Raw genomic sequence first — 72,089 nt, forward strand, 5'->3', positions numbered from 1 at the left:
AGACACGTCTCCGGTCAATAACCAATAGCGGAACCTGGATGCTCATATTGGCTCCTACATATTCTATGGAGATCTTTTATCGGTCAGACCGCATAACAACATATGTTGTTCCTTTTGTCATCGGTATGTTACTTTCCCGAGATTCGATCGTCGGTATCTTAATACCTAGTTCAATCTCGTTACCGGCAAGTCTCTTTACTCGTTCTGTAATACATCATCTCACAACTAACTCATTAGTTGCAATGCTTGCAAGGCTTATGTGATGTGCATTACCGAGAGGGCCCAGAGATACCTCTCCGACAATCGGAGTGACAAATCCTAATCTCAAAATACGCCAACCCAACATGTACCTTTGGAGACACCTGTAGAGCACCTTTATAATCACCCATTTATGTTGTGACGTTTGGTAGCACACAAAGTGTTCCTCCAGCAAACGGGAGTTGCATAATCTCATAGTCATAGGAATATGTATAAGTCATGAAGAAAGCAATAGCAACATACTAAACGATCGGGTGCTAAGCTAATGGAATGGGTCATGTCAATCAGATCATTCACCTAATGATGTGATCTCGTTAATCAAATAACAACTCTTTGTCCATGGTTAGGAAACATAACCATCTTTGATTAACGAGCTAGTCTAGTAGAGGCATACTAGTGACACTCTGTTTGTCCATGTATTCACACATGTATTATGTTTCCGGTTAATACAATTCTAGCATGAATAATAAACATTTATCATGAAATAAGGAAATAAATAATAACTTTATTATTGCCTCTAGGGCATATTTCCTTCAGTCTCCCACTTGCACTAGAGTCAATAATCTAGTTCACATTGCCATGTGATTTAGCACCAATAGTTCACATCATTATGTGACCAACACTCAACGGGTTTACTAGAGTCAATAATCTAGTTCACATCGCTTATGTGATTAACACCCAAAGAGTACTAAGGTGTGATAATGTTTTGCCTGTGAGAGAAGTTTAGTCAACGGGTCTGCTATATTCAGATCCGTATGTATTTTGCAAATTTCTATGTCAACAATGCTCTGCACGGAGCTACTATAGCTAATTGCTCCCACTTTCAATATGTATCCAGATTGAGACTTAGAGTCATCTAGATCAGTGTCAAAATTTGCATCGACGTAACCCTTTATGACGAACCTTTTTGTCATGTCCATAATCGAGAAATATATCCTTATTCCACTAAGGATAATTTTGACCGTTGTCCAGTGATCTACTCCTAGATCACTATTGTACTCCCTTGCCAAAATCAGTGTAGGGTATACAATAGATCTGGTACACAGCATGGCATACTTTATAGAACCTATGGCTGAGGCATAGGGAATGATTTTCATTCTCTTTCTATCTTCTGCCATGGTCGGGCTTTGAGTCTTACTCAATTTCACACCTTGTAACACAGCCAAGAACTCTTTTCTTTGACTGTTCCATTTTGAACTACTTCAAAATCTTGTCAAGGTATGTACTCATTGAAAAAACTTATCAAGCGTCTTGATCTATCTCTATAGATCTTGATGCTCAATATGTAAGCAGCTTCACCGAGGTCTTTCATTGAAAAACTCTTATTCAAGTATCCCTTTATGCTATCCAGAAATTCTATATCATTTCCAATTAGTAATATGTCATCCACATATAATATCAGAAATGCTACAGAGCTCCCACTCACTTTCTTGTAAATACAGGCTTCACCGCAAGTCTGTATAAAACTATATGCTTTGATCAACTTATCAAAGCGTATATTCCAACTCCGAGATGCTTGCACCAGTCCATAGATGGATCGCTGGAGCTTGCATATTTTGTTTAGCACCTTTAGGATTGACAAAACCTTCTAGTTGCATCATATACAACTCTTCTTTAAATCCATTAAGGAATGCGGTTTTGTTTATCCATTTGCCAGATTTCATAAAAATGCGGCAATTGCTAACATGATTTGGACAGACTTAAGCATCGCTACGAGTGAGAAAATTTCATCAGAGTCAACACCTTGAACTTTGTCAAAAACCTTTTTCGACAAGTCTAGCTTTGTAAATAGTAACACTACTATCAGCGTCCGTCTTCCTCTTGAAGATCCATTTATTTTCTATGGCTTGCCGATCATCGGGCAAATCCATCAAAGTCCATACTTTGTTCTCATACATGGATCATATCTCAGATTTCATGGCCTCAAACCATTTCGCGGAATCTGGGCTCATCATCGCTACCTCATAGTTCGCAAGTTTGTCATGGTCTAGTAACATGACTTCCAGAACAGGATTACCGTACCACTCTGGTGCGGATCTCACTCTGGTTTACCTATGAGATTCGGTAGTGACTTGATCTGAAGTTACATGATCATCATCATTAGCTTCCTTACTAATTGGTGTAGTAGTCACAAGAACAGATTTCTGTGATGAACTACTTTCCAATAAGGGAGGACGTACAGTTACCTCATCAAGTTCTACTTTCCTCCCGCTCACTTCTTTCGGATCCATTCAAAGCAACGAATATCTTGCCTTCGGATCTGTGATAGAAGGTGTACCCAACATTTTCTTTTTGGGTATCCTATGAAGACGCACTTCTCCGATTTGGGTTTGAGCTTATCAGGTTGAAACTTTTTCACATAAGCATTGCAACCTCAAACTTTAAGAAACGACAGCTTAGGTTTCTTGCCAAGCCATAGTTCATACGGTGTCGTTTCAACGGATTTAGATGGTGCCCTATTTAACGTGAATGCAGCTGTCTCTAATGCATAATCCCAAAATGATAGTGGTAGATTGGTAAGAGATATCATAGTTCGCACCATATCTAATAAAGTACGGTTATGACGTTCGGACACACCATTATGCTGCGGTGTTCCAGGTGGCGTGAGTAGTGAAACTATTTCACATTGTTTTTAACTGAAGGCCAAACTCGTAACTCAAATATTTTACTTCTGCGATCATATCGTAGAAACTTTTTATTTTTGTTATGATGATTCTCCACTTCACTCTGAAATACTTTGAACTTTTCAAATGTTTCAGACTTGTGTTTCATCAAGTAGATATACCCATATCTGCTCAAATCATCTGTGAAGGTCAGAAAATAACGATACCCGCCGTGAGCCTCAACACTCATCGGATCACATACATCAGTATGTATTATTTCCAATAAGTCAGTTGCTCGCTCCATTGTTCCGGAGAACGGAGTCTTAGTCATCTTGCCCATAAGGCATGGTTCGCAAGCATCAAGTGATTCATAATCAAGTGATTCCAAAATCCCATCAGCATGGAGTTTCTTCATGCGCTTTACACCAATATGACCTAAACGGCAGTGCCACAAATAAGTTGCATTATCATTATTAACTTTACATCTTTTGTCTTCAATATTATGAATATGTGTATCACTACGATCAAGATCCAATGAACCATTTTCATTGGGTGTGTAACCATATAAGGTTTTATTCATGTAAATAGAACAACAATTATTCTCTAACTTAAATGAATAACCGTATTGCAATAAACATGATCAAATCATATTCATGCTCAACGCAAACACCAAATAACACTTATTTAGGTTCAACACTAATCCCGAAAGTATAGGGAGTGTGCGATGATGATCATATCAATCTTGGAACTACTTCCAAACACACATCGTCACTTCACCCTTAACTAGTTTCTGTTCATTCTGCAACTCCCGTTTCGAGTTACTACTCTTAGCAACTGAACCAGTATCAAATACCGAGGGGTTGCTACAAACACTAGTAAAATACACATTAATAATCCGTATATCAAATATACCTTTGTTCACTTTGCCATCCTTCTTATCCGCCAAATACTTGGGGCAGTTTCGCTTCCAGTGACCAGTCCCTTTGCAGTAGAAGCACTTAGTCTCAGGCTTAGGACCAGACTTGGGCTTCTTCACTTGAGCAGCAACTTGCTTGCTGTTCTTCTTGAAGTTCCCCTTCTTCCCTTTGCCCTTTTATTGAAACTAGTGGTCTTGTCTACCATCAACACTTGATGCTCTTTCTTGATTTCTACCTTCATCGATTTCATCATCATGAAAAGCTCGGGAGTCGTTTTCGTCATCCCTTGCATACTATGGTTCATCACGAAGTTCTACTAACTTGGTGATGGTGACTAGAGAATTCTGTCAATCACTATCTTATCTGGAAGATTAACTCCCACTTGATTCAAGCGATTGTAGTACCCAGACAATCTGAGCACATGCTCACTAGTTGAGCGATTCTCCTCCATCTTTTGGCTATAGAACTTGTTGGAGACTTCATATCTCTCAACTCGGGTATTTGCTTGAAATATTAACTTCAACTCCTGGAACATCTCATATGGTCCATGACGTTCAAAACGTCTTTTGAAGTCCCGATTCTAAGCCGTTAAGCATGGTGCACTAAACTATTAAGTAGTCATCATATTGAGCTAGCCAAACGTTCATAACGTCTGCATCTGCTCCTGCAATAGGTCTGTCACCTAGCGGTGCATCAAGGACATAATTCTTCTGTGCAGCAATGAGGATAAACCTCAGATCACGGATCCAATCCGCATCATTGCTACTAACATCTTTCAACACAATTTTCTCTAGGAACATATCAAAATAAACACAGGGAAGCAACAACACGAGCTATTGATCTACTACATGATTTGCAAAATACTACCAGGACTAAGTTCATGATAAATTCAAGTTCAATTAATCATATTACTTAAGAACTCCCACTTAGATAGACATCCCTCTAATCCTCTAAGTGATCACGTGATCCAAATCAACTAAACCATGTCCGATCATCACGTGAGATGGAGTAGTTTCATTGGTGAACATCACTATGTTGATCATATCTACTATATGATTCACGCTCGACCTTTCGGTCTCCGTGTTCCGAGGCCATATCTATATATGCTTGGCTCGTCAAGTATAACCTGAGTATTCCGCGTGTGCAACTGTTTTGCACCCGTTGTATTTGAACGTAGAGCCTATCACACCGATCATCACGTGGTGTCTCAGCACGAAGAACTTTCGCAATGGTGCATACTCAGGGAGAACACTTCTTGATAATTAGTGAGAGATCATCTTATAATGCTACCGTCAATCAAAGCAAGATAAGATGCATAAAAGATAAACATCACATGCAATCAATATAAGTGATATGATATGGCCATCATCATCTTGTGCTTGTGATCTCCATCTTCGAAGCACCGTCATGATCACCATCGTCACCAGTGCGACACCTTGATCTCCATCGTAGCATCGTTGTCGTCTCGCCAATCTTATGCTTTCATGACTATCGCTACCGCTTAGTGATAAAGTAAAGCATTACAGCGCGATTGCATTGCATACAATAAAGCGACAACCATATGGCTCTTGCCAGTTGCCGATAACTCGGTTACAAAACATGATCATCTCATACAATAAAATTTAGCATCGTGTCTTGACCATATCACATCACAACATGCCCTGCAAAAACAAGTTAGACGTCCTCTACTTTGTTGTTGCAAGTTTTACGTGGCTGCTACGGGCTTAAGCAAGAACCAATCTTACCTACGCATCAAAACCACAACGATAGTTTGTCAAGTTGGTGCTGTTTTAACCTTCGCAAGGACCGGGCATAGCCACACTCGGTTCAACTAAAGTTGGAGAAACTGTCACCCGCTAGCCACCTTTGTGCAAAGCACGTCGGGAGAACCGGTCTCGCGTAAGCGTACGCGTAATGTCGGTCCGGGCCGCTTTGTCCAACAATACCGCCGAACCAAAGTATGACATGCTAGTAAGCAGTATGACTTATATCGCCCACAACTCACTTGTGTTCTACTCGTGCATATAACATCAACACATAAAACCTAGGCTCGGATGCCACTTCTGGGTTTCGTAGTAATTTCAAAATTTTCCTACGCACACGCAAGATCATGGTGATGCATAGCAACGAGAGGGGAGAGTGTGATCTACGTACCCTTGTAGATCGACAACGGAAGCGTTAGCACAACGTGGTTGATGTAGTCGTACGTCTTCACGGCCCGACCGATCAAGCACCGAAACTACGGCACCTCCGAGTTCTAGCACACGTTCAGCTCGATGACGATCCCCGGACTCCGATCCAGCAAAGTGTCGGGGAAGAGTTTCGTCAGCATGACGGCATGGTGACGATCTTGATGTACTACCATCGCAGGGCTTCGCCTAAGCACCGCTACAATATTATCGAGGACTATGGTGGAAGGGGGCACCGCACACGGCTAAGAATATGATCATGTGGATCAACTTGTGTGTCGAGGGGTGCCCCCTGCCTCCGTATATAAAGGATCAAAAAGGGGGGTTGCGGCCGGCCAGGGAGGGCGCGCCAGGAGGAGTCCTACTCCCTCTGGGAGTAGGATTCCCCACCTTTCCTAGTTGGAATAGGATTCGGGAGGGGGGAAAGAGGAGAGAGAGAAGGAAGGGGGGCGCCGGCCCCCTCTCCTTGTCCTATTCGGACTAGGGGGGGAGGGGCGCGCGGCCCAGCCCTGGCCACCTCTCCTCTCTTCCACTAAAGCCCACTAAGGCCCATATACCTCCCGGGGGGTTCCGGTAACCTCCCGGTACTCCGGTAAAATCCCAATTTCACCCGGAACACTTCCAATATCCAAATATAGGCTTCCAATATATCAATCTTTATGTCTCGACCATTTCGAGACTCCTCGTCATCTCCGTGATCACATCCGGGACTCCGAACAAACTTCGGTACATCAAAACTCATAAACTCATAATATAACTGTCATCGAAACCTTAAGCGTGCGGACCCTACGGGTTCGAGAACAATGTAGACATGACCGAGACACGTCTCCGATCAATAACCAATAGCGGAACCTGGATGCTCATATTGGCTCCTACATATTCTACGAAGATCTTTTACCGGTCAGACCGCATAACAACATACGTTGTTCCTTTTGTCATCGGTATGTTACTTGCCCGAGATTCGATCGTCGGTATCTTAATACCTAGTTCAATCTCGTTACCGGCAAGTCTCTTTACTCGTTCTGTAATACATCATCTCACAACTAACTCATTAGTTGCAATGCTTGCAAGGCTTATGTGATGTGCATTACCGAGAGGGCCCAGAGATACCTCTCCGACAATCGGAGTGACAAATCCTAATCTCGAAATACGCCAACCCAACATGTACCTTTGGAGACACCTGTAGAGCACCTTTATAATCACCCATTTACGTTGTGATGTTTGGTAGCACACAAAGTGTTCCTCCGGCTAACGGGAGTTGCATAATCTCATAGTCATAGGAATATGTATAAGTCATGAAGAAAGCAATAGCAACATACTAAACGATCGGGTGCTAAGCTAATGGAATGGGTCATGTCAATCAGATCATTCACCTAATGATGTGATCCCGTTAATCAAATAACAACTCTTTGTCCGTTGTTAGGAAACATAACCATCTTTAATTAACGAGCTAGTCTAGTAGAGGCATACTAGTGACACTCTGTTTGTCTATGTATTCACACATGTATTATGTTTCCGGTTAATACAATTCTAGCATGAATAATAAACATTTATCATGAAATAAGGAAATAAATAATAACTTTATTATTGCCTCTAGGGCATATTTCCTTCAGTGTGAACATGTCCTACTATGTGTGAGCTAAGTGTGTGAACACGGTTTGGTAAAGGTAGCGGTGAGAGGCCATGTAGGAGTACATGGTGGGTTGTCTCATTGAAGCCGTCCTCAGGAACTGAGTTTTGTGTTTGTGATCCATGAAACAGTTACTACCACGCATTGGGCCCGAAACCAATGGACCCTCTCGAATTATTAACTGCCCTTGCCCTCTGTCCAGGAGTTGCAACTAGTTTCTGGTGTTTGTAGGATATGTGTTGGAGGCCATGCGTAGCGCTGACCCTAGGGGTGGGCTATGATGCGGTAGATACACCGCGGCTCGGTGTACCGAGCGCCTGTTTGGTGTCTAGGGAACCCTGCACACATCGTTTGGGGCTGTGAGCGAAACTCCGGCCGGATCTCCTCGCGGATGGAACCCGAATAGGCGATAAATCTGGACTAGAGACTTGTGTGGTTAGTCAGGTCGTGGCCGACTCCCTCGCCAGGCTTCCGCTTGAAGGTTGCCGAGATACACGACGTGTACATGGTGGTAAGTGGCGAGAGCGTGTGTGAAGAAGTACACCCCTGCAGGGTTAATATGATCTATTCGAATAGCCGTGTCCGCGGTAAAGGGCTTCTGGGTTGCCTATAACAGTTCATAGACAAGTGAAAGTGGATACTCTAAAACTCGCAAGATAAGTGCGAGTGCTATGGATGGCCTTCTCGTAGGGAGACGGAAGTGGATCCATAGTGGTGTATTGATATGGTGAATATGTGGACTCGTGTGCGCCACCTCAACAAGAGTTGCTTGCAGTCGTAGTTCAGGATAGCCACCGAGGCAAAGCTGGCTTGCTGCAGTTAAACTCCACTACCCCCTTTGTTGATACCGATGCATATGTAGTTAGTTCTGATGTAAGTCTTGCTGGGTACATTTGTACTCACGTTTGCCTATTTTATGTTTTTGCAGAGAGATGTCAGTCTCGCTAGTAGTTCTGTGTGGACTTCGACGTTTAGCTTGATAGCTCAACTACGATCTTGTGCCCTCGGCAGGATCTGGTAGATAGTCAGGCTTCTCAGCCTTTTTCTTTTGTAGATGTCTGTACTCAGACATGTTAAGCTTCCGCATGTGTTTTGACTTGTATGCTTTGAATGTTGGGTCATGAGATCCATGTTTGTAATATCTCGCTCCTCAGAGCCTAATGAATAAATTTTGGAGTCGTAGAGTTATGTTGTGATTCCATGTTGTATTTACACATATCGAGCATATTGTGTGTATGATTGAAATGCTTGCTATGTGTGGGATCCGACAATCTAGTTGTTTATCCTTGGCAACCTCTCTTATGGGGAAATGTAGTCTAGTGCCTCCTTGAGCCATAGTAGTCCGCTACAGCCCGGTTCACCGGAGTCCTGCTAGCCCAGCACTACTGCTCAAGACACTTGACTGGCCGGCATGTGTTTCACTTTGTTCCTGTGTCTGTCCCTTCGGGGAAATGTCACGCGGTGACATCCGGAGTCCTGCCTAGCCTGCTACAGCCCGGGTTCCCGGAGTCCTGTTAGCCCAGTGCTACAGCCCGGATTCATACGCTGCTGACCGACATGCTCGAGGTTGATTCATGTATGCCTGTCCCCATAGGTTAGTGCCGCTTTGGGTTCACGACTAGCCATGTCGGCCCGGGTTCTCTGTCATATGGATGCTAGCGACACTATCATATACGTGAGCCAAAAGGCGCAAACGGTCCCGGGCCATGGTAAGGCGACACCCGTGGGAATACCGTGCGTGAGGCTGCAAAGTGATATGAGGTGTTACCAGCTAGATCGATGTGACTTGGAATCGGGGTCCTGACAGTGTTGGTATCAAAGCCTGACTGCCTTTAGGATTACCAAGCCAAACCGGTCGAAGTTGTGTCTAGAAATGCTTTAGTTATGTAAGGGAATTGATTGCGGAAGGGAACGTAAGGCTCTTTTTACTCCTTATACCTCGTGGCCTTCTAATCTGAGTCAACCTCTTCTCTTCTGCGGGGATTAAGAACTAGGCCTTCTCATCTATCTATCAGGATGGCGTGTTACTAATCCATAGACTTATAGGATTGTTGGTTCCAGGCCTCAACCCAGTTTCTACTACTTTTAGTATGATGTCAGCTGAACTAGAACCTTGATATGATGTTGTTAAGTGACTATGCAATCCTCGTGAATGTTTCAAATCCTTTTCTGAGCATTTACAGCCGTTATGTTGTCCGAGTCATCCCAGGTTTCTAAATAGTCTGATGCATTTGCAAATCCCTTCTTTTCGTTCCCGATGTTCCTTTGGGCCAGTTCAACCACACTAATCGGTGAGTTGAGGTACTCTATTGCCTCGACATATATGTTGGAGCTATTATTATGACCCTAGGTGTCTTAGGGAGTTACCTAGTAATCTAGCAATGCTTTGTATTCCCAGTGTGATGATTCTGGCCATTATTCACGAAAGCATCCCGTGATGCCAATTAGTAGTAGGTATTCTATTCCTGGGTTCTTGAACCCAAGATTCACCCTAGTTACTTTATGTTGATAGTGTTTGCTAGTTCCTTTAGGATATTAGTAACCTTGTGATAGTCCTCGAGGTTCGCGGTATTTCCTTCTTCCAATACCATGAACCATTATGGCAGAAGTTCCTTGTTGAACCAAAACATCACAATAAGAGTGCTCTTGATGAGTTCCCCATTCAAAAATTGTGACTCTGCCAGTTCTACCTTTCCGCATGGATGATCCGGAAGAAATGTTGAGCTTTGCTCGACATACTAATCTATGCATCCACAACTCAGAAAGATATATGCTCCCTTGAGTTGTCCCTCTTCATTTGTTTTCCGACCATCGTCTGTCAGTTGATAGTCAAGAGCATGTTATGCATTCATGCTCATCGATACCTCATATTCTTGTGGTCCGTCAAGCCATTCTAGTTCAGAATGACTAGGAGAAACAAACTCCAGTACCTCGTCCATCTCTGGGATTGGGTCAAAGCAGTTGTATTCCGCAGATCAAAATGCCAATCCAGCTTTTGTTCTGTTCTACCGTGGAGTGTCACCTTCTTTCTTATCAAGAATGTCATGAGAATTGCACCACCTCTTATGAATTATTGATTTAGTGATACTTCTTGCCATCATTGTTCATTCCTCGGTTTCGTGTTGTTGTAACCGGAATGCCGACGAGTGAATCGTGATGTGTGAAATCAATACTCCTAGCAACTAGTTGCTTGGTAGTAAATGGACAATATTCTCATTCTTAGCGTGTTGGTTATTAAATCATCATCCTAAGATTGAACGTGCTACCTAGTCCTTATTTCTGGTGCACTCTTTGATCAATGAGTTAGGATTGTGTCAATCCCTCACTCTTTTGATCATATCATCTTGCCCCGAAAAGCAAGGTTGATCTCGAGCTTAGTAACATATCGATGGTTCGTGATTTTCCGAATATCTTCTCGGAAGTATTACCAGGTTGTCCCCTGACTGTTATGTTGAGCTCGTGATCAAGTTGGTTTTCCTCTAAACCAGCCATTCTCCAAGAATCTGTGTTGGATATCCCTGAGCTAGTTGGTTAAGCTAAACAACAACTTGGAGAGTTGGAAGATAAAAGCTTGTCTGACTTAGTTCATGTTAAGGGATATCTTTTTACTATGTGTGTGTTGAAGAAAGATGATATCTCCATCGATTGGTCCTCGTGATCAGTTGTTGGATCTATTCCCTTGTCAAAACTTAGACTTGAGTATGGGCTATCGTCAAGTCAAATCAGAACCAACGATGTCCGTAATGTTGTCTTACTCGTGGTTGATCCCTCGAGCATACACCATTATATCTTTTGGTCTGACCAATGCTATCACCGTGTTCACATGATGGTGGAAGTCCAATGATATGGAAATTCCGATGAGTTGTTGTTGAGCCCATCAGCAGCATTTTTGTCTCCCCCATGATTCATGTTGAACATCAACCTAGTGTTGGAAACTTTGTAAGCAATGCCTTCGTGTCCCGTTCATGAAGCTTATGCTTGGATGGAAGAAGTGACTTCCTCGAATTCATGTGCTTTAGGTGTAAGTTGCCGCCATGAATTTGAGAAAGGTTTGTTTTGTTTCCCTTGGAATCATCCCAAGTCAGGCATGCATACGTGCGAAGTATTCTATGGTTTGGTAGATTAATTACCTCCACTCCATATGTGTTCCTAGCACACCAAGCCACTGATTGATTTGTTCAAGGTGAAGAAGTTCCTTCTTAAGAATCATGACTTATGCTAGGACTTCGATATCCTCATTGATGGTTTCCACCTGAACTTGGTAGTATTTTATTGTAAGACTACTCTGTGGTCATGCTTGTCTTGGACAACATGTTCACATATGTTTAGCAGAACCAACTCCTGTTTTGGAGCATGCCACCGTAGTTCATTTCCCGAGAATCTCGCAATGTCATCTCGTCGAATTGTGTTGCTACCTATCCTTTTCCAGGCATACTGTCTGAAATATCCCATTACCAACCAGATCTGAATCTCAGGCAGATATGATGGTTGGAACTTTTCCAAGATCTATGATGTAGGTCCCGACAAGGTTGATGTTCTGGCCGACACACCTAGCCGGAAGATCTATCATTGTAGTATCTTGATTGAGCTATTTGACCATCTTCCCCATGAGGATTTCGAGTGACTTATTATAGAAGTTGTTCCTTATGGATCCTTTGTATTTCCGAAGTCCGACCTATACTTGATGGCCACGTTAATGCTTTAAGTATGATCGTGGTATGTAGAACGTCAATGAGAACATTAGAAGCGGAGTGCTAAATGTCTCTCGGTCGATCATCCAGATTTCGTTTCCTTGTCCTCGCTAAGGTGAAATATGAGAAAGTGTTGTCTTCCTTTGCATCTGCATTGTCCATCACTATTCATCATGGTAGTAAGACGTGTTGCCAGGATCCTCGGCACGGATGTTGGTAAGACCTTGATGGGTATGGAAATGCTCAAGTTCTTGAGAGCACACTCAGTCACTAGGTTATATCCTCGATATCAATTGGAATGTGCCTTTTGTTTGCCGAGTTGTCTTATAACTCTAGTCTCCTTTCCAAACTGAGTATGCCATTCTTTGGAATTCCTTCAAACGATCAATTGTGATTTTCCTTAGGCTGGTATAGAGAGTTTCAATGATCTCTGAATCAAAAGTAATTCTTTTGCCACTTAAGGGAATAGTTCTTCGAGTCACCTTTCCAAGGTGCTCCGTTACGGGATCATGGCAATTATTTCCACGCCACCTCGACGCCATCCACCATCTTTATAAACGTGGAATTGTTGCCCACCAAATCAAATCCTGTCGTTTGTCCTTCCATCCCTCTCAATGTTTTTTGTGTCTCAACTCGAGATGTTTCAACATCCCATTCCACGAGTTGATCTTGTATAGCTTGATCTTCGAGAAGATCAATCCGAGTAGAGTTTCTTTCCGTCGTCATCGCGTGGATGAAGATCTCTAAAGCGAGGATGTCAAGATCAACGTATGCAACGAATCAACATCCTTATGAGGTGCAACTTGGATTGTGAAGATTGTGTTGGTCTTGTGCCCCCTCTGTCTTCTTACCTCACGTCTTGAATCTCGGGTCGAGATTCTTGTTTAGTGGGGGTGAGTTGTCACAGCCCTAGAAATCTTCCTGTAATTAGTGGCATTGCATCCATGCATCATTTTCAATTCCTATTAATTTTGAAATGGGGATGACAGAAAACCCCAGCACCACTTAAACCAATTAGGGTTATTAAGAATACTTTTTCAATGAACCTGAAATGCCCTTCCAAAATGTTCATCATCTTTTCCTTGGTCTAGAACCTATGACAAAAATGATGCACACTTTTCTAGGACAACAAAGGGTCACTGAATTAAATCATATAGTATTTGCATTTGGGCATTTAAATTCTATAAAATATTTTAAATGCTCAAATAATCATAAACTAAAATGTTTACTATTGGATATATTCTAATCAGTAGCCATGATTAGTTTTATGATTTTTGGAAATGGCCTGGCATTTTTAATAAAGCCTTGAAGTTACAGAAAAAATAGAAAACGGAAAATAAAAGAGAGAGAGAGAGAGACTAACCTGGGCCAACTCACCTGTGCAGCCCACCTGGCGGCCCAAGTGGCCGGCCCAGCCCCCCAGCGCCCCTTGTCATCTTCCTCCTCTGCCAGGAGGACAACCAGGTGCGTGGCGAGCGCCGACGCTGCTCTGGCCACCTCTTGCTTCCTTCTCGGACCTTCTAGCGATGCCACGGAGACGCCCCGTGGCCCCTTGCTCCTCTCCCTCACTCTCTGCTCTCTCCTTCGCCCCGTAGCCCCTCCACGAGCGCGACCGAACGCAGCCATCGCCGCCGACGAGCTACCCCGCGGCCACAGCCATCTCCGAGCCTCTCCGACGCGCCCTCGAGCTCTGTCGTGACGCCCCGGTCCTCTCCGTCGAGCCACATGACGCCGGACGCCCTGGAGCACCGTCGTCGACACCATCTTCACCCTCTGCACCGACGACCGTTGTCGACCGATTCATCGTCACCAGGCCATCCCCGACCATGCTGAGATCACCGACGACCCCGCCGTGAGCTCCTCTACCGAACCCCTCTCTCCCCGCTGTCGTTCTCCTCCTCTAGCCCCGCTGTCCGCCGGACCCGAGAGCTCACCGCCGCCCAGCCATGTTGCCGCCGTGGCCACCGCCACCTAGAGCCGCAACCGAGCACACCACCGTGCTCAGCGTGTCTTCGCGCACCCGTAGCCACCACCAGCTCCTCCCCACGTGCCCCTAGCTCCAACCCGAGCACACCCGTAGCTCCGACCGCCGCTCGACCCGTCACCGGCGTCGATTCCAGTGACCCCGTGACCTGCTGCTGTCTCCACTAGATGCGTGGGAGCAAGGGCTATGCCCTGGTGTTGGGGAACGTAGTAATTTCAAAAAATTTCCTACGCACACGCAAGATCATGGTGATGCATACCAACGAGAGGGGAGAGTATGATCTACGTACCCTTGTAGATCGACAACGGAAGCGTTAACTTGGTTGATGTAGTCGTACGTCTTCACGGCCCGACCGATCAAGCACCGAAACTACGTCACCTCCGAGTTCTAGCACACGTTCAGCTCGATGACGATCCCCGGACTCCGATCCAGCAAAGTGTCGGGGAAGAGTTCCGTCAGCACGATGGCGTGGTGACGATCTTGATGTACTACCGTCGCAGGGCTTCGCCTAAGCACTGCTACAATATTATCGAGGACTATGGTGGAAGGGGGCACCGCACACGGCTAAGAATATGATCACGTGGATCAACTTGTGTCCTTAGGGGTGCCCCTTGCCTCCGTATATAAAGGCTCAAAGGGGGGGGGGACGGCCAAGAGGAGGCGCGCCAGGAGGAGTCCTACTCCCTCCGGGAGTAGGACTCCCCCCTTTCCTAGTTGGAATAGGATTCGCGGAGGGGGGGAAAGAGGAGAGAGAGGAGGAAGGGGGGCCGGCCCCCTCTCCTTGTCCCATTCGGACCAAGGGGGGAGGGCGTGCGGCCCATCTCTGGCCACCTCTCCTCTCTTCCACTAAGGCCCACTAAGGCCCATATACCTCCCGGGGGGTTCCGGTAACCTCCCGGTAATCCGGTAAAATCCCGATTTCACCCGGAACACTTCCGATATCCAAATATATGCTTCCAATATATCAATCTTTATGTCTCGACCATTTCGAGACTCCTCGTCATGTCCGTGATCACATCCGGGACTCCGAACAAACTTCGGTATATCAAAATGCATAAACTCATAATATAACTGTCATCGAAACCTTAAGCGTGCGGACCCTACGGGTTCGAGAACAATGTAGACATGATCGAGACACGTCTCCGGTCAATAACCAATAGCGGAACCTGGATGCTCATATTGGCTCCTACATATTCTACGAAGATCTTTTATCGGTCAGACCGCATAACAACATACGTTGTTCCCTTTGTCATCAGTATGTTACTTGCCCGAGATTCGATCGTCGGTATCCAATACCTAGTTCAATCTCGTTACCGCCAAGTCTCTTTACTCGTTCCGTAATCCATCATCCCGCAACTAACTCATTAGTCGCAATGCTCGCAAGGCTTATGTGATGTGCATTACCGAGAGGGCCCAGAGATACCTCTCCGACAATCAGAGTGACAAATCCTAATCTCGAAATATGCCAACCCAACATGTACCTTTGGAGACACCTGTAGAGCTCCTTTATAATCACCCAGTTACGTTGTGACGTTTGGTAGCACACAAAGTGTTCCTCCGGCAAATGGGAGTTACATAATCTCATAGTCATAGGAACATGTATAAGTCATGAAGAAAGCAATAGCAACATACTAAACGATCGGGTGCTAAGCTAATGGAATGGGTCATGTCAATCAGATCATTCATCTAATGATGTGATCCTATTAATCAAATGACAACTCTTTGTCCATGGTTAGGAAACATAACCATCTTTGATTAACAAGCTAGTCTAGTAGAGGCATACTAGTGACACTCTGTTTGTCTATGTATTCACACATGTATTATGTTTCCGGTTAATACAATTCTAGCATGAATAATAAACATTTATCATGATATAAGGAAATAAATAATAACTTTATTATTGCCTCTAGGGCATATTTCCTTCAGTCTCCCACTTGCACTAGAGTCAATAATCTAGTTCACATCGCCATGTGATTCAACACTAAGAGTTCACATCACCATGTGATTAACACCCATAGTTCACATCGTCATGTGACCTATACCCAAAGGGTTTACTAGAGTCAATAATCTAGTTCACATCATTTATGTGATTAACACCCAAAGAGTACTAAGGTGTGATCATGTTTTGCTTGTGAGATAATTTTAGTCAATGGGTCTGTCACATACAGATCCGTAAGTATTTTGCGAATTCTATGTCTACAATGCTCTGCACGGAGCTACTCTAGCTAATTGCTCCCACTTTCAATATGTATCTAGATCGAGACTTAGAGTCATCCAGATCTGTGTCAAAACTTGCATCGACGTAACTTTTTACGACGAACCTTTTGTCACCTCCATAATCGAGAAATATTTCCTTATTCCACTAAGGATAATTTTGACCGCTGTCCAGTGATCTACTCCTAGATCACTATTGTACTCCCTTGCTAAAATCAGTGTAGGGTATACAATAGATCTGGTACACAACATGGCATACTTTATAGAACCTATGACTGAGGCATACGGAATGACTTTCATTCTCTTTCTATCTTCTGCCGTGGTCGGGCTTTGAGTCTTACTCAACTTCACACCTTGTAACACAGGAAAGAACTCTTTCTTTGACTGCTCCATTTTGAACTACTTCAAAATCTTGTCAAGGTTTGTACTTATTGAAAAAAAACTTATCAAGCGTCTTGATCTATCTCTATAGATCTTGATGCTCAATATGTAGGCAGCTTCACCGAGATCTTTCTTTGAAAAACTCCTTTCAAACACTCCTTTATGCTTTGCAGAATAATTCTACATTATCTCTGATCAACAATATGTCATTCACATATACTTATCAGAAATGTTGTAGTGCTCCCACTCACTTTCTTGTAAATACAGGCTTCACCGCAAGTCTGTATAAAACTATATGCTTTGATCAACTTATCAAAGCGTATATTCCAACTCCGAGATGCTTGCACCAGTCCATAGATGGATCGCTGGAGCTTGTATATTTTGTTAGCACCTTTAGGATTGACAAAACCTTCTGGTTGCATCACATACAACTCTTCTTCAATAAATCCATTAAGGAATGCGGTTTTGTTTATCCATTTGCCAGATTTCATAAAATGCGGCAATTGCTAACATGATTCGGACAGACTTAAGCATAGATACGAGTGAGAAACTTCTCATCATAGTCAACACCTTGAATTTTGTCAAAAACCTTTTTCGACAAGTCTAGCTTTGTAGATAGTAACACTACTATCAACGTCCGTCTTCCTCTTGAAGATCCATTTATTGCCGATCATCGGGCAAATCCATCAAAGCCCATACTTTGTTCTCATACATGGATCATATCTCAGATTTTATGGCTTCAAGCCATGTTGCGGAATCTGGGCTCACCATTGCTTCTTCATAGTTCGTAGGTTCGTCATGGTCTAGTAACATGACTTTCAGAACAGGATTACCGTACCACTCTGGTGCGGATCTCACTCTGGTTTACCTACGAGATTCGGTAGTAACTTGATCTGAAGTTTTATGATCAATATCATTAGCTTCCTCACTAATTGGTGTAGGTGTCACAGAAACAGATTTCTGTGATGAACTACTTTCCAATAAGGGAGCAGGTATAGTTACCTCATCAAGTTCTACTTTCCTCCCACTCACTTCTTTCGAGAGAACCTCCTTCTCTAGAAAGGATCCATTCTTAGCAACGAATGTCTTGCCTTTGGATCTGTGATAGAAGGTGTACCCAACAGTAACTTTTGGGTATCCTATGAAGACACACTTTTCTGATTTGGGTTTGAGCTTATCAGGATGAAACTTTTTCACATAAGCATTGCAACCCCAAACTTTAAGAAATGACAACTTTGGTTTCTTGCCAAACCACGGTTCATACGGTGTCGTCTCAACAGATTTAGATGGTGCCCTTTTAACGTGAATGTAGCTGTCTCTAATGCATAACCCCAAAACGATAGTGGTAGATCGGTAAGAGACATCATAGATTGCACTATATCCAATAAAGTACGGTTATGACGTTCAGACACACCATTATGCTGTGGTGTTCCATGTGGCATGAGTTTGTGAAACTATTCCACATTGTTTTAATTGAAGACCAAACTCGTAACTCAAATATTTGTCTCCGCGATCAGATCGTAGAAACTTTATTTTCTTGTCACGGTGATTTTCCACTTCACTCTGAAATTCTTTGAACTTTTCAAATGTTTCAGACTTATGTTTCATCAAGTAGATATACCCATATCTGCTCAAATCATCTGCGAAGTTCAGAAAATAACGATACTTGCCGTGAGCCTTAACACTCACCGGACCGCATACATCAGTATGTATTATTTCCAATAAGTCAGTTGCTCGCTCCGGAGAACGGAGTCTTAGTCATCTTGCCCATGAGGCATGGTTCGCAAGCATCAAGTGATTCATAATCAAGTTATTCCAAAATCCCATCAGCATGGAGTTTCTTCATGCGCTTTACACCAATATGACCTAAACGGCAGTGTCACAAATAAGTTGCACTATCATTATTAACTTTGCATCTTTTGGTTTCAATATTATGATTATGTCTATCACTACGATCGAGATCCAACGAACTATTTTCATTGGGTGTGTAACCATATAAGGTTTTATTCATGTAAACAGAACAACAATTTATTCTCTTACTTAAATGAATAACCGTATTACAATAAACATGATCAAATCATATTCATGCTCAACGCAAACACCAAATAACACTTATTCAGGTTCAACACTAATCCCGAAAGTATAGGGAGTGTGCGATGATGATCATATCAGTCTTGGAACCACTTCCAACACACATCGTCACTTTACCCTTAACTAGTCTCTGTTTATTCTGCAACTCCCGTTTCGAGTTACTAATCTTAGCAACTGAACTAGTATCAAATACTGAGGGGTTGCTATAAACACTAGTAAAGTACACATTAATAACATGTATATCAAATATACTTATGTTCACTTTGCCATCCTTCTTATCTGCCAATCACTTGGGGTAGTTCCGCTTCCGGTGACCAGTCCCTTTGTAGTAGAAACACTTAGTCTCAGGCTTAGGACCAGACTTGGGCTTCTTCACTTGAGCAGCAACTTGCTTGCTGTTCTTCTTGAAGTTCCCCTTCTTCCCTCTGCCCTTTTCTTGAAACTAGTGGTCTTGTCTACCATCAACACTTGATGTTTTTCTCGATTTCTACCTTCGTCAATTTCCGCATTACAAAGAGCTTGGGAATCATTTCCGTTATCCCTTGCATATCATAGTTCATCACGAAGTTCTACTAACTTGGTGATGGTGACTAGAGAATTCTGTCAATCACTATCTTATCTGGAAGATTAACTCCCACTTGATTCAAGCGATTGTAGTACTCAGACAATCTGGGCACATGCTCACTAGTTGAGCGATTCTTCTCCATCTTTTAGCTATAGAACTTGTTGGAGACTTCATATCTCTCAACTCGGGTATTTGCTTGAAATATTAACTTCAACTCCTGGAACATCTCAATTGCTCCATGACGTTCAAAACGTCTTCGAAGTCCCGATTCTAAGCCATTAAGCATGGTGCACTAAACTATCAAGTAGTCATCATATTGAGCTAGCCAAACGTTCATAATGTCTGCATCTGCTCCTGCAATAGGTCTGTCACCTAGCGGTGCATCAAGGACATAATTCTTCTGTGCAGCAATGAGGATAAACCTCAAATCACGGATCCAATCCGCATCATTGCTACTAACATTTTTCAACACAATTTTCTCTAGGAACATATCAAAATAAACACAGGGAAGCAACAACGCGAGCTATTGATCTACAACATAATTTGCAAAATACTACCAGGACTAAGTTCATGATAAATTTAAGTTCAATTAATCATATTACTTAAGAACTCCCACTTAGATAGACATCCCTCTAATCCTCTAAGTGATTACGTGATCCAAATCAACTAAACCATGTCCGATCATCACGTGAGATGGAGTAGTTTCATTGGTGAACATCGCTATGTTGATCATATCTGCTATATGATTCACGCTCGACCTTTCGGTCTCCGTGTTCCGAGGCCATATCTGTATATGCTTGGCTCGTCAAGTATAACCTGAGTATTCTGCGTGTGCAACTGTTTTGCACCCGTTGTATTTGAACGTAGAGCCTATCACACCCGATCATCACGTGGTGTCTCAGCACGAAGAACTTTCGCAACGGTGCATACTCAGGGAGAACACTTCTTGATAATTAGTGAGAGATCATCTTATAATGCTATCGTCAATCAAAGCAAGATAAGATGCATAAAAGATAAACATCACATGCAATCAATATAAGTGATATGATATGGCCACCATCATCTTGTGCTTGTGATCTCCATCTTCGAAGCACCGTCATGATCACCATCGTCACCGGCGCGACACCTTGATCTCCATCGTAGCATCGTTGTCGTCTCGCCAATCTTATGCTTCCACGACTATCACTACCGCTTAGTGATAAAGTAAAGCATTACAGCGCGATTGCATTGCATACAATAAAGCGACAACCATATGGCTCCTGCCAGTTGCCGATAACTCGGTTACAAAACATGATCATCTCATACAATAAAATTTAGCATCATGTCTTGACCATATCACATCACAACATGCCCTGCAAAAACAAGTTAGACGTCCTCTACTTTGTTGTTGCAAGTTTTACGTGGCTGCTACGGGCTTAAGCAAGAACCAATCTTACCTACGCATCAAAACCACAACGATAGTTTGTCAAGTTGGTGTTGTTTTAACCTTCGCAAGGACCGGGCGTAGCCACACTCGGTTCAACTAAAGTTGGAGAAACTGTCACCCGCTAGCCACCTTTGTGCAAAGCACGTCGGGAGAACCAGTCTCGCGTAAGTGTACGCGTAATGTCGGTCCGGGCCGCTTCGTCCAACAATATCGCCGAACCAAAGTATGACATGCTGGTAAGCCGTATGACTTATATCGCCCAAAACTCACTTGTGTTCTACTCGTGCATATAACATCAACACATAAAACCTAGGCTCTGATACCACTGTTGGGGAACGTAGTAATTTCAAAAAAATTCCTACGCACTCGCAAGATCATGGTGATGCATAGCAACGAGAGGGGAGAGTATGATCTACGTACCCTTGTAGATCGACAATGGAAGCGTTAACTTGGTTGATGTAGTCATACGTCTTCACGGCCCGACCGATCAAGCACCGAAACTACGGCACCTCCGAGTTCTAGCACATGTTCAGCTCGATGACGATCCCCGGACTCCGATCCAGCAAAGTGTCGGGGAAGAGTTCCGTCAGCACGACGGCGTGGTGACGATCTTGATGTACTACCGTCGCAGGGCTTCGCCTAAGCACAACTACAATATTATCGAGGACTATGGTGGAAGGGGGCACCGCACACGGCTAAGAATATGATCACGTGGAACAACTTGTGTCCTTAGGGGTGCCCCTTGCCTCCGTATATAAAGGCTCAAAGGGGGGGACGGCCAAGAGGAGGCGCGCCAGGAGGAGTCCTACTCCCTCCGGGAGTAGGACTCCCCCCTTTCCTAGTTGGAATAGGATTCACGGAGGGGGGGAAAAAGGAGAGAGAGGAGGAAGGGGGGCCGGCCCCCTCTCCTTGTCCTATTCGGACCAAGGGGGGAGGGGCGCGCGGCCCATCTCTGGCCACCTCTCCTCTCTTCCACTAAGGCCCACTAAGGCCCATATACCTCCCGGGGGGTTCCGGTAACCTCCCGGTAATCCGGTAAAATCCCGATTTCACCCGGAACACTTCCGATATCCAAATATAGGCTTCCAATATATCAATCTTTATGTCTCAACCATTTCGAGACTCCTTGTCATGTCCGTGAATACATCCGGGACTCCGAACAAACTTCGGTATATCAAAATGCATAAACTCATAATATAACTGTCATCGAAACCTTAAGCGTGCGGACCCTACGAGTTCGAGAACAATGTAGACATGACCGAGACTCGTCTCCGGTCAATAACCAATAGCGGAACCTGGATGCTCATATTGGCTCCTACATATTCTACGAAGATCTTTTATCGGTCAGACCGCATAACAACATATGTTGTTCCCTTTGTCATCGGTATGTTACTTGCCCGAGATTCGATCGTCGGTATCCAATACCTAGTTCAATCTCGTTACCGGCAAGTCTCTTTACTCGTTCCGTAATCCATCATCCCGCAACTAACTCATTAGTCGCAATGCTTGCAAGGCTTATGTGATGTGCATTACCGAGAGGGCCCAGAGATACCTCTCCGACAATCGGAGTGACAAATCCTAATCTCGAAATACGCCAACCCAACATGTACCTTTGGAGACACCTGTAGAGCTCCTTTATAATCACCCAGTTACGTTGTGACGTTTGGTAGCACACAAAGTGTTCCTCTGGCAAACGGGAGTTGCATAATCTCATAGTCATAGGAACATGTATAAGTCATGAAGAAAGCAATAGCAACATACTAAACGATCGGGTGCTAAGCTAATGGAATGGGTCATGTCAATCAGATCATTCATCTAATGATGTGATCCTGTTAATCAAATGACAACTCTTTGTCCATGGTTAGGAAACATAACCATCTTTGATTAACGAGCTAGTCTAGTAGAGGCATACTAGTGACACTCTGTTTGTCTATGTATTCACACATGTATTATGTTTCCGGTTAATACAATTCTAGCATGAATAATAAACATTTATCATGATATAAGGAAATAAATAATAACTTTATTATTGCCTCTAGGGCATATTTCCTTCACCTGGTGCCCCCAGCGTGCGAAACCGCCGCCTTTAGCGCATTTCCGAGCCGCGCCGCCGCGTCTGGCCTTGCGGGCGTCAAGCCGCCGGCAGGTCTGACCCTGTTGACCAGGGGTTTGACCCCGCTGACTAAGTTGACCCTGGGTGGGCCCAGTTTGACCCCCTAGGTCACTGACGGGTGGGCCCCAGGCCACTAACTAAACTACGATTAGTATTAGTTTAACGCTAACTAAATTTAGTTAGTTAGCTAACCACTGACCAGTGGACCCCACTGGTCAGGTTTGACCCGGACCAGCCCTGTTGACTTGCTGACATCACCCTGACGTCAGGCTGACGCAGTAATTACTTTCTGAAATTTTGAAATAAATCAGAAATGATTTATTATTTTCAGAAAATACCCAAAACTTCTAAAATTCATAGTAATTCAACCGTAACTCCAAATCAAACAAATTATATATGAAAAATGATCAGAAAAATTCAATCTTTCCATCTGTACCATTTCCATGCATGTTTGAACAACTTAAAGCTTCTATATAAGACAATTTGAATAGATGGTATTTGAAATGCCTCACATGGAGTTTGAATTTGAACCCTTGGTTCAAACCAACTTCATTTAATATGGTTGCTAGTTGCATTAGCTCAATCAACAGCATATTGCCATGACATTGTCATGCATCATAATTGTTGCATTGCATTGATGGTGTTCCTCTTTGTTTGCCGGTATTTGTCCCCTCTCGATAGATGTGATTCCGATGATGAGTTCGATGACACCGATGAAGAGCTATATTATCTTTAGAAGTGCCAGGCAAGCAAAAAACCCCTTGTTCATTGCGATACAATCCCACTCTCTCGCTCCTGCTATCTTTTACTGCATTAGGACAACAACGATTCAACTGTTACTTGCTGCGGTAGTTGAACCCCTTATCCTCTGCATGACCTGTCATTGACACAGTAAATAGATGAAACCCACTAGCATGAGTAGGAGTTGTTTGAGCCCTGATGTGCCTACTCAGTCATGCTTGTTTGTCATGCCTGCTATTGCTTAGAGTTGTGTCAGGTCTGATTCATCGGAGATGAATCGGAGGTGTGTGAACATGTCCTACTGTGTGTGAGCTAAGTGTGTGAACATGGTTTAGTAAAGGTAGCGGTGAGAGGCCATGTAGGAGTACATGGTGGGTTGTCTCATTGAAGCCGTCCTCAGGAACTGAGTTCTGTGTTTGTGATCCATGAAACAGTTACTACCACGCATTGGGCCCGAAACCAATGGACCCTCTCGAATTATTAACTGCCCTTGCCCTCTGTCCAGGAGTTGCAACTAGTTTCTGGTGTTTTTAGGATATGTGTTGGAGGCCGTGCGTAGCGCTGACCCTAGGGGTGGGCTATGATGCGGTAGATACACCATGGCCCGGTGTACCGAGTGCCCGTTTGGTGTCTCGGGAACCCTGCACACATCGTTTGGGGCTGTGAGCGAAACTCCGGCCGGATCTCCTCGCGGATGGAACCCGAATAGGCGATAACCTGGACTAGAGACTTGTGTGGTTAGTCAGGTCGTGGCCGACTCCCTCGCCAGGCTTCCGCTTGAAGGTTGCCGAGATACACAACGTGTACATGGTGGTAAGTGGCGAGAGCGTGTGTGAAGAAGTACACCCCTGCAGGGTTAATATGATCTATTCGAATAGCCGTGTCCGCGGTAAAGGGCTTCTGGGTTGCCTATAACAGTTCATAGACAAGTGAAAGTGGATACTCTAAAACTCGCAAGATAAGTGTGAGTGCTATGGATGGCCTTCTCGTAGGGAGACGGAAGTGGATCCATAGTGGTGTATTGATATGGTGAATATGTGGACTCATGTGCGCCACCTCAACAAGAGTTGCTTGCAGTCGTAGTTCAGGATAGCCACCGAATCAAAGCTGGCTTGCTGCAGTTAAACTCCACTACCCCCTTTGTTGATACCGATGCATATGTAGTTAGTTCTGATGTAAGTCTTGTTGGGTATATTTGTACTCACGTTTGCCTATTTTATGTTTTTGCAGAGAGATGTCAGTCTCGCTAGTAGTTCCGTGTGGACTTCGACGTTTAGCTTGATACCTCAGCTACGATCTTGTGCCCTCGGCAGGATCTAGTAGATAGTCAGGCTTCTCAGCCCTTTTCTTTTGTAGATGTCTGTACTCAGACATGTTAAGCTTCCGCATGTGTTTTGACTTGTATGCTCTGAATGTTGGGTCATGAGACCCATGTTTTGTAATATCTCGCTCCTCGGAGCCTAATGAATAAATTTTGGAGTCGTAGAGTTATGTTGTGAGGCCATGTTGTATTTACACATATCGAGCATATTGTGTGTATGATTGAAATGCTTGCTATGTGTGGGATCCGACAATCTAGTTGTTTATCCTTGGCAGCCTCTCTGAATGTTGCAGACCCGTTGACTAAGCCTCTTCCACGAGCAAAACATGATCAACACCAAGGCTCCATGGGTGTTAGAATCATTATTGTGTAATCTAGATTATTGACTCTAGTGCAAGTGGGAGACTGAAGGAAATATGCCCTAGAGGCAATAATAAAGTTATTATTTATTTCCTTATATCATGATAAATGTTTATTATTCATTCTAGAATTGTATTAACCGGAAACATAATACTTGTGTGAATACATAGACAAATAGAGTGTCACTAGTATGCCTCTACTTGACTAGCTCGTTGATCAAAGATGGTTATGTTTCCTAGCCATTGACATGAGTTGTCATTTGATTAACGGGATCACATCATTAGGAGAATGATGTGATTGACTTGACCCATTCCGTTAGCTTAGCACACGATCATTTAGTATTCTGCTATTGCTTTCTTCATGACTTATACATGTTCCTATGACTATGAGATTATGCAACTCCCGTTTACTGGAGGAACACTTTGTGTGCTACCAAACGTCACAATGTAATTGGGTGATTATAAAGGTGCTCTACAGGTGTCTCTAAAGGTACTTGTGGGGTTGGCGTATTTCGAGATTAGGATTTGTCACTCTGATTGTCAGAGAGGTATCTCTGGGCCCACTCGGTAATGCACATCACTTAAGCCTTGCAAGCATTGCAACTAATGAGTTGGTTGCGGAATGATTTATTACAGAACGAGTAAAGAGACTTGCCGGTAACGAGATTGAACTAGGTATTGGATACCGACGATCGAATCTCGGGCAAGTAACATACCGATGACAAAGGGAACAACATATGTTGTTATGCGGTCTGACCGATAAAAGATCTTCGTAGAATATGTAGGAGCCAATATGAGCATCCAGGTTCCGCTATTGGTTATTGACCGGAGACGTGTCTCGGTCATGTCTACATAGTTCTCGAACCCGTAGGGTCCGCACGCTTAAGGTTTCGATGACAGTTATATTATGAGTTTATATGTTTTGATGTACCGAAGGTTGTTCGGAGTCCCGGATGTGATCACGGACATAACGAGGAGTCTCAAAATGGTCGAGACATGAAGATTGATATATTGGACGACTATATTCGGACACCGGAATGGTTCCGGGAGTTATCGGATATATACCGGAGTACCGGGGGGTTACTGGACCCCCCCCCCCCCCGAAGGTTATTGGGCCTCATGGGCCCAATTGGTGGAAGATAAGAGGCGGCCAAGGGGCAGCCGCGCGCCCCTCCCCCCCCACAAGTCCAAATTGGACAAGGAGGGGGGCGGCGCCCCCCCTTTCCTTTCCCCCTCTCTCTCCTTCCCTCTCCTCTCCTAACCCAACAAGGAAAAGGGAGGGAGTTCTACTCCCAGTGGGAGTAGGACTCCTCCTGGCACGCCCCTCCTAGCCGGCCGCCTCTCCCCCCTTGCTCCTTTATATACGGGGGCAGGGGGGCACCCTAGAGACACAATAATTGATCTGTTGATCTTTTAGCCGTGTGCGGTGCCCCCCTCCACCATAGTCCACCTCGATAATAATGTAGCGGTGCTTAGGCGAAGCCCTGCGTCGGTAGAACATCATCATCGTCACCACGCCGTCGTGCTGACGAAACTCTCCCTCAACCTTTGGTACATCAAAACAACCTTCGGTACATCAAAACATATAAACTCATAATATAACTGTCATCGAAACTTTAAGCGCGCGGACCCTACGGGTTCGAGAACTATGTAGACATGACCGAGACACGTCTTCGGTCAACAACCAATAGCGGAACCTGGATGCTCATATTGGTTCCTACATATTCTACCAAGATCTTTATCGGTCAAACCACATAACAACATACGTTGTTCCCTTTGTCATCGGTATGTTACTTGCCTGAGATTCGATCATCGGTATCTCAATACCTAGCTCAATCTCGTTACCGGCAAGTCTCTTTACTCGTTCCATAATGTATCATCCCGCAACTAACTCCTTAGTCACATTGTTTGCAAGGCTTAAAGTGATGTGCATTACCGAGAGGGCCCAGAGATACCTCTCCGACAATCGGAGTGACAAATCCTAATCTCGATCTATGACAACTCAACAAGTACCATCGGAAACACCTTTAGAGCACCTTCATAATCACCCAGTTATGTTGTGACGTTTGGTAGCACAAAAATTGTTCCTCCGGTAATCGGGAGTTGCATAATCTCATAGTCCTAGGGACATGTATAAGTTACGAAGAAAGCAATAGAAGTAAACTAAAACGATCAGGTGCTAAGCTAACAGAATGGGTCAAGTCAATCACATCATTCTCCCAATGATGTGATCCCGTTTATCAAATGACAACTCATGTCTATGGTTAGGAAACATAACCATCTTTGATCAATGAGCTAGTCAAGTAGAGGCATACTAGTGACACTCTGTTTGTCTATGTATTCACACATGTATTATGTTTCCGGTTAATACAATTCTAGCATGAATAATAAACATTTATTATGAAATAAGGAAATAAATAATAACTTTATTATTGCCTCTAGGGCATATTTCCTTCACCGACGCCATCGTCCATTACAAGAGATCGACCTCTCTCATCCACGGCTTTGGACCTGGATCCTCGCATCCCGCCCTCTCGCTTCATCCTTGTCATCGTCCACCTTGCCGGCGTCGCTCCTACGACCGTCTTGTCCACCACGCCGGGATATTTCCCCCGCTGCCACCGTCTATCCTCCTAGATCTGCTTCCACGCCGCTGACAGCCATCGCACCGCAGCACCGTCAAATTCTCAGCAGATGCATACACGTTGCTGCACCAGAGGCGATACTCTTTCGTATCTGCTCAACTTATTTATTGCAACAAGAAAATAGATCGTCGCTGCTTTACTGTGATTTCTTCTCCCTCACTTACTTGCTAGTTGAAAGCAAACATTGGTTGCGAAGTTGCCTTTCTCCGGTTTGCACCTTCAGATCCGCCATGGCACGCTCAACACTATACTCGCAATGCTTATGGTTTTCCCTTTTTATATTCCACACTAGTTAAATGATAGTAGACTAAATTTCAAAATTGCGTCAGTTAATTTTTGAGAGCTCATCGGAGTTTGCCGGAGGGAAGGAAAGGGCTCGAGTGGGGACGGTGGTTGTGGGGGCGGTGGCCTAGCGGTGGTGGGGCCTCGCCGAACGAAGAAAACTCGACGCGGGTGGGGGCGGGGTGGGGTGGGGGCGGCGGAGGAACACATGTGGTGGGGGCGGTTCAGGGGAGGGCGGGGGTCGGGGTCGGTGGTTCGGCCGGCGGCCCGTGCGGTGTTCTGTAGGGGAAGAATCAGAGACGAGGAAGAAGAAGGGTTAGGAGACGTAGGATCTTCATCCAACCGCCTGAAATGGTCGACTGACCCGAATGACAAAAGTCACGCGACTTGCATGCAGACATTCCTTTATATTCGATACCATCATCGTAGCTGCTTAGCAGTGCTCCTCAATCCATCAAGCTAAACAACGTGCCACTCATAATTCCAAACTTGTTGCTCAAATACGAATCTGATATGATGTTGATATTACTAAAACAAATAACGTTTAATTGGTCAGCTAATGTTCCTACTTTACTTTCGACAAGCACGTGCACCACATATAGAGAGACATCAGGGAGTTGCATTCTTAATGCGCTCTGGTTCATCATGTGTGGGCACTTCGCAACGAACATTTTATTATCCAAAATCTGCTTGCTCTTCTTTAGCTTGTTCCTCTTCTATTCTTCTTTAATAAGTACTCTCTCTGTTCGTAAATACAAGTCTTTGTATAGATTCCACCATGGACTACATATGGAGCAAAATGAGTGAATCTACACTCTAAAATGTATCTGTATACATCTGTATGTGATCTATAGTGGAAATATCTACAAAGACTTATATTTTTGAACGGAGGGAGTATGATAGTAGTACAATATGTTCCTTGTAGTGAAGAGGAGCAGTGACATTTGCAGTGTAGAGGTCTATTCGGTCAGTTGTGACAGACACTTTCAACTCTTCGGGCCTCTTTGATTCGTAGGATTTTGTAAACATAGGAATAGGAATTGTAGTGGCCTGCCCACTTGAATCCTATAAGATTAGCAAGGAAATGCGGGGAGTTATGTCGTCTTTGAGTGTTACACTGATATTAATAATACCGCATCTTCAGTTGAAGAGAGTTGGTATCCGTAGCCTTTCTAGCCGTACCGGCAATAGTAGCCCTTATTTTCTAGCAAGTTCCACTTTCCTGATTTTACTTGTGATGCCTACGGTTTTCCCGTTATATCTACACTATGATCTGTGTAGCTGCTTTGTGTCGCACTAGCAGCAGTCCACTCTTGAAGCTAAACAACACACCAATCATATCCAAAGCTTACTTCTTCAAATACTAATTGTGATATGATACTGATATTAGTTAACAGACACACAATTAATTGGTCAGCTAATGCTCCCACTTGATTTTCCAAATGCATGTGGCCACATATAGAGAGACATCATGGAATTGCATTTCTTTGGGCGTTGTGATTCATCATGAGTGGGCAACCAACATTGTATGCAAAGAAGCAGAACCTCAAGAACATGCTTCCTCTTCTGTTCTTTAACATGTTCCTCTTTAGTTATTCTATATTTAGTACGTACAATATGTTCCTTGTTAGGAAGGGGATCAGGGACATCTGAAGTCAACAACCGATAGAGCTGGCTTGTACGTGATCGATATGCTTTCAATTAGTAGCGATAATACAACACCGTATTTTCTAGCCAGTTCCACTTTCCCGATTTATATATGCTGGTTATGGTGTGCCCCTTTTATGTACACTACGATCTGCCTAGTTGTTGTGTGCTCTTGTTATCATGGTTTGGCAATAAACTCTCTATACAATATATATTATGAACCTATTATCTACCAACTATCCTTACTTTTGGAGCCTATTTTTGTGTGTACTTGTGCTAGATTATATTAATGCACGCACCATATTACAGCACACATGGGCTCTCTCATCAGCATCCAGTGGTAGCACACAAGGGTTTACATGGAGCCCCTATATTAGAATATCCTCTGCATTACAAAGATAATCTCACTACTATTTATGTTTTCATGCTTCTCAGATATTATACGTAATCACAACGAATACCAGAATCCGCGCATCAGAAGAATATTGTGGAACACTACAACGACTTATAAAATTGGCACCAAGGCATCGAGTGCCATTCTGGATGCAATGAAAGTCATACACTCCCCACTTGCAGATTCTTGTTCAGAATATGATTCTAATGACTATTCTGACCTCGAGGAGTCGAAGGCAGATGGTATGTCATGTTCACCCATCAAGGTGCATGTTCTAATTTGGCAAAGTTTTATTGATTGCGCGTATCTTGCATAAGGTGTCTTGCATTTCTTCTACTTTGTTACACCGCCATCTACTTAGTTTACTCATCATATATGTCAAGATGCCATGCCCATCCATTATCAATACATATTCCATCTATCAGCATACCATGTTTTTTCACTCAAATGTTGTTCTTGTGCATCAGACATCAAAAAGGAAGAGGATGATTGCCGAACCTGAAGGAGCACCAGCAAAGTCCTTAAAAAACATGGTGGTGCCGAAGAAATCAGACATCATCCCACTTATATTGGCTCTACAACCAGTGACACAAAATGTAGGACCGACTCCAACACACTATACCCATACTTCACTGGCCATAACACTAGCCCCACCACACAGGACCTGCACTCCAGCAAAAGGTATGCCGATTTCAGTTGCCATAGCACCAGCCGTACCACAGAAAAATCCCACTCCAACAAAAAGTACAGCAAGTCCACCGACCGAAGACCTATCCCAACTGCAGAGATGATCAATTCCTCCAGATTGGAACCCCATTCCAGTTATTACCAGTTTAAAAGACAATGATTTCAATGTTGTTAGGGACTACGTGCATATATTCCCATCATGGGAAGATTACAGTGAAGACAAACACCATTTTCACATCTTCCTGTCCTACTTACGTGTAAGTGCCATTATTCATGGTGATTATTTTCCTGCTTTCTGTTGATTGAACACATCAATGATTTACATTACATTGTTGTAAGTAGGCGATGGTCAATCTGAATAGTCATGACAAGCAAAGCTTGCTTGCGCTTTTCAAGGAAGCATTGCAGCAATATCAGTGTTACATGAGGAAATCATACTTTGATGGCAAGTCTATGATATCACATGACAATTTGAACTTCTACTTTTCCGCATGTGCCTTACGAATCTCTTTTGCATGAAATCTGCTCGAAGAAGAATTCTGGTTTGAAAAGGACGACAGGATATCGCAAATATACTGCCCGCTGCTTTGCTCTTGTTAGTACCTGTTGTCCTGTATCACTGTACTTACATTCATACCTGGTTCATTATGTGACAGCAGTATGCATGATAGCTTGCTTATCAATTGTTAGCTCCAAATTATCCGATCTATATGAATAGTTACATTAGTGTAGATTATATCCAATGCCAATGAAATTTTTTAGCTCTGCATTGTTCTTGTAAGTACCTGTTGTCCTTTATCAGTATACTTATATTGACAGCTGGTTGTTCATGTACCATCACTCTGCAGCTTATTTTTCTTTGCCCTCCATTTTCTACACATCAAATCTATATTTACTCTTACCATAAGGTTGGATAACACCGATGGTACTAAAGAAGTTTAGCTCTGCATTGCTCTTGGTTGTACCTTTTACCTGTATCGCTATAGTTACATTTATAGCAACTTGGTTATGTAGCATCACTCTTCATCTTATCTTAAATATTATCCATTTTTTCTTATATTATCACATCTATATTTACTCTTAACAAAATGTAGAATAAAGGCAATGCTTATGAAGAAGATTATGTGGTAAACTTCTTGAATTGCCCCCCATCAGCATGGACAAGGGCTTTATAGAGCCTGTCTTCACCACTAATGTAAGTTTGTCCTTCTCAAGCCTACAAACTTTGTTATGTATATTTGGTTAGGAATGACTGCAACAACTGTTTATTTTTGATGTTTGCATCAAATTGCATGTTTAAAGTTTATTATGTAGTTCATAAACAAAAGTTTGTCCTCCTCAATTTAAGTTTTCAGTTGCACAATCAAATTTCTTCTTCATACCATGTAAATTAAAGTATACAAAGCAAGTGATCTTCTTTTGCACTGCATGGATGCTTCTGTTCTTGATCCATAATCCAGTGTGTGGTGAACCTATCCACTACAGTATAATGTCATATTCTGCAATGTCTTAACTATGAACAATGTCATATCATTCTACTATTATTTAAATCGTATCTTTATCTGCCAATCTAAAATGGGATAAATTGACAGCACACTAACCATTGATACCTATGAGCTCTTGATCTGTAATCCACCGGTGTCGTGAAGCTGTCAACTTTATTCGTCAATAAAAAATGTGATGAATTGTCAGCACTGATACTTATATGTGCAAAACTTGTCATCTGTCTACTTGTTTCTCTTTCAGAGTGAGGAGGATATAAGCGTCAAACAAGCTCAGTCTCATCAACTTGCTCAGCTGCTTGCGCTGCAGCTCCCGAGCAGGGCTAACCTTTCTTGAACTCTATTGAAGTGTTGTCTGTTTTTTATATTATTTTGTCAGTGTGTTTATTTGCACTGGCGGCGATCTTTGATGCCCAGTGTATGTAATCTGTTGTCTGCTTGTGCTTTATTATCATAGTGGCAAACTTTGATGCCCAGTGGATGTAATACGCCATAATTTCTTTATTGTACAGCCTAGGTTTTTTCTTATTCATGATGCTGCAGTTATTTTACTATATGTATATATCCTATTTTCGCAGTAAATAGGCCAAGCCGTAAAATTACGGTACATAATCGAGCAGTCATGTAAATCACTATGTATGATCGCATCATTGGCCCAATTATCTTGGTCCGTTAATAGGCCTAAATGTAAACTAACCCACTAGTAATTTCAGGCCTTTAAGAGGCCGAGTAAACCGCCAGCCCTACTTTTGCAAGGAAATTCAATGGGCTTTTAGTAGGCTGAAAAGTAGGTTGGGTCTGAAACATGCCAAACAGCTCACCGGCCGACAGCAGACCGAAATAGACCCTGGCCCATGATTGTGCCAATCACATCACGGGCCGTTAATAGGCCAAAATTGTCTTGGTCCTTATTTATCCTAATCAGATTGTCGCCTGTGAGCAGGCCGGATGCAAAGCGGGCCATAGTTAGGCCCAACTATATGACAGACTTTTAACAGGCCAAAATAAATATAGGGCCAAAATGTTAAACGGGCCTTTAACAACCTGAAACTAATATCAGGCTGTATTACTAAATGGGCCTTTAGCAAACAGAAATCCTGACCGGGCCTCAAGTGGGCCCAAAAGCACAACGTCCAGTTGACGGGCCAAATCTGATATGGACAACAATTTAGCCCAAAGGCTCTTAAAGGGCCGTATCTAATCTGGGCCGTAATATGGCTCAGAACGTGGTAGGCTATTAACTGGGCGGATCTCATATGGGCCCTTATTAGGCCCAGAACATGGCAGGTTGTTAATGGGCCGGATCAAATATGGGCTGGCATTTGGCCCAAAACATGGCAGCCTATTAACGGGCCGACCCACTAATGTCTTCAAAATCTTGTGGGCCTTTAGCTGGGCCGGCCCATTATGGTCCGCAAAATCTTGCGGACCTTTAGCTGGGCCGGCCCATTATGGTCCGCAAAATCTTGTGGGCCTTTAGTTGGGCCGGCCCATTTAATCTCGGCCACTTTTGGGCCGTTCCACGTGTCAATGTATCATAGGCGCATCTCGCCCATTGGATGAGTGACACCTGTGTCAACGCGGAGCTGACACGTGGTTCCGTCGGCCAATGAGAATTTTACACGTGGAAAATCAGCATTGGTTGTATCTGTTAGCGGGTTATCGAATCCAAAACCGGACCCGATAGCTTAACGGCAACCCGTTACGGTGGATGCCACGTGTCGGTTACCCTTGACGAAAGCACTTCCATGACGCGCCATTTATCGTCATGAAAGTGGACACTTCCGTGATGATAATTTTGGTAATCTCATGGAACACTTCTATGACAGCACATGTATGACTATCTTAATTCTGTCATAAAATCGTCATGGATGTACATGCATGATAGAAAACGTGACCTACTGTGACAAATACATATCATCACGGAAGTGTATTTTTTTGTAGTGCACCTACGTGCCGTCGCCTCCTTCTCGGCGAGACCTCCTGGCTTCCAGCCCCCGTCATCGATCCCATGCGGGATTTGACGAAGATGTGAAACACATGTCGTCTTTCGCATAGGTTCTAACATTATAGGCAAAAAGACGCGGTCTTACAGGATTTTCTCCGTCCCGCGACAATGCCGCCATGGGCGACAACCTCCCTTGGCGGCAACCTTTTTTAGCATTCAACTTACCCTGTGAATGCACCCTTGATGCATGGCAAATACACTCCAGAGAGTTCTACATCAGCGGCCGAGATAAAATTGTCTTTTGTGAATAAAAAAAATCCTTTAGATATTTAAATTAATAATTCATTATAAACCAACAAAGAATATTTCATTTATAAACTGTGCTTTATGAATAAAGCTCTTCTTCTTTTCCTTATGTTGATCTGTGTTTGAAAGGATGAACGTCTCAAAAGAAAAAGACACTATAATCGACACCAACACAAATTCACTCCTGTGAGGTCAGTTGTTCCATACTTTTGTGAATATAATAAATCCTTTAGATATTTAAATTAGTCAATTCTTTATAAACCGACAAAGAATATTTCATTTGTAAACAAATGCTTTATGAATAAAGCTCTTCTTCTTTTTCTTATGTTGGTCCGTGTCTCGAAAGAAGATACTATGATCGACACAAACACAAATTCACTGCTGTGAGGTTAGTTGTTCCATTGTTTTTTATAATTAAAGTGTACCAATTCATACTTCAATTTTATATGTTTAAGATTGTCGAGAAATACATTACATGGAGAGAGAGAAAGAGGGAGAAGAAGAGTGTGTGTATTTTAGTGATGCAGCAAAATATAGTCTTGAACCATTAAGTTAGGGAAGTATTTTGTTTTATTTTCCGGGTTGCAACGCACGAGTTTTTTTTTCTAGTCTATATATATACCTACTATTAAAGGGAATAGATATTCTTGGTTTGGTTTAGTCCTTTTTGTTTGTCTCATACACAGGCTAAGAGGATCTCCAGCCGCCTCCCCAAGAAGCCCCCCCAAGCCACTTTTTGGGTGCCGGCGGGCAAAAAACGGCCCACTCGGGCACCCAGAGACCCGATTTTTGCTGGTTTTAACGATATTTACGGCCGGCGCTATCACCCCAGACCCAGCCCCCCGGGGGGCAGCTGGGGACGCCGGTAGTTGCTTTTTCAACGCACAGGCCCACTGCCAACCCCTATCTTTCCCCTCTTTCTCCTCTCTCCTCTCCTCTCTCTCTTTTCTCTCTTCTTTCACCGCAACGCGCATGGCCGGGGCGGGGCTCCGCTCGCACCGCCTCCCCCGTAGCTCCGACGGCCCAAAGCCTGCGAGGTCCGGCCGCCTCGCCCATGACTCGCGCCGGCCCCATGCGCCGCTGCGCCCCCGGCCGTCTCCGTCTCGCCTGGCCGCCTATGCATGGCCGGGGCGGAGCTCGCCAGCGCCCGCCTGCGTGGCCGGGGGGGAGCTGCTCCTCGGGCGGCCGCGGACTGGATTCAGTGCCCGCGCCACGAGCTACACACCGACGGGCGAGCACGGGCCGGCCAGCGGTGAGGCAGGGCGAGCGCGGCGGGGCGGGGCACGCGCTGCGGCCAGGGGCGCGGCGGGGCGCGCACGGCGTCCAGGGCGGGGCGTCCAGGAGCTCTGAGTCCACGGCGGCCGCACCCACTCACTCCCCCGCTACTCCCGCGCGCCTGAGCCTCCTCGTCGTGCGCCTCGAATGGGACCGTGCCGTGCGCTCTGCAACGTCTTCTCCGGCGAGTCCGTCGACCGCAGCGCCCACCGGTGCTAGTGATGCGAACCAGAGCAGCCCGGTGCCGTTGGCCATCTCGGGGCGTTGTACTTCTAGCACACCACATGCTCCGCGATGCCATGCCAACGCTCGCTCTCCGGTGCACGGCCCGCAACGTCCTTGCAGGGAGCGGGGCACGGGGCGACTCCTTCGTTGGCATGACCGGCGGCTCGACGTCGGCCTTCGGCTGCTGGATGACTCCTCGAGCTCCTCCACTGACTGGAGGTCGTCGACGCCGCCGCGGTCAAGATGCCATGACGCCGTCTACAACCTGCTCGACGAAATGCCACCGTCTCCATGGAGCTCAACACTGCTCGTGGGGTGTGCAACGAGTGGAAAATTTTACCCTCCCAGGCCAAACTTGTCGCCGGCAGCCCCCCAGGAGGCGAAAAAAATGCCTCCTGGGGGGCCAACGGCTGGAGATGCTCTAAGCGACCTGGGCCAGGTACTTGTATGTTGATGGGCCTTTTATGGGCTTTCATAGAGACCGCGACAAATAATTGGGTCAAAATAAATCAACATTGTTGGAAATGAACACATGACCTTCTGTTTAGATTTTCGATGTAACAACCAACGACCTATGCGCCATTCACATTTACTAATCCCAACTCGCTCTAAATATACGAGTGGCATTCCTCATGTCTAGGGCAAGCTAATTAAGCAAATGAGCTAATTAAAGGAAGCATTGTAAGCTTAAATAAAATATTTAAACAGATGTGGCTAATTAAAGAAAGGATTATGGGTAAACCGGTGAAATAATAAAAAAAATTGTGGTCTTAATAAATAAAATATTCAAATAGATGAGGCTAATTAAAGGAAGGACTTGAGGTAAAAATGTAGGATAAATAAAAGGAAGGATTTGTAGGGTTCAATGTGTTGGGGCTGCTAAATTAGAAAAGGAAGGATTTGATTTCCGACTAAAACGGGTGAGGACGTCATGGTAATTAAAGGAAGTATTATACCTAAATGAATTCAGTGGGAGATTATGCCTGGCAAAGAAAATATGAACATGGCTAAATTACATCGTATTTTTTTATGTTCATTTTATAGAAGGATGTTGCGTTGCAACATGTTCTTCATAGTGAATCCGGTGATGTGGGATATTATGCTTGCAGAAAACATCAATTTTTCCCGTTGCAACGCACGGGCATATGTGCTAGTAGTAATCTAATGACAGCAAAACATGTGGCTGTCGTGTGGATAGGGTTGGAAACCGCCTCACGTGGAAAGGACGCGGAGACGCACGATCATACTAGACCGCAGGGCTCGCGTTCTACCGGCTCAGTGTTTAGGGCATCTCTAGCCGTTCGGCCCCCCAGGTCGCCTAAATAGAGCGGCCTGGGGGCGTGCCGGCGTTAGTTCGGTCCCTGGGGGCGATCTAGCTCCCAGTCACGCCCCCAAGCGCCGGCCCCAGGATTGCAGAAATTTAAACTAGGTCGTTCCCGCTCACAAAAGACGCCACAAATCCGGCGATCGGACGTAGTCTGGCGTTACAAAAAACAGAGCGCCGCAAGTTCGCGTGCGCAACGAATCACTCGGCAGGGTCGACTCCAGGCGTTGGCGGAGTCGGCGTGCGCGGGCTCGGCGGTGTCGGAGATGCTTCGATGCTGGGCTGTGTCGGCACGGCTTCGTTGCTGCTGGGCGGCGATGTAGAGGCGCCGTTCGGGCTTGGCGTCCGTGTGGCCGTGGGCGCGGGAGCTGGCGTCGTCGGCGTCGTCGGCGTTGCCGTCTGCATCTGGTTCAGGATGAGGCCGCGCTCCGCCATGTACCACGCCCTGAGCTGCTCGTCGTTGCTCTGGAGCACGTCCGCCCCGCCCATCAGAAAAGCCATGTCGGTGTTCCTCTTCTTCGCGGCGACGTTGGTCCGGAGCAGGTCGACGTTGGTCCGGAGCAGGTCGAGCTTGATGGCGCTGTTCGTCATCAGCGACGACCACCGCGCCTCGGTCTTCTCTTCACGTAGGACGGCCCGGGCCTGGGCGTCGGCGAGGCAATGCTCGATGTACTCCTGCACTCGCGCGGTTGCCGCGTCGGCGTTTTCCCCCTTCTTTGCCAATTTGTGACCGTCCGGCCGCCCCTCTGACGCGCCCGGAGTCGTCGCGTCCGGCTTGTATGTCTCCTTGGCCTTGTCGAGGGCACGTCGGACTTCCGTCCACTTCTCGCACTTGTCAATGCGCTTGTAGACGTGGAGGTGCTTGAAGTCGGTGTCGCCGAGGTGCGAGAAGGGCAGCGGTCCACGGCGGAGATGGGGCGTCGATGTGGACGCGTAGGCGGGCGGCGAGTAGTTGTATGGAGGGTACTGCACGCCGACGAAGGCGGGCGAGGGTGTGCGCGTCGCGGGGTGGCCATGGGGGAAGGTCACGTTTGGGTTGAACCCACCGTGCGCGTCGCCATCGGCGTAGCCGGGCGACGACGAACCCCATGGAGATCCGACGCCTTGCTGTCCCCAGGGCGCGTATTGGGCGTGGCTGACGACGGGTGGATTCATCATCGCCGCGTGGTCGACCGATGACAAAGACACCGCCGCGCGCGCCGCGTTGTCGCGGGCCTTCTTGGCGATGGCCCTGTTCCGCCGGTCGGCGGTGACTGCGTCGCGTCGCTGAACTTCCACCCTCCACTCGGCGTTCGACAGACCCGGTGGCTTCGATGGCGGCGCCCTCGGCTTCCTCTGTTTCGGCTGGGCCACGGTGCCAGTATCGGTTGCCGCCGCGCGCGGCATGGCGTATTTCTTCAGCGGCATGACGGCGACTAGAAGACGAGCGGGAGAGGGTTTGGCGAGAGAAAAAAAGAAAATGGCGGGAGAAAGACGAGCGAGCAGAAGAGATACGAGGGAAAAGCGTTAAAAAACGGCGGGAAAAGGCCCTCGGATCGCCGCCAGGACGAACCCATGCGTCTTTTTCGCTTGTGCCGGCTCTTCAAGCGCCCCCAGGAAGTGACCCTAGCGATAGCGAGCGGGGAATAACATCTCCACTCAACCTTCCCAAGCCAACCCAGTTTTGAAGGGCAAAAAAAAGAGAAGGAAAATCTCAACCCCATCGTCTTCTCCACATCGCCTCGTCGCCGCTGCCGCCCCCCGGTTCGACGATGCCGTCGCCTGACGCGGCAACGGGCGAAGCGTCCACCCCCCTCAGCACACGCGTCCGCGCCTTCAAGATACACCCCAATGTCGTCCGTAACTTTCTCGACCACCACATCCGCGTCAAGGACCAGGCCGCGCGCTGCGGGGGCAGCTCCTTCTCGTCGAAGTCGAAGGATGCTGCGAGGATGTTTGGCTGCGTCATCGGGATGAAGAGCGGGCAGACAGTTGAAATCTTGGACAGCCTGGACCTCCTGCTCGACCCCGTCTCCGGAACCCTCTGCCGCGCCTTGCTGGAGAAGAAGGAGCACTGTAAGCTGATAGGCATTTTCAGGATACCCACCCTTGTTAGAATCCTAGGTTTTGTAGGGTTTGATGAGTGCTTGCTTGTTGCGGGTGTGGTTGTGCAGACGAGAAGTTTTTCCCTGGCTCGGTCGTTCTGGGGTGGTATTCTTCTCGGACTATGGCAGCTGAGCAGGATACCGACATGCAAATCCACAAAGCCGTGAGTATTTATTTAGTACAACCATTTATTTGTTCAAGTGCTTAATCTGTGGGAGTGACAAATTTGATTTTGGCTTGAGAATAGTCAAGGAAACACTTACCAAAATGGATGTTTGTGTTATCTGTGCTATACGCTTTAATTGTTGACCCCCCTGCATAACCTTTTTTTTATACTATATCTTTATCTAGTTGATGGATGCCGAGGGAAGAGCTTTCTATATTGTACTAAATCCTGCAATCTACCTCTCCCAGATGGATCTCTGTGTTACTATTTATGATTGTGGTAAGTAAAGTTTTGAACCATTGAATGTATTGCGATTGACTTCTTTTGATCCTTAATTTGACCCTGACTGCGTTATGATACTTCAAGGATTTTATATGTGCTGCATTGACTATTGAGATGTTTGATTTTTGGGTATACATCAGTTATGCATGCTTACAACTTTTGTGAATTGTTGGTACTACTAACTATTAAGTCTAGCACTCAACATCTTATTGAATTGGTATCATCATTAACTTAATTGTTATATAGCAGCAAATGGTATGTGTTTAGTGGCCTGAAGATCTAGTCTTGAAATGATGAAGTTTCCTGAGCTAAATCCTCTTTCTACCTTCTTGTTATGATATGGTGCCTTTTCCTACAAATGTGTATCTATCTATTTGCTAAGTTCCTTCCCATACGCCATTATTTAGCCACATTATGTTCTAGTATGATACACGTAACACTAAGTTCTTAGCTCACAAGTGTGTTTCATTGTGCTAATGTTCTTATCTCGTTTCCTTTCGTGTATTTGTGCTGCTAATGCTTTCTTTATGTTCTGTAATTTCAAGTGTTGGGCGCTACCGATGGGAGTCCTCAGCTCAACCTTGTAAAATTTGACTGTACAACTGAGGTTGGTGTTCTCCTCAAGTGTTTGTTTAGTTATAGGTATTTTCTAGCACAAGCTGTTTGAAAGATTTTAGAGGCAGATAGGATATCTTCAGACCGTAGCACTGGTTTCAAACGGTGTTTCCTCTGCCCAAACCGAGCCGTCTGCGATGTGAACCTACTGCCTCTTGAAAAAATGTAGGTGCATACTTTCCTCTAAGATATGTCTTGAACTGCATACATAATGTGATATTGGCAAATGGATGCCACATCTCTAAAATGCCACCATCTTTATGCCAGAAATGGAAGAATAGTGGTGATTAACGCTCGTAATCTTAGGATAGCGAGAGGGGGGCGGGAAGGGCTGGGGAGATATTCTGATGCTTTGGTTGTTATCAATTTCATTGAATTGCTTTGGTCTTATCTGCGCTTGCAGAGATGTTGCACAACGTCCGCATCAAGCATTTAGGACAATGCTGCTTGAAACACTGTCAGGCTTCGCTATGTTCAGTGTTTCTGCGCGTCTTCTTAAGTATCCTGAGGTACCATACTTATCCCTCCACCCTTGTGTGATGCATAATCTATTTTCCTTCATTTACATTTGAGCCCTACGCTTCAGCCCTCACGCAGTTTTTTCCTTTTTCTTTCTACAGGAGATATGGTCATGGTTTACTCGTCTAAGTGATGCACATGATGTACAGTATAGCTCCTGAATTTACTTTTTAAATGCTAATTTGTTAGTTTACGTTCTTGGTCTCAATTTTTAGGTTGTTTATTCTAGTTTTTGGACTTCTGTTGGTCATTTCTTATTTTGTGCTCTTTTGCAGTCTGTAAGACTTTAACATTTTGATGCGTTGCCCACCTAAAATTACTTATTTCAATGCTCATTTGTTCATTTATGTTCTTGGTCTCTTAAGTTTTAGCCTTTTAGGTAGTTTATTCTAGTTTTTGGACTGCTGTTTGGCGTTCACTATTTGTGCATTCCAGCCCTTTAATATTTTGATGTGTTTCCCGTCGTTCTATTTGCAGGCCATATCTACCCTCGGTTTCATTAAGGTTCATGACAAATCTGTTGCCAGGGATAGTGATGTTGGTCCTGGCAAGGACCTGGAAAGATTTATCCTAAAATCCACCACTACACATGCGTTGATTGTTCCAGATGCAGATCTTAAGTTTGTTATTGAGAAAAAACTTGTGAGTTAATGTTTACCCTTGTTGTATTGTTGTATTTCCTTTATTCTTTTATTTGTTTGGAATGAGTAATATTTACCCTAATAGATTCTATTGTTATTTTTCTTCAGAAAGTCATTTGTTGGCTTGATGCACATATTGTTGATGAGCTGACGTGGGGTCTAAAGTATGTCCTAGATAAATTTTTACCTGAAGAAAAGGATAGTCCATGTCATCTCCCACTCAGCAAGGAATTGGAGAAGAAGATCAAATCATATGGATTCAGTGTCTCGCCACAAGTGGTAAGTTTTCTCCCCTTGCTACTGTACTGCTACTGACTACAAGCCAAAGCTCCAGATAAGCAAAAGCAAAATTAGAGACCCTAGATTACGAATAGTGGATGTGTAATGAACTTTCAACTAATAAATAAACACATGGGTTAATAAAATGCTGGCCCTTCTGAAATGACAATGCACGAGCGGTTATTTCCTTCCTTAAGCGAACCAACTCCTGAAAATTTAGTAGGGTTTTCATTTACCTTTGTAACAACTTCAAGCACAAGATCCATTTAAAAAGAACCTCACACAGATAGCATGAGTTCACCACGTAACAAAAGCCCTTTACCCTTGAAGGTACAAATTATCTGTAACACTGACTTTCTTTTCTGCACCCATATGCGTACTGCAGTGATGTTAATTTTTGTGCTGTTCTTGTGTTCCATTGTTACTGAGCCCACTTACAAACGGCAGTGATTTAAGGGTGCTAATTTATGTGCTGCTACTGTGTTTCACGGTTATGCATCATTTTTAATATTGATAGCATAGTAATAACCTGCGTGCGTGTAAAAGAAATTAACAATTATTAGCGATGTATGAATCAGTAGATGATCTGTCTCTGGGCATGCATTAGAGGAGGCAATGCCATTAGACAGGGACAGAAGTCTGACTAACCTCTCAGCCTGGTAATGCTCGCATTTCCAAAAAGTTCGGTTAGTTCATGTTAAAAGCACTTCTCATGTCCTGTTCAAATATGAAAATTAATTGCTGATCTCCTTAATATATTTTATAATTGCTTAATCTCACTTGGGAGTTCAGGGTGATATTGTTAATCTCGTTAATTCATTTTGATTGCATTTGTAATTAATGTAACTTGGAAGTTCATATTATTTAAAAATATTTAGCAGTGCACAAGAATGAGAACCATCCATGAAATGTGCAACGAAGGTTGCTCCTTGTGTTTCAGAAGGCAATAATGCACTGTGTCTACAACTCTACATTGATGTTAATTTGTACCAGTGCAGGTAGATTGCTAGTAAACTAGAGGATACCCCGTGCGTTGCTGTGGAAATTTGTTGATGAAATTTGGGCTGATATCATGAGAACCAAAATTAGAAATACATATGGCTTACTATATTTGATTATGTATAGTTGTAAAATATTTATTGAATATACGTAGAATAATTAAATGGAAAACATTTTCTCATGCATGGTTGAATGTTGTGGTGGGTGTTTTCCAATGCATGATTGCATGTTGAGGTGGCCTTATCCCATTCATAATTGTATGGTGAGGTGGCATGCTTGCATGTTGAGATAAATAAGTTAGTGGGATCTCTTAGGTATATAGGATTACCTACATTTGATACATATTTATTGATTGATGATTATTTCTACCATCAATATGTAGGAAGGTCAATAATCTTTAGTCTCGAAACCTTGCCATTAAAAACATGTCTTTTCCATGAAAGATTGTCTTTTCATGAAATTGTTCACTGGATGTCCACCTTTTTAATTACAAACTGCTGATGTGAAATTTAAGTGTTGATGTTTTTCATTGGGTAGCTCGCATGGGATTGGTTGCTGCACAATGACCATGAGGGACCCCTTTGTGCATTAACTTTTAACCCTCCATGCTTTTTATTTGATTCTCATTTTATCCTCGATTTCAGATTGACAGAGAGTTTATAACCACTGTTGGTTACTTGTACGAACTAGAACTTACTTCAGAGAGTCTCTCTGTGTTCTTGCACCATAAATTTGATGACTGCTTTTATGGGCGTCGCCTGTCTGACCTAGAGTTTGCAAAAGCCATTTCAGATAGACTCAAATCCTCCGAGGTTAGTGGAGTTGCTGCAAACTGATAATTCAAATGATAATCAAGCTGTTATTGATGAATAAGACCTGTTTTATTTGTTTTGCACAGGAAATGATACCAAACTATGGCGAGTATAGCAAACAAGACATAGTGAGGTTCACTGATTATGTTTTGGCGGCTCCTGGTTTGAAAAATGATGCTATATTATATCTCAAGAAACTGGAGAGAGCAGCTCGTAAATATCGTTTGGCAGTTCCTGATGAACAGAAAAAGTCCATGGAGTTCTTGCGTAAGACACATCTCCCTCTCTCTACAATTTCCCACCCCATCGCATGTCATGGCAGACAATTTATTTGATGCTATCCCATTCAATTTTTGGTTTATTGCTACTCTTAACAGTAGTAGCTGTATTGACTCTGGGTTTAGGGGAGCGTGGATGAATCATGATATCATTTTCTTGAGTTGTTGCTCTTGTATACAAATAAAGTGCATACCTTCGACTTACTATTTTTTCGTTCATTCACTCATTCGCATTTCTTTGCACATATCTGTTGGAACTTGGTGAGATAATGCTTCTTAATTCATATGTTTCTTTTTGAAGGAAAAGCTGAAGCAAGGGACAAGGAGTCGAAACTTGTAGTTAACATTGAGGCTGCAGCTTCAAAATCAAAGGCTGTGGGAAAAAATAAGAAGGATGATGACATCGATGATTCCGTGAGTTGTTGACAATGTTATTTATAGTCTTGAGTTTTAGAAGTTGCTTGAATGGCACTGTTATGGCCTGTGGTAGGATTTGAGCGAGGATGATAGTGATGAAAAGGAGAAGAAGAAAGACCCAAAGTCTGTTTGATGTGCTTTTCCGTGTTACAGTATTTTCCCTGATGATACCTGACACACACACACTATGCCATGCAGAAGCCAGAGACTAGGAAGAGGGGAGTAGCTGGAAGTGTGTTGAAGATGCCTGCTTCTAATAAGAAGGCAAAGGTCGCAACACCGTCCTGCCAGAAGACAGGTGCGAAATGAGTCTGTGGGGTCTTGCATTGGAGTCTACGTGGCTTTGGTGTTTGATTGTGTGTGTATTTCTTGCAGGTGACAACAAGGGGGCTGTCCATGTGGCAGCTCTGCACCCGGCAAAGAATACAGGTCATACCCCTCCAACCAGTGAGAAGTCCCACAAGTTCAGTAGCATGGAAGTCTTGCAGCAAGTAAGTTTCATGGATTCTGGCATTTTGATACAACCTTGAGTTTGCCGTTTGTATTGATGTCTTTGGTTGGAGTTCATGCCAATTTAAATATCTGTATTGCAATATGTAGGTGGATAATGTACCTTTTTATGTGCAGGTAAAAAAAGAGGTTATTATCGAGAGGATTTTCAGCAAGAAGTGCAGATTTATTACCTTGGTGAAAGGCCTGGAATCGTTTGGTGAGTGGTGTTGGTAACATGAGTGCAGTGCCTGTACACTAACTGTTTTGCAGCCGGTGAAGTAAAAAATGATGAACATGACTGTATTTTGAACTATGTGGAAGAGGTTGTTCTGTAAATGCTAGATCCGGGCTTGAGCTAAGCCTGTCTTAAAGTTCCATGATGGTATCTTATTCGATGTCAAGGCTGGCCATATTTTGATAGAGCATGTTGTTTTCCTGAACATTTAGGTATAAATCTGAGTGATGCTTCAATGAAGCTTAGAAAGAAGTTTGCTACTCGAGCCTCGGTTTTCAAGGTAGTTAGTTATCTATGAAATTATGAAGGCTTTTAATCTTTCATTAGGTCTTGTCTAATTATCTCTTCTTTAACATGTTCCCTAGGGCCCAACTGAGAAGGAGCAAATAGCTGTGAAAGGGGACGTATCATGTGATATTGTGGAGTTCATTAGAGATACATGGTCTGACGTAAGTTATTCATCTCTGCATTTTATTATGGTTTACATGTTTTGTATGCTTCCATTATCGGTAGCTTTCTGATCAACTCAAGATTCGTTTGGTTTCACAAGAACACGTGGAAAGCATCAGCCAAGACTTTGCCGGACAAGTCCCCAAATTAAACTATGTGCAGAATAAAACCAACACTAATGCAGATACATGATCAAGATTAAAAAGCTAACACCGGTAAAGAGGCGCATGCAGAGGTTTACATTATCGGTTGCGCATTAGTCATGAAAGAAGCCTTAACACCGGTAGTAAGGAACACTTATTTATCCATAATCCTAAAATCTACTCTCTTGCTTCTGGTTTGTCATAATCTCTCTTTTCTTTTCTCTTAAAATATTGGATTAGAAAGAAAAAAAACACGCATGAAACATGCAGCAACTATCATTGGTCAGTCTGTAAGCTTATTTTTGTATGTAGCAACTTGGCTTTCGCAATCCGTGGCTGTAGTGATAAGGCAAATCAAAGGGGTCAAAAAAGAAGATACAGAATTGTAGCTAATGGGGTTCGTTCGCCCTTGCCTGTCACTATAGCGTGTCAAGTCTTTCAATCACACTTAATCGGGGTCACAGCCCATTTTTGCATGAAGTCCCATGCATGTCTTTCTTTTATGTCATGCAGTCACAGCCCATTTAAATCAGGGTCTTCTTTCTCCTTTAATCCAGCCCACAATTATTTAGTCTCTACTGCATCCTTCGCGTCCAATGCTCCTGGTATTATATTAGTATCAGATAGCCTCTGCCGCATCCTGTGAAGTCTAATTTAAATACTCTAATCCATGCACAACAGCCCATAATCTTGTTTAACGCATGCATGCACATGTCCCTCCTATCCATGCCAACAGCCCGCAACTTTGTTTAACGTGCATGCACACATCCCTCATTGCAAGTCTCTCATCCATTTTCATCATCGTTTTTTCTTAAAGCTTCCTGTCGATATTGCAAGCAACTTGCAAACATTAAACCGATGAGAATTGGTTTAAGGGATCGAGGTGGTATTTATTTGATGCAGCAGTGGCTCGCGGAGAAGGCCCAACAGTGCAACTATTTGATGTAGTGTAGGTCCAGCAGTGCAGGTACATGGCCCAATATGGGCGAGAGCCAAAGAAAGAAATATAACGTGCTATGTTTTTAAGGCGACGCTTCGTTTTAAGGTGCTGGGGGGGGGGGGGGGGGGGTGCCTCGACGCCTAAGCGTCGCCTTACAGACGCCTTAAAAACATAGATAACGTGTGTGAGGCCCGATAGACTAAAGAAAAACGCGTATTCCCCATTGTCAAAAAAATGCTGTATCCCCCGTTTCAAGCCTGTAAAAATATAATAGAACTTGCATCTAATCACAGCATTTAGCTGTCTCGGTTGGTAGATGTGCTGTAACACCTGGCAAGAGGTCTTGTGTTCGAGTCCCCTTCCCATTGTTTTTACTTTGGGCACATCTTTTTTTTATTACCCTAACTGGGGCGCCGATCAGAGGCCAAGGTCCAGCTGTTTGTGGCGCATCGGAACTTCGGTGGGGCGCAACCAGAAGGCCCAACAGACACACTTCGGACGAAGCAGATGTAAAAGAATATCACTGAAGCAGACGAAACCAAGAATATTACCTCCCTTTATTAGTAGGTATAGATATAGATATAGATATAGATATAGATTAAATGGGTGCTATGGTCTTGTCCATCATGACCAGCAAAACAGAGAAAACAATCAGACAACAAAAAATTACACTACTCGGACTTCTGCGAAAATGTGTCTCAAAATTGTATTGACAGCACAGGCATGTGTGTAGAGAAGTAAGCAATCGATCAGGCACATAATTCCCGATATTAGCAAAATTGGGGTAACTTAATACCTTAGTACCTACTCCACTTCTTTTGACTAGTAGCATTCAGTTGCTTGAAGTACGATAGAGCGTCGTCCTTCCAATTGATTCATTCTTTTTCAATAACTTCTGAAGCTATTTAGATAAAACATAATAACAGAACTCTTGAATGACTGCACTACTCTAACTGATCAATATAGACATAATAAGCAAAATGGAAGGCATACACGGGAGGAGCAAATCAACCAGAACTAGTCCTAAAGGCGCGCCAACCCCGTCAATTGGTTGTTTAGTCTCAGTCTAGTGTTTTGTGTTTGGGTTTGTGACTTTGTTTGGAGTCGAACACAATGCTATCAGTTTTATTGTTAGGTGCATACTTTGTACTTTTGGAAGTTTCTTCATGGGCGTCGTCAATCTCTTGCGAGGGGACAAGATGCTCATGCAACCAGGATAATATTTCCTGTTCAATTCCTATTAATACAGCTCGATGCTTTACAAAATTGATCGACAATATCAAGCATACTTTTACACATACAAAACCTAGAGACAGACAGAGTTGCTATATGCTTGTTTCTTTTGATCTGGTAACATCCTTGCAAGAACTAGGTTCATGCACTGCACTCTAATCTAACACAATCAAGTATGCATACTCGACATACTATAATCTCACAATGATGTGCAGCAAAGAATACAAATCGTAGACAACATCAAAGCCTTGACCAATGAAAAAGAGCCATACCTTGAGAGACTTGACACAAAACTTGCACAGCTCATCTGTGCACTCTTGCTCCATGGCTTTATCTGTTGTAGTAGCAAGGCTTGGAGCTCCATTTTGCTGAAACTTTGTACGTAGTCTGCAAAGCAGAGAATACAAACACATCATTAACCATTTAGATGAAATTGCATTGCTAGTGGCTATACCTAAGACTGCACTTGCATTTGATCTAAACTCATGTGCAATACGCTAAGCTACGATTGCATTTGCTATAAATAATCTGAATAATAGCATAAATGGTAGAAGTCTCAAGGTCCAAGCAGTACAACAAACACAGGCAACATTAAATTAACTGAAAGTCAACCTCTCTCATGGCAATGGAAGTAGAATGTTGCATATCAAGGACAACAACCAGGACTGTTTGTGCAAGGCGGGGTTAGAAAACACATTAGCCTTTTGTCCTTATAAAGTCCAGAGCCTACAAAACATCAATGAAGCTCGTCCGATCCTATGTGCCGAAATTCATATTCAGGATAAGCAATCATGTATATGTACTCCACCCACCAAACATTTTGCAAAGAGAAAATTTAAACAGAGCATTAACCAAATAAAGGTAATATAGATGCATCTGGAACTCATGAACTGGATCGGTGGAACACTTTTTGGTTATGCCTGTAATAGTACCTTGGCTGTGGATAGGAGATGCTTTTTTCAAAATCTGCAATATATAGTAGAGGTTTGTCCGTGTTGATAGTGTTGATATCTCGGCACGATCTAAATCTCATTGGGCATCGTTCTTTCTGATTTAAATCCCAGGAAGATCTGAATAAATAGAAAATAGGAATAACATCAAATTTTCACCATTAATAAAAACTTACAATAGGAATACTAGATTCTATATACTGGAAGAACATGTGTAGAGACATCGTCCAATAGAGGAACAGACCCTTCAGGGAGAAGTAATTTTTGCACTTCAGCACCCAAAGTAAAACTCAAAATATCTTATAGAACAACTTTCTCATGTATAACTACATTTTCATTACCTATACAACAACAACAACAAAACCTTTAGTCCCAAACAAGTTGGGGTAGGTTAGAGGTGAAACCCATAAGATCTCGCAACCAATTCATGGTTCCGCCACACGGATAACAAGATTCCACGCACCCTTGTCCATGGCTAGTTCTTTGGTGATACTCCAATCCTTTAGATCTCTCTTTACGGACTCCTCCCATGTCAAATTCGGCCTAGCCGGACCTCTCTTGACATTATCTGCATGCTTTTGCTGTCCGCTATGCACTGGAGCTTCTGGAGGCCTGTGCTGAATATGCCCAAACCATCTCAGACGATGTTGGACAAGCTTCTCTTCAATTGGTGCTACCCCAACTCTATCTCATATATCACCATCCCGGACTTGATCCTTCCTCGTGTGGCCACACATCCATCTCAACATGCGCATCTCCGCCACGCCTAACTGTTGAACATGTCGCCTTTTAGCCGGCCAACACAGCACCATACAATATTGCGGGTCGAACCGCCGTCCTATAGAATTTGCCTGTCTTGTCATAGAGAATGCCAGAAACTTGGCGCAACTTCATCCATTCGGCTTTGATTCGATGGCTCACATCTTCATCAATACCCCCATCCTTCTGCAGCATTGACCCCAAATATCGAAAGGTGTCCTTCTGAGGCACCTCCTGCCCATCAAGGCTAACCTCAACTCCTCGTACCTAGCAGTACTAAAACTGCACCCCATGTACTTGGTTTTTTTAGTTCTACTAAGCCTTAAACCTTTTGATAATAATTTATCAAATAAATCTCCAGGCAATGTTCCTTTCATCAGTGAATTGTCTACAACATATGTAAGAACTACTTTATGTCTACTAATAACACACCTGAAGTTAAAATTCTGTACAGAGAATGCATCTGCTACTTTTGGACTTTTGGATGTACAAATGGTTAAGGATCAACCGATGCATGCGAAATAGATATTCCAGAAAATTTACCAAGGAACTATCCAGAATGGTTTTGCAACTATGATGCATAGTGCACTTAGTTGATCTTGACATGGCCGTAGAAACTCGTATGAATTGTTTCCGAAAAAGAAGAGAAAATTTTATGAACTGAGATCAGGAGGATATCAGTAATCGAAAATGAATGCAAATTAGCTAGCGCGGGTGGAATGGAAGGTAGCCATAGGACGTACGGCTCACCGACCTTCACCTTCATCCCTGCTGCGCAATTAAGCACATCAATCAGCGAGGCACATCAATCCCTGCTGACCTGGACGCTGTACCCAACCGCTGGATCTGCTTCAACTTTGATGGTAAGTCGAGGAAGTGAAGGAGAGGACGGCAGGGGATGGCCACCGCCGCCTTGAGCGATTGAAATTGACAGACCGATGCATGGAGGAGCAGAGAGGCGAACCAGAGAGCAAAGGGGTGGAGATAAGATTGTGCGGCTAAAAATGTTCGCTCCGAGCAGCATGGCTGTGCAGGCATCGGCCCTGATCCATGCGTGACTGAAGAACACGGCTGCGTCGCATTGCCAGCTGCCTGATCTGCATGAGGTGGCGGCCGTGTCCTGGTCAGCTTTACGGTGGAGGGAGGCGACATGGTGTCGTCGGAGGGGGCGGTGGAGTGTGACCTGGGATTGGCGGCGCTAGGATCGGAATAGATGGGTCGTGAGGTCGGGGTTTTCTCTCCGGCCTTAAATTTACACTGGTAGGGCCAAGCGAGAGCGGCTGGGCCGTTTGATTAGGGTGACGAATAATTCGCTTTGGGGTGGTATGCATTCAGTCGGTGCTTGCATGGATAATAGATTGTGGATAGGAGGGTTTGGCTCAATAATATTCTGTCCATTTGTCATATTTTGCGTAGAAGGTTTAAGCTTTTTATGCAATATAACATTGTGGAGCCCATCTCCTGTGGTTTAACCTTCTGGACGTAACACACAAACAATCTCAGTAATCCTTCATTGACTGCTTTATAATGAAATATGCTTTATAATACCACGTAGCTATTTTAGGTCTCAACAATGATTCATTTTAATATTAGAACAATGAGTACAACCTGATTTTATGTGCTTGCCCTTTAACACTGATGAAACAGTTGTGTTGTTCACCAGTTATTCTGTTTTGAGACTAATATAAGGAGTACAAATTGATCTTTTGTGCTTGCCCTTTAATAACACTAATAAAGCAGTTATTTAACCTGTTCACCAGTTATCAACTTATCAACATAATCTAATTGCTGTAGAAGATAATTCTGTGAAATTTATCGGTTTCTCCTTGGGTTTCTACTTTCCAGGTTCCGAAATCAGCAATATATCTCCGTCGTGGTGGAAGGAAGTTTGCTACTGCTTGATTAAGTATTGTGTACAAGGCTGGTGGAAGGAAGTTTGCTACTGCTTGATTAAGTGTTGTGTACAAGGCAATACACCAGTGGAGTTAACTTAATTATGAAAATTGCATAACTTGGACATTGCTTTGCTTCATGATCTTCCAACGTACTCCTACCGGAAGGACCCCAGTACTTCTTTTTATCGTGTTTTCCCACTGGATATTAAGAATACGTAGAACAAAGGCTGTGCCATTTCCATGGTGTAAATGAGTCATTAGCAAATAACAGTAGTGAAATACTTGTACAAGGTCTATGTGCATTGTCCGAATTCCTCTTAAGCATCGTTCACATGAAGAGTGAAAAGGTCTATGTGTAGATGTATATGCATGAGATTCCTGTATGCAATTCCCTTTGTCCGATGATATATGCAATTCCCTTTATCCGATGATATGTTACTTCCCTGAGGAAACAACAAAGACGAAGGAGTTATGAAGTAACAGGAGAGGAGAGGGCCCAAGGGCTTGTGTGTCCTCTTGGGGGCGCCTCTTCCCTCTGTATGCAGATGCAGGGGCATGGTGGCCAGCCCTCCAAGCCTTGGGCTGGCGCAAGGGGGAGGAATTGTTCTTCTATTCCAGTTCCCTCCTTTTCATACACAGGTGGACTTTCGACCTTTCCCAGTCATATGGGTCTTGAGGGACTTGTGCGCCTAGCCCAATAAGGCAAGGGCGCCCCCTTCCAGCCCATGCCGACCCTGGGGAATTGGTGGAACCCTTGTGAACTTTCGAACTTCTCGGAAGTTTCCAAAACCTTCTGGAAGCTTCTCGATATAATATTTAAAAATCTATTTTTTTGAAACCTTGAAAGCAACGTTTCAAATATAAATCTTTACCTCCGGAGCTCCTCGTGATGTTCGGGATCTCACTCGGGACTCTGAACAACATTTGGTCACCAACATGCATATCCCAATGTTACTTTAGCGTCACCGACTGTTAAGCGTGCGGATCATACGTGTTCAAGAATCATGTAGACATGACTGAGATACCTCTTCGGTAAATAACCAATAGCGGAACCCGGATGCCCATGATTGGTTAATCCCTTATGCAATTCCCTTTGTCCGGCGATATGTTATTTGCCCGAGATTCGATCGTCGGTATAAAAACTTCATACCTAGTTCAATTTCGTTACCGACAAGTCTCTTTACTTGTTCCGTAATACAAGATCTCGTGACTAACTCATTAGCCACATTGCTTGCAAGCTCTTTACGATGTTGTATTATTGAGATGGCCCAGAGATCGCTCCGTCACACGGAGTGACATATCCCAGTCTCGATCCATGCCAACCCAAGAGACACCTTCAAAGATACCTGTAGAGTATCTTTATAATCATCAAATCACGAAGTGACATTTGATAGCACACAATGTATTCCTTCAGCATCCGAAAGTTGAATGAGCTCATGGTCTTAGGAATAAATACTTGACATGAAGAAAGCTATAGCGATAAATTCAAGTGATACGATCGAATGCTAAGCTTATGGTTGAGTCTTGTCCATCGCATCATTCTCCTAATGATATGATCCCATTATCAAATGACAACTCATGTGTATGGTTAGGAAACCTTAACCATCAGTGGCATCATGAGGTAGATTTATGCTTAGATGTATATGAGACGAGTAGAACACAAAGAGTTGTGGGCGTTGATGCTGAAATTGCTTACCTTCTTGTCTTATTTGGATTCGGCGGTATTGTGGGATTAAGCGGCTCGGACCAACTTTACATGTCCTCGCACATGAGATCGGTTCCATCGACTGACATGCAACTTGTTTTGTATAAGGTGGCTAGCGGGTGTCTGTCTCTTCTACTTTAGTTGAATCTAATTTGACGAAGGCGGTCCTTGTAGAAGGTTAAAAGGCAACTTGATTATCACCATTGTGGCTTTGCGTAGGTAAGAATGGTTCTTGCTAGTTGCCCATAGCAGCCATCTAAAATTTACAACAACAAAGTAGGGGACGTCTAACTTGTTTTTGTAGGGCATGTTGTGATGTGGTATGGCCAAAAATGTGATGTGATATATGTTGATGTATGAGATGATTATGTTTTGTAATAGGTTCACGACTTGCATGTTGATGAGTTCGGCAACCGGCAGGAGCCATATGCTTCTCTTTAATTTATTAATCGCTATATAATTGTTTTACTTTATCGCTATGCGTTAGCAATAATTGTAGAAGCAATAGTTGGCGAGACGATCACGTGACGACACGATGATGGAGATCATTGTGTCATGCCGGTGACGATGGAGATCAAGCCGGTGCTTTAGAGATGGAGGTCAAAGGCACGAGATGATAATGGCCATATCATGTCACATATTGATTGCATGTGATGTTTATCTTTTTATGCATCTTATTTTGCTTAGGACGACGGTAGCATTATGAGATGATCCCTTCACTTAGTTTCAAGAAATTGTGTTCTTCCTAAGTATACGCCGTTGCAAAAGTTTGTCGTTTCAAAACACCTCGTGATGATCGGGTGTGATAGACTCTACGTTCTCATTATTCTCATAGCTTTTTTATAACTAAAATTATGTCTTCTGTAAAGTTATAGTACGCCTAGGCATACTTAAAAAAAAAGGAGCTGGGCATCAGTTCATTTGTGAGCACATGACCTGCCCTGCTGGGAGTTGGCGTTAGTTCATTTGTGAGCACATGAGCTGGCCTGCTGGTTTGCAGAGCGAGGCAGAGGAGGCAGCAGTGCCCATGAAGGACGAGCTGTTATATTTCCTAAAATAGGAAGTTAGAAATTAATGCTTCGAAAGATGCATAGTTTCGTGTTGGAAAAGAGAGAGAGAGAGAGAGAGAGAGAGAGAGATAAAATGGAGGGGTAGGGAAGCGGAAGGGGGGAGGAAACGGGGCAGGCAAGGAGAAATGGAAGACAATGGAGGTGCCGGGAAGCGGAAGGAGAAGCTGACCGGTAAGTACCTTCAATTTTGTTTTCAGTTTAGTGCCCTCTTGTCACTGACTTTGACACAATTCCTTTTTATTAATTTAGACGCTCAGAAGAAAGAAAAGAAGGAACAGGATCTCCAGAATAACATCACATTTTCAGTTGAGGCGCACCTGGAGTTTTATAGGGACAAGCACAAAGAAATGGACGAAGAAACCTCAACAAAGAACATGAGAGAGCTACTAGCGGCAAGCCTAAAACCAAGGAAAGAGAAGTAAGAGTCAGTTAACTTTGTAATGCCTAGATGGGTAGATGTAGCTTGCACGGTTCCGCTTCTAGAGCTTGATGGATGGTTGTAACTCGTAATGCAATGGGAATAAACTGATTTGTACCACCGATGAGCAAGATAGTTTTTAGAAACGCCAAAGCGAAAACTGGGGGCTTGTCATTCTGTCTGAATCAGCTCCCCTCTCCGTCGAAGCCCACGCTGGCTGCCGCTCCGGGCCGGTGGCCACTTGTTCCTCACCCCTCCCTCTTCTCCCCTCCCCATGGGCTCCCCTTCGCAGCCGCGTGGCCTTGAGGTCCGCTGGCTCGGCGGTGCGGACTCGTCCGAGGAGGACTCCCCGAGTTCGTACTGGAACGCCGTGGAGGGCAAGAGACCGGCGGTGCCGGAGTCGGGGGCTGAATCCTCAAGGGCGCGCCGTGCGCCTCGCACGGAGGTCCATGTTGTGAGCTCGGAGGAGGGTTTCGACGCCCTGGGAGCAGCCCAAGGACAGGCGCAACCGTGACCGGATGCACCTTGGCCCGTTCGTGCAGTCTTTGGCGTGGTGGGCGGGCTCCATGCACAAGAGGCACTGCCCGTCGAACGCCGGGTCCGGGCCGTCGCGCTTCACTGCCGCCCTGCGCTTTGTGCCGCGGCGAGTTTAATCACCCGCCCCGGTGGTGGCTGCGACGGCGGCGGACCGCATGGTCGCTCCGCTCGCAATCCGCGTGACGGAGCCCGCCCACAGGCCACAGCGTCGTCGCAGGGACGAGGTCACAGCGGTGTCTGTTCGTTCTAATCTTGTCATGCATGCGTTTAATTAGAAGTTTTGTATCATTGTATGCTACTGTGTATTTTTTGTCAGCATAGCATCATGGTGACGTAATTAAGTAGCTTTGTGTCAGTCTCACGAGTCACGTGCAGAAATGCTATTTCTACTGGAAAAAGGTTTTAAATCGCGTCACCCGGTCGCTGCGCCCTCTGATGAGCCATCGTGATTTCCCTTCCACACGCTGTGTTCACACCGAGATGACTGAGTGTCTTTTTCTTGGAAATAAGGCGTTTACGTTCGTTCGCGTTTCATCCATAGCGCCAATCTCGTTTGCTCGCGCATGCAGCAGGATCCCAACCAACCGGACCTACAGCCCATGTGTCATTTCGAGAAAATTGCACGATAGTACCACATTCAGGACGGTGTTGGCAAATTGATATCAGTTTTCAAATTTTTTACGAGGTTCATGTGACAGACTTTTTTTCTGTTAGCAATTTCAACGACCGAATTGGACTCCATTGCAAGTTTTTGTCGAATTCGACAAATAAATAAAATAAGCAAAATAAAAAAACTCCTTGCTTTATACGTAATCACGTAAATGCCTTTTATTTTGCGGAAAAAGGTTCATGTGACAGACTTTTTTTTTTCTGTTGGCAATTTCAACGACCGGCCGAATTGGACTCCATTGCAAGTTTTGTTTGAATTCGACAAATAAATAAAACTAGTACATATGCCCGTGCGTTTCAACGAGAAGATAAGTCGCAAAACCTGCTCCACATGCCACTGCACGACACTTCTTATATCAAGCTCTGACAAGTGTCGAAATAAGGTTGCCCTCATCTTTAGTAATTATGATTATAATCTACAGAACTTCCCCGTCTTACCAAAGAAAAAACTTCAATTTTGTCAAATAGGCAGCACAACGTTTATGAGTATGTGTGCTTGACTTCTGAAAATCCATACCAGCAAAACTATCATCACAATCATGTCAATCAGGGTTACCACACCGCACTCTGAACCATGAGTATAAGAAAAAAACTTTTAAATTTCTAAAGAAATATGAGTTCAGGTGTCATCACTAAATAAACTTATTGGCATGAAGGATATGTCCAAGTCCCAGGAGCACAACGAATGAAGCTATTGGTTGATGCTTCAAACCATGCCATGTTATGAGCTCTGATGAAATAATTATAGACTAACTTGGCACATCTTCAATGGAAAAAAAATTAAGGAATAAAAGCGTGCAAGAATATTAAAGTACATATGTGCCAAAAGTTCTAAAGAAATATGAGTTCAGGTGTCATCACTAAAAAAACTTATTGGCATGAAGGATATGTCCAAGTCCCAGGAGCACAACGAATGAAGCTATTGGTTGATGCTTCAAACCATGCCATGTTATGAGCTCTGATGAAATAATTATAGACTAACTTGGCACATCTTCAATGGAAAAAAAATTAAGGAATAAAAGCATGCAAGAATATTAAAGTACATATGTGCCTAAATAATACATGAGTACACATAGTGAAAAACTTATCAAGCCACTTGAGTTGAAGTAGCCTCTGTGGCTTGTCAGTGTGGATCGAGGCTATTGCACATGAAAAATGCCATGCTCTACTTGTCTAGTAATTAACCATCTGCTGGAACCAAACCCTAGCATCAACCATGAGATTAACCAAATATCACTCACAACCATGAGATTAGTAAAAAGATTCCTAGACCATGTATGCGCAATCGTCCTCTGATGTAGAGACGCAACTTGCAATTTTTTTCCTAGTTCGTGTATCACGTAAGCAATTCGTGGTGATAGACACTCACAATGGCCCGAAGCACAATATAATATCAAGCACCAATGGTCCATAATAGTTTTCAGTACTGCAAATCCTTGTAGTCTACTGGCTTCACTCAAATGGGACAGCGTGCCTTGCACTCAGCCGATGTATTTATACCGATGTATTTATACTTGCACATGCATAGCCGCCTGGTCAAACTTTGCAGAACTATCACTTATTAGTCACTCCACCATAAGAAATACATTACCAGCTTAACACCTTGGCATGTTTAGAATTTCAATGAAGGAAGATTGAATAGCGATATAAATCTGGAAACAATTAGGACCGTGTCTTGTGATGTTGTTAGCTAAATAACTCAAGAAAAAGATGATCTTGTCACTAAGCCAGATCTGGAATTGCCTCCAAAAGCCAAATCGTGCAACTTGGAAATCACGAGGAAATCAGTAGTACACGAAATCATTAGCTTAACAGAGTGTCAGATCGGATAGTATTAGTTTGTAAAAGATACCCTAATTGATATAAACTCAATATTCATCGATCTAATTCTCCAACAAATATGAAAAGGCAACTCTGAATTGCTCAAAAATAATAATGAAACTCCTATTTGCTTGAGACAAACAGAAAATACCTTAAGAGGGAGGTGGCAAAGATCAGAATTTAGTAAAGGACACCGATGACGGTAGTTGCTTCCTCTTCGTCAAATATCCCCCCATGTCTTCCTTGGGACCGTCAAAAGAATGCAATAGTGGAGCGTTACAAATCGATCGGTTCAATCTAACTCAAACAACAGCTCATGGATCCCTTCAAACCAATACGAAGTTGAAGCCCTCGGACTAGCCGTGGCGAATTCTGACGATGTAGCAGGGCAAGCCTCAAAACGTGTCGCTAGCGAATGAGCCATCAATTCTGCTGGATGACGCGTCCCAATTAGAAATCGTGTGAGACCTGGACACCTCTCCATCCACGGCCACATCATGTCTCGCGGACTTGTATGTACGTCTGGGTCCTGAGGTTACGCTTGCGCCTACGTCCGTGCTGCGATGATAGACGCAAACCACCACACGCCATGGGTGGAGAAGGAGCGCCCTCTGCTCGCCCGCGCCGACGTCGCTGAAGGACAAGCCACTTTCCTCGGTGACGGCGAGGCCCAGGCCGCCAGGTTTTGATATTGCGGTGACCGACTCAGATGCAAGACAAAGGAGAGGGCAAGTAGAGGATCGGGGATTGGGGCTGATATGGTTTATGCGGATGCAAGGGGAAGAGGAGGAGTCCGACATGTTGTGGCTTTCGTGCTTGTTTTTTTAGGGGATCCTGCTCTTATTATTGCTTATATTACGGGTGGAGGAGGCCCAGCCGAAGCCCAATTAGATGTCGTGGTCCAGGTCAGAAGCCTAAAGTCAGTAGCGTGCAAAGAAGAATAGTACCACCTTGTAGGAAAACGAGAAAAAAGAGGATGACGGTGAACCCGACAAACTCAAACCGTGCTTTATTATTACTAGCAAAAGGGCCCGTGCGTTGCACCGGGTGAAAAAAAACCACACTTTCCTAACCCAATTGCTCAAGACCCCCTCTCATTCCACGACACACCGCCAGCCACAATGACATGAACAAACTCTTTGAAATCCTCCATGCTGCCATGAAAATATGTACCGCAGAAAAAATATGAACGTATTTTAGAAGTGTATTAAAGGTGTGTGGAATTTAAATCATAGAAACCGGGTGATAAATGTGACAGGACTTGCTTCATGGGTAACAACCAAAAGATTGCGTGTATATTGGTGGGATAGGCAACCAAAAACTTGGTCGGACAGGTGCTGCAACAACCTTTTCTTTTCATTAACTAAGCATTTACTTGTATATATAGTAACTGAATCCCATAACAATTTTGCTTTAGGATCTGTAGTCTATAGATCTTTTGTTTCTTTTGTACTTAAATTGCTATGACTAAACTGAAATACACATGGGAGGATCATGAATCCATGACCAATAACTAAGTTCTAATGTGTACCAGTATAATGGACTATTTCAATCCATAGAACCAATAGTGTCAGCACTAAATCGCTCTCTGGTGGTACCACGGCTGGCAGGGATCTCAGCCGGGTCCGGCGACCTGGAGAGGATGTGCCGTGGTCGGGAGGAGGGGCGCGGGCTTCTGCTCCACCGTCCAGATTGGGGGCGTGCACGTCGAGATGGCGCCGTCTCCGTTGTAGGGGCTCGCTGCTGTAGGGGATGGTGGGAGAAGGCAGCTCCTCCTCCTTTGGCCGTCCGTTGGGTTGGGAAGGAGAAGGAGATGGGAGGTGCTGCTGCGCTGGCGGGTCGGGGAGGGAGAGGGGCGGCAGCGCGCAGCGGCGGGACTAGGACCAGCGGCGGGCTGGGGTGAGGCACGCTAGAGGTGGAAGATGGGATTGGATCGTGGGTGGTGCGGCTGCGTCAGCTCGTTTTCTTCTTTTCTGTCGCTTGTACGTTTTGGGTTGACTTATTTCGTTCACTGCGGGTTGAATACCCTGAACAACAGGGATTGTTTTGTAAAAATGCCGCGACGGTGAACCCGGAGACTCAATCCGTGCTTTATTATTATTATTATTATTATTAGGGAGAGATTATTATATATATATATATAGCAAAAATGCCCGTGCGTTGCAACGGGAAAAATAAAATATATCATAGGCCTCTACACCAAACACACACCCTCGTCTCCCACACACAACACGCGTCCATGTCCTCTATTTCAACACAACGCCAACCACACGTCACAGCTTATCCTACACACAATCAACAGATTGTTTACCTGCACAAAAAGGTAGTACTAAACTAATTGGAAATTTTCAAGAGGGGATGAGCGTTCGTGTATAACTAATGCTATGTCGCAGTAGCGAGTGGGATTGTTTGATTACTTTTTCCTAGGAAACAAAGGAAGAAAAAACTTATCAGCATAAGACAAGCATGAACAAATTAAAGAGCTAAAATGTAGCCCATTGGCTTCCTGTCCACCAACTCTCTCTAAACCTGGCAGAACAATAATTTTAAGGCTTGAAGGTAAGGCTGAGCTTGATTTAATATATAAACTATTAAAAATCAAGAAGATGAGAGGGGAAGGGAGAAAATAATAGAACAATGCCATGAGAACCACAAAACTGTGTCTGATTTATGGCCGACACGCTGTGGCGACCATCGGATGCAGTTGGCCAGCATTTCTACCCCACTCAAATAGAGTGTCATGTGCATATCGGCCAAGAAACGTTGTGTGCACGACAGGTTTTAAATAATATATAATATGATTTCGAAAGTAAGAAAATGCACATGTTGCAAAAGTACCCTCTTATATAGTATGATTTCAGACTATGATTTCAAAAGAAAGGGAGCTTCTCGTTGTACACAACTACGATTATTCTCTTTGTCTCCCAAAGTGGTGCCAACTATTTTGGTTACGTCCCAAAATTTGAAATTTGTGCTGACATCTATACATTTAATCTATTGTATGTCTATATCTAAAGACCAGATGGCAAGTTAATTTATTTCATGGAAAATGCATTGTAGTCTAAGTCAAGAAAACATGCAAATACATTGGCTATCTTCGCCTGCGTGTATGCTGGCCACAATTTGTTAGTCCGTTGCTTCATGATTTTAGCCGCCAACAACTCTTGCGTGCGTACACAGATTGTGTGCCTTTTGATCAGCTAGCTTGGGCTTGTCCTGTGTACGTCGCCATGTATAATAGGAGATTGATCATCCCAGAAAGTGAAGAGCACCAGGACATACCTTTCAAACTCTAGCTTCTGGACGACAATACCATTGAGTCTCTCAAGTATATCAGACGGATCGAGTGTTTTGAAGTCAGGGCGTTCTTGTATCATGAGGGCAAGGGTGTCGAATGAACTGTCAAGTGATCTCCGTAGTGTCTTGAGGATTTCATGCTTGGTAATCTCAGTGGCGCCGAGAGCACGAAGCTCATTTGTGATGTCAGTGAGGTGATCAAATGTGAGCTGGACATTCTCATTGTCGTTTCTCTTGAAGCGGTTGAAGAGGTTGCGAAGAACACTGATCCTTTGATCTCTTTGGGTTGAGACGCCTTCGTTGACCTTGGAGAGCCAGTCCCAGACTAGCTTTGTCGTTTCCAGAGCACTCACGCGGCCATACTGTCCTTTGGTCAGATGACCACAGATGATGTTCTTGGCAGTAGAATCCAGTTGAATGAACTTCTTGACATCAGCAGGGGTGACACCTTCACCAGTCTTGTGAACGCCATTCTAGACGACATACCAGAGGTCGACATCAATGGCTTCAAGATGCATGCGCATCTAATTCTTCCAGTAGGGATATTCAGTTCCATTGAAGACGGGGCAAGCAGCGGAGACTTTGAGTATCCCTACAGTCGACATAGCTAAAACTCTAGGTGGTTAAACCGAATCACACAGAACAAGCGAGTACCTTGCTCTGATACCAATTGAAAGTGCTAGTTATCGACTAGAGGGGGTGAATAGGTGATTTTTATGGAAGTCTTCAAAACTTGGAAGTTTCGAAGACAAACAATAGAAATGATCCTATTGATATGCAGCCGAAGGTAAACTACACTAAGCAAGCCATATTCAAGTATGCAATGAAGTGAAAGCACGAAGACTAATAGCAGCTAGGTAGTAAGGATCAGGATGGAAGATGGTATGAAGCCAAACAACGATAGTAGTCAAATAGTGAAGACAAATAGGTAAAGCAAACAGGCAATGACTTCACGAAGACAAACTTTAAGTAAAGAGAGGGAGAGGATAGAACCAGTCACTTGCTGAGGACACAGGATTTGTTGGACCAGTTCCAGTTGTGTTGACAACTGTATGTCTGGTTAGGGAGGCTGAGATTCAACTCAGAAGACCGCGTCTTCACCTTATTCCCCTTGAGCTAAGGACACCCAGTCCTCGCCCAATTACTCTGGTAAGTCTTCAAGGTAGACTTCCAAACCTTCACAGAATTCATTCACCGGTGATCCACAATGACCCTTGGATGCTCAGAACGCGACGCCTAACCGGCTGGAGGATTCACAGTCCTCAAGTGTAACAAGTCTTCAGGTCACGCGGACAGAAAGACTTCAGTGATGCCTAACACTCTTTGGCTCTGGGTGTTTGGGCTTTGTCCCCGCAAGGATTTCTCTCTCTCAAAGGCTTCGGAGGTGGGTTGCTCTCAAACGACAAAAGCCGTGTACAACTCTGAGCAGCCAACCAATTTATGGTGTTGGGGGTGGGCTATTTATAGCCACTAGGCAACCCGACCTAATTTGTCTGAAATGACCCTGGGCCACTAAGGAACTAACAGGTGTTCCAACGGTCAGATTTCAAACACACACAACAACTTTACTTGGGCTGTAAGTAAAGCTAACTCATCCAGCTCTGGATAAGATTTGCTCTCATTGTCTTCGCACGAAGACATAGGATTTTGGTTGAGCATCACTTTAGTCACTCTGACTTTGTTCACTAGGACCCCACTTAAGAGTACGGTGGTTCTTATGACTCAACAAAGAAGAAAAGGAAACAACGAAACAACTAAGTCTTCGCCCTCCATAGTCTTCACGCAATGTCTTCTCATGTCATAGTCTTCAATGTGAATATCTTCATATACCACCATTGTCGTCAATGTCTTCATACATTTTTAGGGGTCATCTCCGGTAGGTAAACCGAATCAATGAGGGACTACTACCTGTGTTATCCTGCAATTCTCACAAACACATTAGTCCCTCAACCAGGTTTGTCGTCAATACTCCAAAACCAACTAGGGGTGGCACTAGATGCACTTACAATTAGCCACAACAAACTGAAATAGTTAGATAGATCAATGTGTGTACGCTAGACGGGCACACACATTCTAATTAAAAGAAGTGTGCGCGATGGTAATAACGAGCGCGCACGGTTGTTGGAACAAGACGTGTGCTGACATTGATTATTGCGGTGCACCCTATGGTGCAAACGCCATGTACGTGGCCGAGAGGGCGTACGTGCCCACGTTACGCCTTTCGGGAATAGTGTCACACTTATAACCGTCAGTAAATTTTGAGCATGCGTCCCGTCACAATTTTTTTAGAAGAACAGGGAGGCCGCATCCCGTCACATTCCAAATTACAAACCTGTTCACACCGATCAAAACCTAAACGGTTTACCACTTAGGAGTGTATTACTACTCCTTATAAATACTACTACTCCAAGACGACTGCACATTCCTCCTCAACTCCTCATCCAAAAAAACAAACAAGTCATTCATCATCGTTCCCTTGCGTCTGCCACGGCCAACGTGAGTTCTGGGTCGAGAGATTGCCACCAGGGAGAGGCGAGCCTGGAAGCGGAAGCACGAGGGATGTCCCACCTCGTCGTGGAAGCAGGCAACATGTCCTGCTGCGCGGCCGTAGCAGCAGAGAGGTCCCGCCGCGCCGCCGAAGAAGCACGGAGGTCCCGCCGTGCCGTCGATGCAGCAGACTGGTCCGGCCACGCCGCGGAAGAAAAAGAGATGTCCCGCCGTGCCGTGAATGCAGCAGAGATGTCCTCCCGCGCCGCAGCGGCCTGGGAAAATGTCTCGTAGGCAGGAGAGGACTCTTATAGGCGCATGCGTGCTCTCGTCCTTAGGAAGATGGATCAGATCTCCAGCTGGGCGAGGTTGCAAGATGACCTGAAAGCCTCGTTTGAAAAGTCTACCGGCGTCATCCGGCAACTAAATGAGAGCAATGCCAAGCTCCAGGTCGAGCGTGACCCGCTGAGGGCGAAGATTGTCGGAAGTGCAGAGCAGCAGGAGCAAACCACTGCCTTGTTGAAGAGGACCGGCATCATCCTCGAGAAACTTAAGGACGAGAATGCCATGCTGCGCATCGAGCGCAGAAGGTTGGTGGAGGAATCCATGGATGCTCTCAAGCAGCATCTTGAGGACAAGAAAGAGCTCATCGCCGCTCGCCGCGGAGACTAGTTCCCGCGGCCGGCCTGCAACAACGCATCAAGAAAGTAGAGATCAGCGAGCCAGATCGTTGTCTTCCTTCTTCTTTTGCCCTTGTGTATTTCGGGCATTGCCGCATGTGGCTTTTTTAGTTATGTTCCTAAATATGTAAGACAATTATTATCCACTGTCATCGTCCTTATATTCAGCATGCTTGCTATAAGTCGCAGTCGATGCTATATAGGTCTGTCGGATCTTACATCAAGATCCGTGCAAAACTTTCTTTTCAGATTTTTATTTTTCTCTCTTAAATCTCAATCCAGTGAGACATATAGCCACGCCGTAGAACAGGTGCTCGGGCGCCATTAATGGAGACGTTGGGAGGGAGGTGCGCGGCGGGTAGCGGTCAAAGGGCTCTCCTCCCGATTCATGGCAGGGGTTTGATCGCACGCCTCCCGTACTCAAATAGCTACCCCGCACGACACCTCCTAGCCAATAAAAAAGGCGAGACGTGGCGGCACATAATTGGTAAGTAGAACGCCCACGGTTTCAATAACACTTGTGTTTACGATTTGTAACGTGACAACACTTGTTCCAAAAATGACTTTGTTGATAGTTAATGTGCGCCTTCGCAAATTGGACAGAAAAATTACCACAGCGTGTTGGTGCCATGTCATGACACCATGCCAAGTTTCACGATTTTCAGGCGTGTTTTGGATTTATAGGAATTAAAAAACCAAGTTTCTCAATCTTTCCGGCCAGCCATGACGCCGAGATGTTTGAATTTCATTCCCATCTCTTGCATAGGACCTAGAAATTCACCCAAGGACACACATGTGATTTTTCAAACAACTTTGGTGCACTGGAGCCTGTGCTTGTAGTTCAAATTTTAATTATGCACATTAAATGAGTAGAAACTCAATTAATATATAAAAAAAGGCCAAACGAACCCGAAATAATTCCAAAAGTTAGCACGATACTTCTATTTGGTCTAATATGCCTGTGTTAAAAAATTAAGGCGGGAGAAGGAAGTGTACGTATGTCGTTTCGCACACGGAGGTGACACGTTCCCTCTCGGAACCACGAACCTTCTTGAGGGAAGCTCCGGTTTGCAATAAGCTTACATCAAAGCTTGTCCCAATTCGGCCAAAAAAATTACCGCAACATGTTGGTGCCATGTCATGACACCATGCCAAGTTTCATGATTTTCGGGCGTGTTTTGGATTTACAGGAATTAAAAAACCAAGTTTCTCAATCTTTCAGGCCGAGCCACGACGCGAAGATGTTTGAATTTCACTCCCATCTCTTGCATGGGACCTAGAAATTCACCCAAGGACACACATGTGATTTTTCAAACAACTTTGGTGCACTGGAGCTTATGCTTGCAGTTCAAATTTGAATTATGCACATTAAATGTGCAGAAACTCAATTAATGTATAAAAAGGCCAAACGAACCCGGAATAATTCCAAAATTTAGCATGATACTTCTATTTGGTCTAATCTGCCTGTGTAAAAAAAATTAAGGCGGGAGAAGGCAGTGTACGTATGTCGTTTCGCACACGGAGGTGACACGTTCCTTCTCGGAACCATGAGCCTTCTGGAGGGAAGCTCTGGTTTGCAAGAAGCTTACACCAAAGCTCGTCCCAATTCAGCCAAAAAAAATTACCGCAACATGTTGGTGCCATGTCATGACACCATGCCAAGTTTCATGAATTTCAAGCGTGTTTTGGATTTACAGGATTTAAAAAACCAAGTTTCTCAATCTTTCCGGCCAAGCCACTAGTGAAAAATCACAAAACTGGCCCTTTGGCCGAAGTTCAGCACAAAATGGCCCTCTTTTGAAAATATTTCACAAAATGGCCCTACACGGATGACGCCCGCACCCGGGATGCCATGCTAGACAGCATAACGCCTCGGTCAAGGGCGCCATACTAGTCAGCGCTTACTTGCCACATTGGCAGGGCATGCCACCATGGCGCCCCAGGCCAGGGCGCCATGCTGATGGTCATGATGCCCCTGCTCAGGGCGCCATGCCCAAAACAGAGTCTCCCCTGTTTTCCCCTCCACATACCCTCACTTTCCCCCTTCTCCACCCCGGCCGCCCCACTCAATCCCCTACCTAATGCCCACAAAATTTCGTGGATCGGAGCTCCAAATCGGTGATTTATTCTTCCCTTCGACCCCTCAAGGTATTCTCCATCATTCCTCCTCTTTTTGTTGGTTGAAATCTCCACATTGTGGGGATTTGGGGAAACCCTAGGTCATCCAATTTTGCTATTTTTGTTGATGCATTTTGTTGTTTATGATTCTAGATGGCGAGGATCGTCAATGTGCATCATGTGGACTTTGTCTCCTTTGAGAAGGGAGACGCGGAGTATGGTGACCCGAAGAAGAAGCCGGTAGTGATGGTGTTTCCCACAAGTCCTAGCCTTGAGGAGGTTTTGGTCGAGCTTCGAAGAAGGTTGAATTGGATGGAAGAAAGCGATGGAGTAGACTTAATCGGAAGGTATAATGTTGGGTATGGGCAACATATTCGTTGGAAGATAATGCCTCTTGACTCCGAGTTTCATTGGGAAGCATATAAAGAGAGTGTGTTGGCCTCACAAGATAAATAATTTGAGTTATTTGCCACAAAGGTTGTTCGTGCTTGGCTGCACATTGATTTGAATCGGTGTGCATCTTCATATGATGTTAGAAGCCCGATTCGAGATTCAACACATGTCACTCCGGATGTGCATGACACAACAATGAGCCAACCTCCAATGACCCAATGTTTGAGCCCCGGCGGGAATGACCAAGTTGATAATGAAGACTTGCACATGGATGGTGGTGAGTTTGAGGGTGATGAATCGGAGGCTTATCTTCATGACCATTACGTTGGTGATGTTGAGGCAAATTGCATGGAAGAGGACATGGACCATGAGATTCCACACAGTAGGTCCTATGCGTGGGACTCGGAGGATGAAGGCCCAGATGAAGAAATAGATGAGGATGGTTTGACGGCTAAAGAAGCCAATGCTTTCAAGAAGGTAATAGGTCGTAGTCACAAGACATCATTGTTTCGTGATCTAAGCCTAGCCGATAAGGCAATTGTTGATGGTGGCACAAGTAAAATTCTTGCACCAAGGTTAACTTCAAAGCGAGATACCAAAGCAAGTGTGTATGGTGTTAGTGAAGGAACAATCTTTGAAAGCTTGACAGAACTTCAAATATGGGCCAAGGACTACGCGGTTAAGTTTCATCGGCCATTTATTGTGGAGAAGTCAAACTCGAAAGTGCGTTATGTGGTCAAATGTGAGGAACACAAGAATCATTGCCCTTGGGTTATCCGTGCAAGATGTGTCAAAGGCGGGCCACAATGGAAGATTACAAGTTCCGTGTTTCACCATCGATGTAGTGGCAAGGATATTGATGATGCTAATGTAAAGGATGAGCACCGTCAATTGACCTCCAAATTCTTTGCATATCAATTTTCAGCCTCCATAAAGATACTCCCGACATATCACATTCGGGCTTTGATGGAGATGGTGAAGGAGGTTTTTGGGTCTGAGGTGAAGTATGGGAAGGCATGGAAGGCCAAGCAAGCTGCCTTTGAGATATTGTATGGTGGTTGGGAAGAATCATACAACCGCCTCGCGATGGTGTTGAAAGCGATGGCGGCAGAAAATCCTGGCATGGACTATATGGTGGAGCCAGATGGCGTGAGAAACAAGGATATACAACGATGCAAACGTTCGTATATTTGGACGTGCATTTTGGACTTTTGAGCCATGCATTAGGGCCTTCAAGCATTGTAGGCCGGTTATGTCCGTGGATGGCACATTTCTGACTGGCCAGTTCAAGGGCACATTGTTGATCACCGTGGCTAATGATGGTGGTGACAAATTGGTTCCATTGGCGTTTGCTTTGGTGTCCGCGGAGAACAATGACAACTGGGAGTGGTTTCTTAGTCTAGTGAGGACCAAGGTAATTGGACCTGAAAGAGAGGTTTGCATCATCTCGGACCGCCACCCAGGGATACTCAATGCAGTGGAGATTGACATTCCAGGACATCCTTGCGTGCACCATAGGTGGTGCATGAGGCATTTTGTTTCCAACTTTTACCGAGCATGTGGAGACAAGGAATTGTCTGACCTTCTTCATGATTGTTGTCTCGCATTCACCACTAGACATTTTGAGAAATTGTGGGACAAAGTGTATGCCAAAGCAAACAATGGTGGCAAAGATGTCCTAAATAGGAATCTTGCCGATAAAGGAAAGTGGGCACGGGCTTTTGACAACGATGGAGTGAGGTACGGTGACATGACAAACAACATGGCTGAATGTTTCAACATGGTGCTAAAGGGTATCCGTGCATTGCCGGTGACGACAATAGTAGAGTATACATTCCAGAAGTTGAATGTCCATTTTCAAAAGTATAGTGAAGAAACATCCAACTTGATGTCCGGGAAAAACAAGGCCAAAAAGATGTACAAGTATCCACCAAAGATTGACGATTGGATGGAATACCAAGCAAGGAAGGCGAATTCACACAAAGTCCAGTCCTTTGATAACATAGAATTGATTTACCAAGTTGATGTGCACAGTGGAATGTCGCGTGACGGCGTGCCATATGGAGGTGGATCCTTCAAGGTTTATCTTAAGATGGGCGCGTGTTCATGCGAGAGGCCTACATTGTATCATCTCCCGTGCTCTCACTTGTTGGCTGCATCTCGCACTAGAAATGTGAGTGTCAACATGACCAACAATGTAAGATTGGAGGAGTATTCGATCAATGCGGTCAAAAATACATGGGCTGCGAGGTTTCATCCCTATCTAGACCAATCTAAATGGCCGGAATACCATGGACCCCCACTATACCCTGATTTGGAAATGAAGGTGGTGACACGTGGAAGATGGAAGACAAAGCGTTTCTTGGGTGACATGGATGATTGGGGTGGTGGATTCCGTAAGGAATGGGGAAGCCAACATTTCGCAAAGCCTCGTGATATTAGTCGTTGCGGTGAATTTAACAACGAGGGGCACAATAGTAGAGGTTGTAGCTCAAGGGGCAAAAGAAAGAGATCAAAATGAGATGGTGATGGTGGTGTCAGCCACGGTGATGGTGGAGCTCAAAGATATGGCCGTCGTGACGGTGGTGCTCGAGGACGTGGCCGTGGTGCTCGAGGACGTGGCCATGGTGCTCGAGGACGTGGCCGTGGTGACGGTGGAGCTCGAGGACGTGGCCGTGGTGACGGTGGTGCTCGAGGACGTGGCCGTGGTGACGGTGGAGCTCGAGGACGTGGTCATGGTGACGGTGGAGCTCGAGGACGTGGCCGTGGTGACGGTGGTGCTCGAGGACGTGGCCGTGGTGACGGTGGAGCTCGAGGACGTGGCCGTGGTGACGGTGGTGCTCGAGGACGTGGCCGTGCTGATGGTGATGGTCGAGGCTTCGCTTATTGGCTTGGGGTGTGAAACTAATGATGTGTCGAACTTATGTATGTCCTGAATCTTTTGGGTGGTCGAACTTATGTATGTCGTGAACCTTTTGGGTGGTTGAACTATGTAAGTCATGAAAGTAATGTATGTGTGGAATGAATGTATGTCGTGAACCTTTTGAATGTATGTCGTGAACTTATGTGGTTGAAAACTGAGACCATGTTAGTTACAAAAAAACAGAAACCACATAACAGGCAAAAAACAGAGAAGTGCAGGTCACGGCGCCCTAGCTTAAGGCGCCATGTTAGTAAGTATGGCGCCCTGGGCCAGGCCGTCATACATGGCGCCAAGAAAAATTGCATGGCGCCCCCAACATCAGAAGCAATTTTCATTTGGACTTAGCCATTTTCGCCGACCATGGCGCCCTGGGCTGGGGCGCCGTGCTGGCAACAGGCATGGCGCCCTGACCCAGGGCGTCGTGCTGGCAATAGGCATGGCGCCCCAGCCCAGGGCGTCGTGCTGGCAAGTTTTGCTGCTGGAGTTTTTGTACACCAAGTTTTGCTGCTAGAGTTTTCATACACCAACTTATACATAGTTTCATACACCAAGTTTTGCTGATGCTTCAAGTACATCAAGTTTCACCACAAATGCATCAAGTTTCAACCACAAATACACAGTTCACCACAAATGCATCTAGTTTCATACATAGTTCACCACAAATGCATCAAGTTTCACCACAAATACATAGTTCACCACAAATGCATCTAGTTTCATACATAGTTCACCACAAATGCATCTAGTTTCATACATAGTTCACCACAAAGTTGAAGACAAATGCATATTTCCTTCCTTTCCCCCTCTTAGCTGGTGCAGCATCCTTCCCCTTCAATAAGCGCCTTCTCCTCTGCAGCGGCACCTCCACCTCCTCTTCCTCCTCCTCCTCTAAGGCGGCCTCGATCACCGGGTCCTTACGTGCCTTCCTTGCATATTTGCCCGAAGTATACTTTCCACACCTTTGACTAGGCTGAGGCGCATCAGGCATCTGCGAGGTGTTAATCTCATCATGCGTCTGTTCATCCCCCTCCTCCTGCATGTCATCAACCGATTCTTCGCCTTGCTGCTGAGTGCCGCTGGATGATGATCTAGACCTGGAAGCTGTAGGGACGGCGACATCGGTGGAGCGGCAGCCTAGTAGAGCACCAAGACCACGTGCCCAAGACTTGCTCCGCTATGAAATTGACATATCATGAAGTAAGGAGATATGCCTCAAAAATGTGTATGAAAAACAAATTATCAAATGTCATACCTCAACAAAAGCTTTAAGCTTATTGTACGACTCTTCACCTGGAGGGTACTTGAGTGCCTCACCGGCGTCGTTCACATGCTTTGAGAGCTCGTTTTGCTGTTGGACACAATAGGACAAATCATTTTGGCACAATGTAGGCAAGCATATAGATATAACGGTAACTTACCACAAAGCGGATAGTTGGCGCCGATTCATACCGTCTACCATCTCTAATAAGCCTGTTGTACTCCATATTGGCCATCCGATCAAAACCTGGATTGGGTTCATGTAATATGTCCCCTGGCTGAAATGCGGGTGTGTTAAGTTGAGTACGGGCAACGGAACGAAACCACACAAGATAATTGTTGAATGCTTCCGTATCAAAAGGCCGTGGGGGATGCTTAGAAGTCGGTTGACGCAATGAAAGCTCAATCTTATTGAGCTTGTGCTTGAACTCCTGGATATACATGTCATGCTCTCGATCCCATTTTTTTATACTCTTCTGCTTCATCTTGTCAAGACTGCATAGCATTTGGCAATTGCATTTTTGTTAGTATTTTGAAAACAATGGAGAAAGCATTAGTCGCCTCTAAGCACTTACCTATGCAAATGTAGCGAAGTGTCCTTGTACTTCGGCGGGGTCCAAACTGTGTCATAACTCATTGTGGCTAATAAAACTAAACAGCATAATAACAAATCAACAGGCAATGCATCCGCCATAAGTGTGCTTCCTGTAGACACTTTGGGTTAAGTCTGCAAGTAATTAAACCAGCTCCCCTACCAATATTGCCCTCCGTTCTGTATGGTTCCCAGGTAACCTATAAACAAAGATTAA

General features: G+C 44.4%; 1 protein-coding gene, 1 long non-coding RNA gene and 1 other non-coding gene across 3 annotated transcripts; all 3 read left to right on the top strand.

Annotated features, from left to right (window-relative positions):
* Positions 1 to 39,340: 39,340 nt before the first annotated feature.
* LOC125546758 (uncharacterized) lies at positions 39,341 to 52,272 on the top strand. Its single transcript, XR_015618497.1, has 17 exons — positions 39,341 to 39,773; positions 39,872 to 39,966; positions 40,155 to 40,248; positions 40,797 to 41,031; positions 41,270 to 41,375; positions 41,487 to 41,528; positions 41,863 to 42,027; positions 42,135 to 42,305; positions 43,949 to 44,116; positions 44,203 to 44,383; positions 44,696 to 44,808; positions 45,010 to 45,109; positions 45,187 to 45,302; positions 45,439 to 45,520; positions 45,751 to 45,818; positions 45,904 to 45,987; positions 51,859 to 52,272. It is a non-coding gene; the product is annotated as an uncharacterized LOC125546758 (transcript).
* A 2,495-nt stretch (positions 52,273 to 54,767) lies between these two features.
* Positions 54,768 to 56,045, top strand: LOC125548233 (uncharacterized). The gene is made up of 2 exons (XR_007300953.2): positions 54,768 to 54,854; positions 54,933 to 56,045. It is a non-coding gene; the product is annotated as an uncharacterized LOC125548233 (long non-coding RNA).
* Positions 56,046 to 68,355: 12,310 nt separating this feature from the next.
* LOC147979068 (uncharacterized) lies at positions 68,356 to 69,624 on the top strand. The gene has a single exon (XM_087515014.1). It carries the CDS (start codon positions 68,356 to 68,358, stop codon positions 69,622 to 69,624), a length of 1,269 nt encoding a protein of 422 aa, XP_087371140.1.
* The last annotated feature ends 2,465 nt before the right edge of the window (positions 69,625 to 72,089 follow it).

This window comes from Triticum urartu, chromosome 3A (genome assembly GCF_056163025.1).
Source record: "Triticum urartu cultivar PI428250 chromosome 3A, HENAU_Tu73, whole genome shotgun sequence".
NCBI lineage: Eukaryota > Viridiplantae > Streptophyta > Magnoliopsida > Poales > Poaceae > Triticum > Triticum urartu.

What these genes read in the sequence shown, in the direction of transcription:
- LOC147979068 (XM_087515014.1), top strand. Translation starts at nt 68,356, where the DNA reads ATGTCCGTGGATGGCACATTTCTGACTGGCCAGTTCAAGGGCACATTG.